Source organism: Eumetopias jubatus, unplaced genomic scaffold, assembly GCF_037043125.1.
Source record: "Eumetopias jubatus isolate StellerSeaLion01/CBP00866 unplaced genomic scaffold, mEumJub1_p1.0 scaffold_11, whole genome shotgun sequence".
NCBI classification, from domain to species: domain Eukaryota; kingdom Metazoa; phylum Chordata; class Mammalia; order Carnivora; family Otariidae; genus Eumetopias; species Eumetopias jubatus.
Window position 1 is genome coordinate 28,088,652 of NW_028274817.1, and position 71,712 is coordinate 28,160,363.

The 71,712-nt window shown below is 43.2% G+C and overlaps 1 protein-coding gene and 1 pseudogene across 3 annotated transcripts; one reads left to right on the forward strand and one right to left on the reverse strand.

Moving 5' to 3' along the window:
- Positions 1-9,768: 9,768 nt before the first annotated feature.
- Positions 9,769-48,895, forward strand: LAMP2 (lysosome associated membrane protein 2). Of its 3 annotated transcripts, none has more exons than XM_088028662.1 (9): positions 9,769-9,998; positions 20,945-21,063; positions 21,717-21,930; positions 26,038-26,196; positions 27,109-27,296; positions 28,723-28,845; positions 32,718-32,781; positions 33,307-33,471; positions 46,129-48,895. In XM_088028662.1, the coding sequence occupies exons 1-9, from the start codon at positions 9,935-9,937 to the stop codon at positions 46,269-46,271; spliced, it is 1,239 nt and encodes a 412-aa protein (XP_087884788.1). In that variant the 5' UTR covers positions 9,769-9,934; the 3' UTR covers positions 46,272-48,895. The 3 variants fall into 3 exon arrangements, with proteins under 3 accessions (XP_087884788.1, XP_027943564.1, XP_087884787.1); XM_028087763.2 differs by lacking the exon at positions 46,129-48,895 and adding an exon at positions 43,338-44,797; XM_088028661.1 differs by lacking the exon at positions 46,129-48,895 and adding an exon at positions 36,199-36,725 and having other exon boundaries at positions 9,847-9,998; positions 33,307-33,465.
- A 9,670-nt stretch (positions 48,896-58,565) lies between these two features.
- LOC148162986 (testis-expressed protein 13D pseudogene) lies at positions 58,566-59,636 on the reverse strand (annotated as a pseudogene).
- Between the last annotated feature and the right edge of the window lie 12,076 nt (positions 59,637-71,712).

The window sequence follows — 71,712 nt, forward strand, 5'->3', positions numbered from 1 at the left end:
GTATGAAGGCTTGAACCGCTGCTGAGTTGGAAAGAAGTTACCAGATGGAGGTTCTGGGTAGGCTTCCTGGGACTTGAGGGGTGGAAAGTGTGGGGAGGGCAGACAGGGCATATAAAGCGGAGCCATGGCCTCAAACTGCCCCACAATTGTTGCCAAGACTCGCAGGTTTCTAGAAGGCTAGATGAGAAACCTGTCTGAAGACCATCGAAAACTGGCATTTGCTCTTATTCTGGGACTTCTAAGTGGCAAAGGAAGCAAATAAACCGACCCAAACCCCAAAACAACAAACTACATTTTCCACCAAAATCTTATAAAGGCCAGCTTCAGGGGCAAAATACTCAGGGACCCACCTCCCCTTCCCTAAAATCTGCGAGTCTTTCCTACCGGGGTTGTTTTATTAGTTTTCTGTTGGCTGCTTTTGACAGCTCACCACAAACTTGGTGGCTTAAAACCACACGTATTTATGATCTTATAGTTCTGGAGGCCAAAAGTCCTAAAATCAAAGTGTCAGCAGGATTGCATTCCCCCTGGAGGCTCTGGGGGAGAACGGGAGAATCTGTTTTCCTACCTTTTCTACATTATATAGGCTGCCCCCATTCCTTTTCTTGTGGTCCCTTTCCTTTCATGGTATCGCCGTCCTTTGTATTTTCATTTATTGTAAATTCCCTCCTCTAACAACTTCTGAGGCACAAGGAATTTCAGAAAGCTGCGGGATCCAAGTTGATAGAGCACTTAGAGGTCATCTGATCTAACTTTTCTACCGGTGCTGAAACTCATTCTACACTTTTCTGGACAAATGCTCATTCGACTTCTCTTTTAAACACTTGTGGCAACTCAAAACAAGCCACTATGAGTTAGTACTTGTTAAGGTCTTACTGATAGACAGTCTTCCTAATGAACTGAATCCTGCCTCCTTGTAACTCCAAACGAACCTTCCCATTTCCTCTCCAGAGCTCCAGAGAAGAGTCTTTCTCGTCCCCGTGTTTGCCCTGTAGGTAGGTATTTGAAGACCGCTACCTCCACTAAGACCTGTTGTCCAGCCTGACCATGTGCCCATGGGGAGATTTTCCAGTTCCTCTCCACCCTGGTCTCCCTTTTCTGGAGGCTCTCTAGTTTAGTGCCCTGAAACTGTGGTACCCAGAACTGAATATATGACTCTAGGGCAGAATCCACTGGGATAGCACCTTCTTTGACTTCAGCTTTCTTTCTTTCTTTTAAAGGTTATTTTATTTGAGCGGGAGAGCGAGAGAGCACGAGCTGAGCAAGGAGCCCGACACGGGGCTCAATCCCAGGACCCTGAGATCATGACCTGAGCCGAAATCAAGGGTTGGATGCTCAACTGACTGGGCCACCCAGGCACCCCTTCCCCTTTCTGATTTATAACAGCTACTTTCTTCTGTTAGTTTTCTGTTAAAAGTGTATTTTTAAGCAAGTAAAAAATGCACCACAGAATTTTCTCGTTATAAAATGTAGCCCACAGACCACATACATCTGACCCACCTGGCTATTTTCTAAAAATGCAGACCCCTGGGCCCAAATCAGACTCAGATTCTCCAGTAGTGAGGCCCAGGAGTCATCATTTGACATTAAACCACAGGTCATTCTTATGGACTCTAGAGTTTAAGCACCCTTCTTTAGGACTTCCACACAGCGATCTACAGCAGCGGGTCTCAACTCCTCACACCTCTCATGCCCAGACCACACCTCCTATTAAGTCAGACTCTCTGGGGGTGGGACCCTGGTATCTGTAGGTTTAAAAAAGTTCCCCAGGTGATTCTAATGTGTAGCCATTACTGAGAAACATTGCCTTTTATGTTCTCCAGTATAGATTTGAGGGTCAAATAACCTTTAACAACTTGTCAGACCTCAAGAAAACCCTTTGAGCTCATAAAATGTCACCTGTTTACTTTGGACCTCGAGTTACCTGTCCTGGGGTAAAAATGAACTTCTTGTGAGGAGAGACATGAGGTGCCTCTTAGCACTAAAAACGCCAACAGTAATTACCATCATTTTTATTCCGACAAGGAAGGTTGATGACCACCATATGTGTGGGACAGCGTTACGTACTGCTGGCAATGCCGGAGGTAAATAAGCTACTAGAAGGCATGTTCCTCAAGGAACTTAGTCTAGTTGGAGAGTCCAAATGAACCCAGGAGAACCTAGAGTGAAAAGTCATACAAAACCCCCTCATAACGAAATATTGAACTATAGGACACGCGGTAAACACTAGTTCAGAATCTCAACAGAGAAAGAGGTGGGTGAGGTCTGCAGGTAGGGTTTAAGGTGCGTCTTGGAAACATTTCAAGATTGAATTGATGGTGAAACAGATGGACAGCTTCCTGGATGAAGGATACTAGTTCAGATGACTTCAAGTCGGGCAATAAAGTTCCCCAACTAAGAGGGACTTAAGTTTATATGGACATGTATTATCCCACTTAACAAGACGTTGGGAGGTGGGCAGTCCCAGGGGGGACATAGCAGCAACTCAGCGCTATTAAAAATATTTTTGTCTTTTTTGCTCTGACATCCTCAGTACCAAAATGATGTCTTCCCTCATGGTTCCAAGATGGCTGCCACAGCACCAAACATTGCATCCTGACTCTAGTATCCCAACAATAGGTGGATGCAGGCCTTTCTCACATTCGTCTCTTTTTCAGAGAAGAAACGTCTCTTTGAGAGCTCCCTCGGGGTCCTCCTCCTGTCTCATCAGTCAGAATTAGGTCACTTGGTCACCTTTATATCCATCACTAGCAAAGGCTTGAATGGCTGGCTTAAAGCAATTGTGATTTCATCTCTTGGAGCTGAACACATTGTCACCTGTAACATAATCAAGGTTGTGTCACTAAGGAAGTAGGGGGAATGACTCTTTGGTAGGCAACAAGCCGTTTCTGCCACAGACGTACTGAGCATTTGTAGTAAATGACTAAAAACTTAGGATAAGTCATTATAGCATTTCAAACTGACAAAGATGGGCACGTTATTTAAACTTTCTGTGCTTCAGTTTCCTCATCTGTAAAACAGAGAGAACAGTGTCTGCCATATAGGGCTGTCTCGAGAATCCCACGAGATGGTACGTGGAAAAGGCTTACACCAGTCCCTGGCATATAGGACCTGTTATAGCCATTACGCCTTTTCGGGTGTTACCAGCTTAGAGATGGTTCTAGAGGACTGCCATGGATATGCTCTTTGAGTGTTCTCATTTGAGTTTCTATTTTTAGAACAAAATCCACCAGAATCTTTCATCATAAAACAGGCCTATCTTGGGCACTGAGAAAAAACCTAGGGTTTTAGATTAGTACAGCTAAAAGTGAACATGGCGATTTTCTCGTCCAATGTTTCTTGTACTTTTTTTTTTAGCGACAGAGCCACGAAAACTTATGCTCTAAAACAAAGAAAACTGGAGCCATTGTCTTCTTTACTCGCTCTGAGATACCTCCCCTGACCCCAAGGACCCATGGAACATACTTTGAGAAACACTGACGGGAGTTCAAACACTTACTTAGACGGTAAAGTGTGATTAAGTGGCCAAAGAGATGAAGCAGCCTAAAGAGGCCACAGAGTGAGTAGTGGCCAAACCGGGATCAGAAAGCAGCTTCCCTGGTTTGTAAGCTGAGGAGAGTGAGCGAATGTGCGGTGGGAGCAGGGGGCTAGATGGGGCATTATGGCCAAACCTCCGAGAGGCCCTGCCAAGCCCATCATTTAGGTTTTACCTGGAGGGTTGTTGTCTTCATCCTGCTTTACAGGTCTTCAGGTAGACGTGCCTACCCCCGGGGGGGCCACCCTGGCTGTGTCTGGGGAGAAAGGATGGAGAGACGCCCATGGAAAGAAAGGGATGGCATCAAAGGATGTGGACTTGTTTTTCTCAACTTCTGTTAAATCCCTAATAAAGTGGTTGGCCGATGGGCTGTCCTTCCTTAAAGCCCGAAGTAGAGCCAGCAAGTGCTTAGGTGAACAGTCAGCTGCCAAAGGGAGGAAATAACATCCGGAAGAGGGATGTTGCTAGGAAACTCCCACAGTTCAGTTCCTAAGAGTGCTAAGGTCTGCGCCTGATCAGTTCTGCACCAGCACTGAACAGCGCCCTCGGGGTTTTCCCGGCCTCTCTCACTGACAGGACACTTTGATGAGTGGGGCCTTTTAGAGCCCAGGCTTGGAGCTAACCAAGAATAGAGCACTAGACGAGAAGTACAGAGATGAGAATTCTAGTCTCCGTTTGCCTGCCCACTTGGGCAAGTAAGTTGAGCTCCCTGGGCAAAATGGAGAGGTTGAAGCGGACGAGGGCTCTTCTGATTTGAACATGTCCATCGCTTCAAATCAAGGGTCTGCAACAAGGGGCCACCATCTTGTGCCAAAGAGCTGGCTGCGGCCTTCTCAGTTGTATCTGCCGAGTCGGGTTATCGTCATCATGAATACCGTCACCAGGTGGGGTTAAGGATTTCTGAAGGTGAACCCTCTCCTCCAAACCCCTACTGCAAAGGAAGGGAAATGGGACATTATTTCACAGTTTGTGGGTCGTACTGTCCTGGGATCATTCTCCCGCATAATCTGTTGTGTTGAAAGAGAATGTGGGGGTCATGGGGGAGGTATAAGTAAGGTTGGCATGCAAGTGTGTGTGTGTGTGTGTGTGTGAGAGAGAGAGAGAGAGAGAGAGACCGAGAGAGAGAGAGAGACAGAGAGAGAATGAGACTCAGAAAGAGAGAGAGAGAGAGAGAGAGAGACGAAGAGACGAGGAGAAAGTGGTAGAGGTGGAAGGCAGATGTTTGTCAATGGTCAGCTGGTTGGTCCAGTGGAAAGAAGGCATATAGTCTGCCACTTTCCCTGATGTGACTCAGATGGAAAAAACTGGGGAAATATTCTGCTGGGGAGACCATTCTTCCAGCTCAGCACTTAGGTCATATAGTCTCCAAAAGCCAGATCCTATTCTTAGATCTGTTATTCATTCATTAATCCAATATACATTTACCGAGCACTTACTATGAGAAGAGATTGGTAAAAAAAAAAAAAAAAAAAATGGCCACGTCCTCTGCCCTAAGGAAGCTCACAGGCTACTCTGGGGTCTGGGCCAGTGAACAGACAATTACAGTGTGATGAATGCCATGATGAGGGAAGTCCAGGGTATTGGGGGGAACCCGTTGGTGAAACCCCCCCTAATTCAGCCTTGGCTGGTTAAAGAAGGTTTCTTCTGAGAAAATCATGTCACCTGGAGAAGCAGAAGCCAGCCTGCTGTTGGAGGAGGTGGAAAAAGAAGGAAAGTTCTAGGCAGAAGGAGGACTACGGGCTTTAAAATTTTTTTTCTTTGTGCTTAGCAGTGTTTTACAAATATTCTTCACTGGAAATATATTACATTAATATAGAAGGAATTTTAGAATTTAAAGGTTAACAACGGCCCTCCCTTAATCAGTGAGCACCAATGAGAACTTCCTTAGGTCTGTGACATGCTGACAGAGGGCAAAGGGGACACTATAATGACCACGACCGATCACAGCATTGGAAATATTTGTTAATTTCTTTCTATATGTGAGCACTTTCCACGTACCTCACTTAATCCTTACAATAATCCTACATGATAGATACTACTGTTATCACCTCCATTTTACAGATGAGGAAACAGAGGCCCAGAAGTCACACAATTAGGAAGTGGAAGAAATGGGAATCAAATAGAGGCAGTCTGAGGCCCGAGCTTGGGCTCTTCCCTACTAGGCTGTGGGACCCCTCTGTAAGAGACTAAAGCGATACGCACAGGAGACGAACTAGTGTTTTAACTTCCCCGTCTTCTAAGAAGCAACTTCTTGCAGTCAGCTGACTATGCTTCTGTCTCCTCCAAGTCGGGCTTGGGGAGGGGGGAAGAGGGGAGAGTCTTCATTTGGGCGTGGAGAGGGATATCAGATGCACAAAGCATGAAGTGATTTTCCGAAGGTTGCATGATAATCTGATGGCTGAATGCGTTCCAAAAACCCATTTCAGCATCACAACTTCTGGACCCCACTTTGCTCTGGCCACGCCAGCAAAGTTTATTCTGTGCTAAGCGCCCAAATTTCAAACCAGCGACTTCACTCTAAATGGTTTTTTAAAATTCCTTTATAGTGATGCTGTTCTGTGATGAAATTTCTATGTGCACCACAAGGTGGTGCTGCAGACAGATCTAGGGATTTGTTTGAAAGGAGTGGTTTAAGGATATTTGTGTTTTTACGAATTATGATATAGCTACACAATTAAATATTAAGCAGCCATTTGAAAGGATGAGGTAAAGCTATATGGCTTTTAAGAAATATCTTCAAGATATGCCACTAAGTGAGAAAAGCTCGATCCCAGGATCATGACCTGAGCCGAAGGCAGCTGCCCAACCGACTGAGCCACCCAGGCGCCCCAAAACTTTTCTTTTTTTAAACTGAGGTATAGTTGACACACAATTTACATTGGTTTCCGGTGTACAACGTAGCAACTGGACAAATCTATATGTTATGCTACACTCACCACGAGCATAGCTACCATCCGTCACAGTACAACATGATTACAATACCATCAACTGTACCCCTTATGTTTCGTAAGCATTATCACGTTCTCATTCTAAATCTCTGTATCTTTATGTCCCTTTCCCCCCTCTGACCCACACATTTCATTGTCTTTCATTTACCAAATCTGATAGGACCATTATTTCTCACGCCATTCAGAGTGTTCACATTTAGGGATGTGTTTGCCAGCGATTTCCCGCTCCCTGGCCAAAAAGTCATGAGCTCGCAAAGCCGCTCAAAAGAGTCACAGGGGCCCCTGGCTGGCTCAGTCAGTGGAGCGTGCGACTCTTGATCTCGGAGTTGTGGGTTCGAGCCCCACATTGGGTGTAGAGATTACTTAAAAAAAAAATTTTTTTTTTTAAAGAGTCATAAACAGGGGATGCTGGCTGGCTCGGTTGAGCGTGCAGCTCTTGATTTCAGGGTCGTGAGTTCGAGCCCCCCGTTGGATGTAAAGCTTGCTTAAATGAATAAATAAATAAAAACTTTAAAAAAAAGTCATAAACTACCTATGGGGGTAGAGGGTGGGGACGGGGTGTGCTGAGGACTTCTGCACACTGGGGAGGTAGGTGGTGTGCTAGGAGAGAGGAGGTGCACTTAAAAGCACTCTGGATGCAGCAGCAGCAACCATCAAGACACCGGATGTGAAGCTCAGAGGGGGGGGGATCCCACAGAGTTTCTCAAACATGGATGCTGGTCCCACACGTACACATCTGCCTCCAATACAGAAGAGCTTGTGCTAAGCTCCTTTGACTGTGCTGGGGTCATGGGACACTGCCTGCCAAAGGGACTGGTTCTCACGAAATGGTGGTGAGTATGGAAGCTCAGACCAAACAAAGATTTGAGAATGTTTAATCGATTCATTCTAACAACACACCCACCATTTACTTACCGCTTCAAAAACATTCTGTCTCCTGAGGTTCCCGTCCCAGTCAGGGAGCTAGTGTTTGTTTTTGGTCAGGGGAAAAGGTTGTGATAGGGAGATTTAGCTTACCAATCTGTTTATATCTTACTGTCTTCCATTTTTTTTATTTGATGATACCTGCAGAAAGTTAAGGGCAACAATGTATTAAGCTGGACATTTCACTAACTGTGATGCTGTTTCCTTATATTTTCAATAAATGAACATTTATTCTTATAGAATCCTAGCTGGGGACCACCTTAGAGATCATCGCTGGCCTGTTAACATTGTCTTGGGGAGTTTAGAGAAAAATATAATGCCCAGGCCCCACTCCCTACCAGCTGAACCAGAACCTCAAGGGCTGGGACCAAGGGGTAATGTTAGTTTTTTTTTTATATTTTATTTATTTATTTGACAGAGAGATAGCACAAGTAGGCAGAGTGGCAGGCAGAGGGAGAGGGAGAAGCAGGCTCCCCGCCAAGCAGGGAGCCGGACGTGGGGCTTGATCCCAGGACCCCAGGATCATGACCTGAGCCGAAGGCAGCTGCCCAACCGACTGAGCCACCCAGGCGCCCACAATGCCAGTTTTAAGGTCCCACCAGTTATTCCAGTGCAGCCAGGATTGAGAAACTGCTCTGGTCTCCTTTTATTTTATGGATAAAAATACAGAAGTTAAAGAGATGAAGTGACTTGCACCCACTTTGGCAGCACATATACTAAAAGAGTTGAAGTGATTTTGCCCAAGGTCACGCTGCCAATAAACGGTATCTAACTTTTCTGACTGCCCATCCAATGTTCTTTCCACTATGCTCTTTTTGCGTCTTCTTCTAGAACTTAGGGTTTCGCTGAACATTATAGTTAGGTGATTTACAGTTGAGGGAGAAGGGACAGAGTCCATCAGTAAGGATGGGTGGGGAAACTTGTAAGGACTCAACTCAATCAAGGATTCTCCAGGACATGGCTCCTTTCAAGTCGTATTGGTGGTAGGACAGTCAAATGACCTTCTTTTGCTAAAAGCATTGTCTAATACTATAGCGTATATTAGTTCCTCATAGAGCAAGTCAGCTGCTCGTGACTCAGTTGCACCTATGAAGAAGTCATGAATAAGTGTTCTCACTTTCAGGAATTAATCATATTAAAGCAAATGACAGGATATACCAATGACTCCTAATTTTTGAGCAGGGGTGGTTGTAGGATGAGGACTCACAGGTCCCATTTGAGAACAGGTAAAAGCTACAGCCCCTCACCCCCTGAAAAATACACATACATAAACGTTGCAAGTAATTCCTGGAGATTCACAGACGGTCCCCTCCACCCTCGCCCACCCCCAGCAAGTTCATCCATTGACACCAGATTAAGATCTCTGGGGCTAGACGCCTTTGGAGCTCTATTTTTTAATGTTTCTCCAAAGTGTAGTCTGGGAACCACAGAAATCGGAATCACCTGGGGTGTTTGTTCAAAAAGCGGACTCCAAGGGCAGCCAGAGACCTACTGTTTCAGAATCTCTGCGAATGAGGTATAGGAGTCTGTATGATATTAAAACTCCCTAGATGATCCTTTCTGACACTAACATTTGAGAATTAGTGCTTTGTCCCAACTTGAGATTTTTTTATAGTTTTTGAATGCTTTCCTCTGTTGACTATTTTAGGTTTCATCTGTTCAATTGTTAAGTATACCAAATAGTATGTTTAGTATGAATTCATTAAAGAATATTCACATGTGGATATGCATAGGAAAAGCAACTGGAAGGATAGCTAGATAACCATCTGTCTCTGGGTAGTGGGAATATGGATGAGCTTTATTTTTCCCCCTTTATCTTCCTATTTTATTTTTCTCTTTCCTATTTTCTTTCTTTCTGTATTTAAAGAAGATTCTTCCTCTTTCTGAGTTCAATTCCTCCATCCGAAAAACAGGGTATTGTAACTAGGCGAACTTCAAGGCCACGTCTTGCTCTGGCGATCCGCGACACCATATTACCCCCTAGCTCCCTTATCCATTATCAGTCACGTGAACAGCAGGGGTAACAACAGTGTTCCTAGAACAATTGTGTATTATTTTTATATATATTACGTTGTGATGCTTAGCAACCTTTTTAATTCAACAAAATTATTCTCTTCCTCCTCAAGGAGTTGGAACTGAAATGAACTCTACTACGTACACCCCGGAAACTTAATCCTCTCTTTTAAGCCTTAGAAAAAGCCGACCGCACAGAGCTCTTAGGCTCATAAGAATGATTGTGAACCAAAAAGCCAGGGCGTGGTCGCCCCGCCCACCGGCTCCTACATCACCACCCCTCGCGCCGCTTTCAAGCGCGGAGATTGGCTAAAGGCAAGAACGAGCCCCGCCCCTAGTCTTATGACCCGCACAGAAGCGCCGAATCTTGGCGTTTGCTGGGCTGTGGTCGGTGGTCCGCGCTCCTCTTGGCCCGGTTCCTCAAAGCCTTTTCGCTGGTGTTGCTGCTGCAGTTGCCACCGTCGCCGCCACCTCCACCCCGAGCAGCCGCCGCCGCCGCCTGCTTTGCGGAATCATGGTGTGCTTCCGCCTCTCCCCGGTTCCGGGCTCGGGGCTCGTTCTGCTCTGCCTTGTCCTGGGTGAGTTGTCGGGCCCTCCTGCTCTGTCCCTCAGCCTGGGCCCGGGGAGCCCAGTTCAAAGGCCACAACCTGAAAGACTGGTCCGGGAGAAGGGGGGGGGGTGGGTTGAGAGGCTGAGCGGCTGACACTGGGCGGCGGCGCTTGGCCCGGGGAGGCGAGCCGTGACCTAGAGAAGGCCTGACCGAGGGATGGCGGGGAAGAAGGGCCCGTGGGAGTGAGAAGGGGCAAGTAAGCGCGGGGGGGGGGGGGGTGGCGCCGAGGGAGTAGGTGGGGAAGAGTGAGGAGTGGAGCCGATCTGGGTAGGAAGAGTAACTTGGGGAAGATACTGAGGAGTGAGTCGTAGGAGGGACGTACGTGCGATTCTGGGGTGGCAGAGACAATTAGAGTCCTGGTTTCTTAGGATCAGGGAAGAGTTTTGAAGATGGTGGAAAATTATGGGATGAGAGCGAAAATTGGGGAGGGAAGAGACTGTCGCCTGCGTGAAGAAGCTTGGGGGAAGGGTGGGGGGTAGGGGCAGATATGACCGTAGAGTCTGGGGCACAGCGAGGAGGCTAGGGGGGCGGTTTGTGGGTGGGAATTTGAGGCCCAGGAGGAAGGGTGAGTAAAGAGATGAGGAATGATGCTGGATTTGAGTTTGGTAGTTGGAGTTTTGAGGGGTAGGGACCTAAGGTGGCCCGGGGCAATTTCCAGGCGAGAAAACTCAGACCTAATCTCTGGAGACTAAAAGGAAGAGGGGGAACTTTGGTGGGGAGTGAAGATCTGACTTGGAGGTGTTGAGGATGTCGGTTTCCTTTTCTTTTTTAAGATTTTATTTATTTATTTAAGAGAGAGAATGAGAGAGCACATGAGAGGGGGGAGGGTCAGAGGGAGAAGCAGACTCCCTGCTGAGCAGGGAGCCCAATGCGGGGCTCGATCTCAGGACTCCACGATCATGACCTGAGCCAAAGGCAGTCGTTTAACCAACTGAGCCACCCAGGCGTAGTAGGATGTCCGTTTAAAAAGACTTAAAAACAACCTCCAGGTATTTCGGTTGGGAGGGCCTCCCAGATGTGAGGTTTTGGGGGTGGTGGTCGGAGTCGTGTACGCTGCCTCTCTGCCTTCAGAAGCTCCTTCTCAGTGGCACAGCTGGCCATTTTTTTCATTTTTGGAGGAGAAAGATAGGTAACTTGTTAAAGACTGGGTTGTTACCAAGTCATAAGAATGGCTGGATGAATGTTGGCTGACTGTTTTATACCCCCCTCCCCCAAAGATCACTGGGTCCCCGAGGGCTGTAATGTCTGAAAGGTGAACTTTGACCAGAAGGTCTCTTCCTGACCTCATTCATCCTGTGCTTGTTGCTATCCACCGACTTGCTGTTTGTGACCAAAAAAAAAAAAAAAAAGAAAGAAAAAACCCAGAAGGAACAGACCCAGATGGGAGTGGCGAGTAAATAGAGATAATAGGGGTCCGAGAAGGCAGTGAGAGGTGCACATGCTGTAATTCACATTTCAGTAGCATAAAATCAGCACCCTAAAATAGTGGATTCTCAAAAAAGGGGCATTTGGCAATATCTGGAGACATTTTTGGTTGTCGCAACAGGGGATTGCGTTCGGCATCTGGTGGGTAGAGGCTGGGGATTCTGCTAAATATCCTACAGTACACAAAATAGTGTCCCCCCAACAAAGAATTATCCACCTCAAAATGTCAGTAGTGCCGAAGTTGAGCAGTCTTGCTCCAGAGTGATAGCGCTGGAAGGGTTCTTGATGATCTGATCTAGTGATTCTCAAGGATCTTTTTGAGGGGGTGCCTGTCAGATAAAACTTATTTCTAAAAGAATACCAAGAAGTTATTTTGTCTTTTTCACTCACACTCTCACCAGTGTACAGTGGAGTTTTCCAGAGGCTTCATCCTGTGTGATGACATCACCACTCTGATGGCTCTGATGTTGTGTTTTATTCACTTCTCATTTTTAATTTCGAGCATTGCAAATACCAATAGATAGAACGCACGTAAACCAAAGCTCTTTGAAGTCCTCAGTGGGTAAGAGAGTAAGGGGTCCTGATACCAAACGTTTCGGACTCCCCGAACTAGTGCAGCTCTCCAAATAGGCAGGAGACGCCTCCATAGCCCTTCTGAGAGGGGGCCTTGGAGACTGCTCAAACACAATTCGAAGCTCTAACACTGCTGTGAAGCACTTACTGAGGAGCCGGTGACCCTAGGAGAGGATTGTTTACAACGAAAAGCACCTTATCAGTGGCTAGAACACATCTGACTGAGGCATCTGTTAATCAGTAGTGCACTGCCAATTGAATCTGCACAAACACAACACGGTTATTGTTTAGAGAAAGTGAAAAAAAATAATAGCTGTCCTGCTTGTTGGCTTTCGTGTCATTAGATTTTTTTTTTTAATGAAAGCTTTTTTGTTTTGTTTTTACAAAAGCAATGCTTGCTCATTGCAGAAAATAAACAGGCAAAAAGAAGCACATAAAAGAACCCGTCAGCTCATCTGCTAGTTTGCCTAAATTTATTGATCGGGACTAACTAGATTCATCTTCTTGGAAGATTTCCAAGGTCGATTTCCTCCACTTCCAGGTTTAGAACAGGATTTGGAGGAGTAGAAGTTCATAATGTACCTAGACTAGATTTTTCAGACGATGTCAGGGTGAAATAGAAATCATCTCTTTGATACAGCTTTTTCTGGCAGCTGCGTGTTCAGGGTGGAGCTCAGACTCCTTCCATGCGGCTTTCTTTCTTAAGACTTGAGCCCATCTTGAGTTGCTTGGTGGGTTTTGCATACATCACAGTGGATACCAGGAATAAGGTTTTTAAGAACTCCGTAAATATTTGTAAAGGAGCTGCTGTGAATTGTGCTCTTCCGGGGTACCACTGAAGGGGGATCTGTCCTGAATTTATAGTCTCATTAGCTCGAGGGCTCAAGCTGTGCCAGTTTCACTTTGCAACTTTATAACTATTCTGGCTCCCCAGAAACTTTTTAAAAATAGCTGCTTTAGAGCAAGTATAGAGGAGAGTTCTTAGGGGTTATGTATTATTATTGGTCCTTTTCACAGAGATTAAGTTATGCTCTTTATTTGAATGAATTATAACTGACTAGAGAACTTTCTGAAGAAAAGCTCTGTGAGTTTTCTGAAGAAAAGCTATATAGATGCATTATAAAGAGAGTAGTGGCTAAAAATCATTTCCTAGCATCGTTGCGTAAGTGTTTTTTCTTTGTGACGTCATAGATTTCAGAAATCTTCTGTTGTCATAGATTTTTTTACAACTAGTTTGACTTCTTGGTGCTTTTCTGGGTGGGAGAAACCTCATATAAATATCCTGAGTGTGCTTCACTGGTAGGAGGCCCCCTCCCACAAATGGTTATCTATCGATTACCCGGTGAGTGGAGACCTGAGTGTTGCAGGGAGGCCAGCCAGGTGACCATCTGGAGGAATAGGAGTAAATCTTGTCATTCCCAAACTCTTAGCTTATTAGGCTAGCCTATTTTCCACTCTTTTTAAAAATCCCATTGCCAGGGGCACCTGGGTGGCTCAGTCGTTGGATGACTGCCTTCGGCTCAGGTCATGATCCCAGGGTCCTGGGATTGAGCCCCGCATCGGGCTCCCTCTTCGGCAGGAAGCCTGCTTCTCCCTCTCCCACTCCCCCTGCTTGCGTTCGCTCTCTGGCTGTGTCTCTCTCTGTCAAATAAATAAATCCTTAAAAAAAAAAAATCCCATTGCCAGTCAGATCTCCCCTAAGGCATTAGTCTCTGAGAGCCAAGACTATCTTATGCACTGTTATTTCTAATTGCCTACTTAGCACAGCACCTGGTACATGGTTAACCCTGAGATTTTTGTTGAGGGTATTCATTGGTGGGCACTGGGGATATGACTGTAAATTAGACCAACTTGGTCTCCTTTTTCTTCCGTGAACCTTAAATTATGTTTCGCAAGAGGTGTTTTTTGTGTCTTTGTATTGAGAACTTCAAGATCAGTGCTAAGCAGTGCAGATAATTATAAACCATTTTACTGATGTACAATCCCATATCATAATGCTAGTATCTCACTCGTACCCCTTCAGATATACCTCCATAGTAGGCAGGGTTAACATGGAGAACTAGGAAGGCCTCGGTGGGAAGGAGAATAAGGTTTTCACAAAGAACCAATCTCCCTCCCTTTGGAGGTGATCTGAAAGAGAGAGCAGGAGATCTCTCTGTAACCTTAACCACATTCGTTAAGCTGATAACTTTGATTTCAAGGTTCTGCTAAAATTATTTTTAGCTATAGTAGAGATACTTGAAAGGACAGGCTTATTATTTGTCCATTAGCCATTGGTTATCACATCTGATAGGATTATAGATATTCAAATATTTCCCAGGAGCGCAGCTTTCTTCCATATCCTTGAGTGGAATTTGCGATTGACAATGATTTCATAGCAGTGTAGCTGACTTAAGTGATCACTTGGTGCAGGAAGCCTGCTCTTCCTCCTGTAGTGACAAAAGCATTCCGATCATAATTTCTTATTAAAGTGATCAGAGATCGCCTCAGATCCAAAAGTGTACCCTGTAAGTGCTTGTTGTTATCTTGCTGTGCGTTGCAAAAGAATTCTGGAGGTCTGCCAAACACCACTCACTCAGCAATAAGCATTTTCCATTAGTTGAATAGTGTTGAAGCTCACTTCCTTACCCACTGCCTGATCTTAAATTATTTTGTAGCTTAAAATCATTTTATTACTTTTCTTTTTAAAAGAGATTTACCAGAAATTGAGAGTATCAGCAACTGAATGGGTGGTTGTACCTATATTAGGAAGCATAAATGAGGACTTAATAAGTGAGGAACAGTTAATCTGATTTATTAAACCTATGAACAGCAAAGAAAGAATAAATAGGTACTGTATGCCTATGTCGTGTTTTTGTTGTTGTTGTTGTTTTTAAGACCCTTTGCCCAACATCATTCTGAACTGACGAGTTTGAGTTCAGGAGTTTATAACTTAACATGATGAAAGTAAACATAGAATTAAAATTTAGGAAGGATTCCTTTAGGTGCTCGATTTACTAGAAGGGAAACTTGTAAGCTGGAATATCCAATTTGCTTGGCAAATTTCTCTTAGCTCTGAAGGGCTTGCATGCTTTCGAAGAACCTGTTCGAGAAGTACTTCAATTCTTAGTTGAGGATAACTTGCCTAGAGTCTCACAGCTAGTAAATTGGGCTGACTTGATTTGAATTCTAGCTTTTCAGTGCCAGGGATGGGGCTCTTAATCGCCTCATTATATTGCCTCTTAGATCATTGTTTTTTATTGGTTTTGTTTTACCACTACTATTATGTTCCCACCCCACCCTCCTTTTGTTTGCAAATGTACATATATATTTAAAGATTTTATTTATTTATTTGACAGAGAGAGAGGGAACACAAGCAGGGGGAGTGGGAGAGGGAGAAGCAGGCTTCCCGCGGAGCAAGGAGCCTGATGCGGGGCTCGATCCCAGGATCCTGGGATCATGACCTGAGTGGAAGGCAGACACCTAACGACTGAGCCACCCAGGCGCCCCTGCAAATGTATATTTTTCTACTACACTTCAGGTCAGATAGACTTGTAAAAACCTAGCCACTTTTTGCGGCATGTCATGCTTGGTGAACTAAGTTGTGAGTTCTAAAAGAACCTGTAAATGAACTTTTTGGAAATAAGATTGAGAGGATATTTAAATTTGAAAAAGTAGATTTTGAGGCATGCCTTTTTCTTTGGAGAATAAACTCTCAGCTCTATAATTACACACACTAGGATATATTCAGCTGTGTGGGGTTTCTCTTGAAAAACATTATTTAACTAAACTTAATTATTTTTTTTAAATTTGAGTATAGTTGACACAGCTGCGGGTTTTTGTTTTTAATGTCATAAAGACTTTCAAACAAAAATGGTTTAGCTATGCTAAAATCAAATACAGCAATAAGGATGGAAATGGTTTGCCGGAGACTTTTTTAGCAAAGTGTAAATGTTTCAACTGTCAACTTGCCTTATGGAAAATACATTATTCCTAGCTTGAAATTCATGTCAAAATTTATTGAGGTGAAAACTGACTTGGGGGTTGAGGGAGTATCTAGAAGTCAGATAGGTTAGGTTCATGATTGGGAAGAGCTAAAAAACTGGTCTTTTTGTAATTAAACTATATTTCAGGTCCTTATTGCAGGGTATTTTTACCTTGATATGATCAGCCAGGAGTTATTGAGAAACTAATATGTATCCACACTATTAGGAATGATAGGAGATGGAGGGAAAGTAATAGACATGGTCTCCCCAACCATGGCACCCGTGATGGATGACGTTCATATAAGAGGCACCCTCCTAGGGGCTGCGGCATAGATTGGATCATCTGTTGGTAAGGGAGAATATTGGAATTCAAATGAGTGGCAGAGACATTATCAAAGGGGAATCTTGAATCCATATATATCATTCATTCACAGACTCAGGTCCTTTTTTTATTAGTTAACAAATTACCTGCTGTATACTATAATTTACCATGACACATCAGTTTGTTGTGAAGTTACAGTTGAAAACTGCTGTTTCAGAGCTTGTGACAACATAGGAGTCAGGATTTACAGGCATAAAATAACTGAATAATTCAGGATAGTATACAATATACAGAAAGGTGGGGGTAAGGGCCACGTGTGACAGCTCCTCGAGGCTTTTAACAGTTAAGGAGACCTTGGTAGAGATACTTGGCTGTTGAAAAATGGGTAGCTTATCAGTCCAGGTTCTTTTTTTTTTTAAGATTTTATTTGTTTACTTGACAGAGCATAAGTAGGCAGAGTGGCAGGCAGAGGGAGAGGGAGAAGCAGGCTCCCCACTGAGCAGGGAGCCCGACGCGGGGCTCGATCCCAGGACCCGATCCCAGGACCCTGGGATCATGACCCAAGCCGAAGGTAGATGCCCAACCAGCTGAGCCACCCAGGTGCCCCCAGGTTCTTTTTTTTTTTTTTTAATATTTTATTTATTTGAGAGAGAGCATGAGAGGGAGGAGGGTCAGAGGGAGAACCAGACTCCCTGCTGAACAGAGTGCCCAGTGCAGGGCTCCATCCCAGGACCCCGGGATCATGACCTGAGCCGAAGGCAGACACTTAACCAGCTGAGCCACCCAGGTGCCCCCCAGTCCAGGTTCTTAATTGTAAGCACCAGAAGTAAAATCTGATCGATTTTAAGCAGAAAAGGAATTTATTAAAAAGATATCAGGGCATATGCGTAGGCTTCGATCCCACCATTTCATTCCTAGGTATATACCCAACAGGTACACATCCACGTGTGTTCGCCAGTGTGTCCATGCATAGTAGGACCAAACTGGAAACTGTCCATATGCCATCTACGATCTACCATAGATCAGTAGTGGAGTGTTTACGTAATAACAGAAAGCTACACATACAGAGTGAGTTCGGACAAACTGCAGTTACACACACCATCCTGGGTGAACCTCACAAACATAACCTGCGGTGCAAGAAGCCAGACACAAAAGAACATAGTGAGTGATTCCATTGGTATCAAGTTGAAAATCAGGCAAAATTAATCTATACAGTTAGAAGTCAGGATAGGGGTTGCCCTTGGGAGGGGAAAAAGGTATCTGGAACGGGGAATAGCGGGGGCTTCAGGGGAACTTGGAATGTACTGTTTCTTGACGCAAGTGGACTCAGCTTGTGGAAATTCTTTGAACTGTCTGCTTCACGTTACGTGCGCTTTTCCCTTTCGTGTGTTATAGTGTGCACTCTTCTGTATGTGTGTTGCACATCAATACAATTTTACTTTATGAAAAAATGTGTATCCAGTAACTCAGAATTACCAGAGCTCCTGGCTGTGTATCTCGAAGCCTGGTTGTGTTTCCGAAATCACGCCCCTGAGCCGCACTAACAGCGCCAAGCGTGACACTTCAGTCTGCCTGCTCCGGGCCCCTGCCACCAGCTTGGCAGGGCTTGTTGCCTGGGACCTTGACCCTGCCTGCAGCAGCTTCCGTTCACGGCTCCATTCCGTTGCCCTCCTATCTGAAATCTGGGGTGGATGCCTCTGTCCGGCGGAGCCAAGCACAGGTGCCCATCCCTGCTGCCAGGGAGGTCCGGACAGCAGATGTCTGACGTTTTCAGCTTTTACAGTGGGTGGAGATAGGCCAGAAATTATTAGGAAGAGGCAGAGTTGGCGGCGGGGGGGGGGGGGTGTTTCAGATTTGGGGGCAGCTGCCAGACAGAGAGGGAGATCCTTCCTGAGGTGAACACTGAGGTCAGTGGAAAAACCGTGAATTTCAATTGTTAGGGACAGTGAAGCCTAGGGGTAGAAATTGAGTATAGAGCATGGCATTTGGGTCCAGTGGAACAAGTTTAACCGGATTAAAGGGTGTGTTCTGGGAAAATGGTTTGAGAGAAGTTGAAGGAAGAGGGTGGGATGAGATTAAGGATTACTTTGAAAGTCAGGTGGAGGAACTTAAATTTAATAAGGGAGTTTTGGAGCTAGGTCCAGAGAGGAAGAGGTATTTAAGGACCATTAAACAGGGAGCATTTCTGAGGGACAGCTAGGAGGCATCTGTAGTAATTTAGGGGTGGGACAGTGGATTGGGAATAGAAATAAAAGGCCAAGATTGGATTTAAGAGAGGATTTGACGGGGGGAAAAAACCCAGTAGGACTTCACAAAGGGAATGAAGTAGAAGCTAATTCCCAAACTTGTGAGCCTGAGTGACTGTACTGGGTCCCACCTCTCCTTGAGAGCTAGAGAGGCCGAGAAGGGGACCAGTTTAGAGTGAATTTTCGTTTTGGAATTGTTGAATGTGAGGTTGATAGCGATTGAGTGAAAGTGGTTTCCGGTGCAGTTGGGAGAGGTAGAGAGGAAGGAAGCGGGGAAGCTCTGTGAAAAGAACAGCTCTCACTGGGAGAAAGGTGGTGAAGGCACCAGAACAGAAAGGGCTGGAGCCCTCAGGGCATTTCTCAGTTCTCATTTTCAGGTCCGCAGCTAGACTATCTTGAATTTACCGTAGTGGTAAATTTGAACCACAACTTGTGCCTTCTGCTGCATGACGTTTGAGGTCTCCCACGTGGGCACGTCGGGGCTGTTACCATCTTTTGCCATTTTTTTTTGTTACTTGAGTATCTTTGGAAAGTAAATGATTAATTCATGTGAAGCTTTTCTTGGTTATTTCCAGCTGTTTTGAAGCCTTTGAATACAAGGAGGTTATGTTAAAGCTAGGGACTTTAAATATAAAAAGCAGGCCTCCAGTCGATTGGAAACATTAGAAGACAGAGTCCCCAGCACCACTACAGGGTAGCCTTGGGTCAGGGATGACAAGCTCCTCCATTCCATATTGTACTTAGAAAAGAACGGCTATGAAATCTACTTAGGCCTCACGAGGTCTTTTCAAGCCTTAACCAATACATTAAGTACTCAGTAACCACAAGCTTCAGCAGAATATTCAGGCCTGTGAGGCAGCTTGGTCTCTGGAGCATCACGACGGTCGGCGTCCGTGTACAACTTGAAAGCTATTGCTGAGGCACGCCTCCTTGGTATTCCTCTTAGGACTTTGTGCTGTACAGTCAATAGCATGTCCCTACTTGTAGATGACGCTGGGTTGCTCAAGTATCATTAAAGGATACGCATCTGTCTTAACAGGAAACAGCTCACCCCTTGGGTAATGTGTGAGACGGTGAAGAAAAGACAACCATCTTAAATGGTTGTCAGTCATTTATACTGCTGGTGTGTTTGCTGGCACATAGTATTTTGAGTCCTTGGGCTCCTCAGTTTAATAGGTGATGTCCCTGTGTAGATCAGAGCCAAGTTAGCTCAAAAGTCCCAAGGCTTTTCTGTCCCTGTAAGGTTTCTCTGCCTAAAGAGGTAGCAGGTTCAGAACATAGGAAGTGACTTTGAGTCCATGTCAGAAGATTTCATCAGCCTTCCTAATCGATTGGATTTTTAAAATAAACCAAAGTGATGAATGTTACATTTATAAAAAATTAACCTTTTGCTTTTAGACCCTAACAGCCTTTGAAACTGTTCTTTTGGTCACATGGTACACATGCTTACAAAGAGCTATCCCACACCTTCATATCAGAATAAAATAGTTTGCCAAGACATCCATGTGTCATGGGTCACATAGCTTGTGACAGGATTGAAAGCAAGACCATAGAACATCCGATCTATCATTATTTTGACAGAGAAAGTTCCACCAGCTGGTTTGAGGGAGACAGGGTTTTTTGTTGTTTTTGTTTTTTTATTTAAAATCAGTTAATTAACATACAGTGTATTATTAGTTTCAGGGGTAGAATTTAGTGATTCATCAGTTGCGTTTCACACCCAGTGCTCATTCCATCACGTGCCCTCCTTCACGCCCATCACCCAGTCACCCCATCCCCCCACCCCCCTCCCCTCCAGCCACCCTCAGTTTGTTTCCTACAGTGAAGAGTCTCTTATGGTTTGTCTCCCTCTCTGATTTCATCTTATTTTATTTTTTCCTCCCTTCCCCTATGTTCATCTGTTTTGTTTCTTAAATTCCACACATGAGTGAGATCATATGGTATTTGTCTTTCTCTGACTTACATTACTTCTCATAATACCCTCTAGTTCCATCCTTGTTGCAAATGAGAGAGACAGTTTAACATCCCCCCCCCCAAGCTTCCTGTAAGCTCATTTACCTTAACAAAAGTCCTGACAGGCAAAACTAGCAAGGCACAGATGAATGTGGGTATGGCTATTAGGAGGCAAAAGGCAAATGTCACCGGTCTGTGCCCTTACCTAAGCACCCTAGGTCAAGTAACCATTCCTTCTAGAAGGGGTGATGCTAATTTTATCAATAGGACTCCACTAAAAATACAAAGAAAAACCATCGCCAAGATACCATATATTTTCAAAGTATTTTGTTTCATTTTAGAGCTGGTTGAATTTCAGTGGTGGATAGAGCTTTTTGTTTCAGATATGTTTTTGTGGTACAATTTTACAGTCTTACTCTTTCTAATCTAGGAGCGGTCTCATCTTATGCCTTGGAACTTAATGTGACAGACTCAGAAAAAGCCACTTGCCTTTATGCAAAATGGCAGATGAATTTCACAATACGCTATGAGACCACAAGCAAAACTTATGTAAGTGCTTTTCTTTTTCCTTGAGTTTTACAAGTAGGAACTCAGTTCTACCCTTTATCCTTTGTATACATTTATGTAAATAAGATTTCATATGTTAACTGACTTAACACTTAAATTCTGTGGGTTTCCAAAAACATACATACTTGAAGGTATTTTGTTTAGTGTTGGAAGGAATATCTTATTTCATGGGTTCTTTGGAGTTCTTCTTGCAGTTGATTAAGGGCAAATGATCCGAAGACTGTGGCGTTTAGGTCTGACTACATCTGTAATGCTTTAACATGTGCACATCAAAGCTTTCCCATTTTTAATAGTTTGCTGTTAAAATATCCTTGGGGTGGTATCCTCCCAACCCTTTTGCCTTCTTGTTTTCTTTTAGTTAAGGTCCTGCCTCCTTATAACCTGATTTTTTTTTTTAATCAAGAATAGAAGTTCAGGCCAATTTTCCTTTTCCTTTTCGACATACATGAATTTGTCCAGAGGACTGGTGTGTAGGTAAAGAATCTGAGACTGGTTTACACAACGGGCCAGGCCAAGGGCAACCTGGCTATGGGGGAGGGGGGTGTGACAGAGACTGAATTGGCACATCCTCTGCAAATGCTTGGTGCTCATTACTCCCTGTTTGCTCCTTACCCCCGAACTTCTTTTTCTTTTAGAAAACTGTAACCATTTCAAACTTTAGCACTGCAACATATAATGGAAGCATTTGTGGGGATGGCCAGAACAATCCCAAAATAGCGGTGCAGTTTGGATCTGGTTTTTCCTGGACTGTGAATTTTACGAAGGAGGCGTCTACTTACTCAATTGATGGCATCTCGTTTTCCTACAACATTAGCGATAACACGACATTTCCTGATGCTAAAGATAAAGGTAAGCTTACAAATTAGATTTGTGTTATGTTCTCTTGCTCTTTTTTTTTAAAGATTTTATCTATTAATTTGAAAGAGAGAGACAGCGTGCGCACAGGGGGAGGGGCAGAGGGAGAGAGAGAGAAACCCAAGCAGACTCCCTGCTCCCACGCGGGGGCTCGATCTCATGACCCTGAGATCACAACGTGAGCTGAAACCAGTAGTGGGACACTTAACCGACTGCACCACCCAGGCACCCTTCTCTTGCTTTATATTGATATAAATGTAAATAATGTGAGAAATCATTTGCATGCATGTCTGTCTTCCTAACTAGAACAGAAAGTTCATTCTTTGTATCCTCACCCCCCACGTACAGCAGTGTTCGACACGGTGGTAGTATTTGCAGTCATTGTTTGAGTGCTTTACTTTGTACCACAGAGTACCCTGAGTGTGTGACTAGCTGCATCTCAGTCCATAATAGGGAAGTAGATACTATCCTAGCTTTATAGGTAAAGGGAATGAGGCTTGATGCAATAAATGACTTCCTTGGAGGTCACACAGCTCGTCAGTGGGTGAGCTGGTGTTTGAACTCAAGTCTGTTAAGCTTACAGAGTTCATGCACTTCACTATTATTTTTTATTTCATTCAATTAGTGGGTAGTCAGCAAATGCTGAATGAATGAGAAAATCCTTTACTGATAGCTATTTTAAATCTGCACAAGTTCAGTAACCTGAGCTCGGCAGAAATGCTTCATCTTCAGATCTTTTTACCATTTAGATAGGGTTTGGACTGGAAAGTAAATGATTAAAGGCAAAATGACTGAAGTCAACATTTGTTGCTATTTTGAGACAATTTCAGGTCAAAACGAACTTGGAAAACCATTGGCTGGCAATAAGGCGTTCTTGTCCCTCTTAGAACCGAAATGCATACTAGATTTTTTTTTTTTTTTTATGTACTAAATATTTTGAAGGCATGGATAGTGAAGATTTCAATTTTGTCAGGGCTATAACTCTCCTTTCTTGCCCTTCTATTGAGGTTTGGGTTAACATGGTGTCTGTAAGTAGCTTAGCATTTTTCACAGATAGTATTTCGTTCCGACCCCAGAAACACAGGCAGATAGGCTTCAGTTGCAAGCCCTGGGGATGAATGACTAATTTGGAGGTATGGATATCAAAAGATCCTATTTTCGGGACCCAGAGATGAATTCGTTCATGCAAAACCTGGGCGGTAACACGGGCAGAGACTTGGAAATCAATCCTAATTTTCTCTTTCCTAATCTCTTCGTTTGAGAGGATGGCTAAAGCAAGACTGTTACTGGTTTACTTGATATATTTAGCTTTGTGCCCTGCATTGTCATCTAGAACTAGTCTACGATTTGCCCCTCACCTTCAAGGAGTTCTAAAACAAGTTGGGGAGACAAAGCAAAATTGTTTTTCCAAGTTAGATGGCAAAAGTAGAAAGCGCTGGAGATCAGTGTGATTTGTTGTTGTTGTTCCGGGGTTTTGTTTGGTGGGGAAGCCTGTCGACCGTCTCTCTCAGGGTGCAGAGTAAACGTTGCGGATAGCATATACTTCCTGAGCCCGTCTGTGAGTGCTGGTCTGAGTGTGTCCTCACCGGTGGTCTGCTTGGGAGCAGAGAGAAAGGAGAGGTCAGCGGGCGTTGGAGGAGTGAGAAATCTTGGTGTAGGGAGGGACCTGAGCTGAATGGTGGAGTGGCTAATGGAGCTTGAGTCAGGCGGAGAGATTGAGCAGAGGATTTCCAGCAGGGGGAAGCATAGTATGTGCAGCGGTAGCTGGAGAGCTGCCTGATGAAAATAGAGGCCGTGTGTGTAGCAGAAGGAAAATCAAGGGGGCTGGGTGCAGCGGGTCTAAATGATAGGGGGCCTTGGAAGCCAAGGAAAGGCATTTAGCTTGATGGGGTAGACACTGGGGAACCATTTTAGGTTTTTAAGCAGGAGAATGACATAACAAAAGCAGAGACAGTAGTTCATAAAGAATGTTCTGCAGGATTAATTTGGAAGTGAAGAGACTGCAGGCAGAGATCTGGCAGCTTTAAGAGGCTATTAGAGTAACCAAGGGATGATGCAGCGCGTGCCTAGACCAAGGGGGTGGCGGGTAAAAGGACAAATCTGACAGATTTGAATGGAAAAACTATGGACTCTAACATTAACATCTCACTCTCCTTTTTATTTTAAACGAGGGGCGGATGCAGTTTTTTTTTTTATTACTAGCGTCTATGTAAGAAGATACGTGAAACTATTTGGAATTTAAAATGGCTTCCTTAAATGGACTGTTGTTTTTGAAATAATTTAGTGTTTTATTTTTAGCCATCTGATAATCGAAGTAACTTTGAAAGCTGCTATTTTCTTTTAAAAGTTTTTTTTCATGATTAAAATACAGAAAAGTCCAGAGAATAATAAAATAGACCTACATGTATCTGTTACCTGGAATTTATAAGTGCCATTTTTTTTCATATTTGCCTCATCTTTTTTTTTCTTTTTTCTTTTTTTATTTTAATGAGAGACAGAGCATGAGAGGGAAGAGGGTCAGAGGGAGAAGCAGACTCCTCCGCCGAGCAGGGAGCCTGATGTGGGACTCGATCCCGGGACTCCGGGATCATGACCTGAGCCAAAGGCAGTCGCTTAACCGACTGAGCCACCCAGGCGCCCTTGCCTCATCTTTTTATTTATTTAAAGAAATAGGGGCGCCTGGGTGGCTCAGTCGTTAAGCGTCTGCCTTCGGCTCAGGTCATGAGAGCCCCGCGTCAGGCTCCCTGCTCGGCGGGAAGCCTGCTTCTCCTCCTCCCACTTCCCCTGCTTGTGTTTCCTCTCTCGCTGTGTCTCTCTCTGTCAAATAAATAAATAAAATCTTAAAAAAAATAAATAAAACCTTACAGATACATTTGAGGTTTCCTCTGTACTCACTCCCCAGAGCTTCCCTTTCTGCCTCCCAAGAGGCAGCCACTCTTAGGAATTTGGGGTGGAGCCTTCTTATCGGTGTGTTTATATTTGACTAATCTGTACACATTCATAAATAATACAGTTTAAAAAATTATCATTTCATAGTAGAGCTCCAGTATGTCTATAGATTGTTTCTGAGGTCTTTCTCTATAAGACAGTTCAAATACCAATTCACTTATGTTAACAGTGAGAAACCGTTTTGTGGAAAAATGTTCTGGTTCTTTGGTTTAAATTTTTTTTTTCCCTCTGGCCATTAGGGGGTGCCAAGACAGCATTAATTGGCTGCCTTGCTACATGATGGAGAGGCCCCGAAGGCAGCCCCTATTAAGGACCTTGTATCCCTTCCTTCCTTGCTGCTTCTCCGAAAGAAACTAAGCCATTTGGGTGGATAATTGTGATCATAGTCTTTTGAGGTTTCACCATAGGCATGGTAATAAAAACTCCGTACAGACTGACTGTAACTTACTCTTTTCACATTCTGAAGATTTCTTAAGATGGAATAGTCTTGAAATGTTATCCAGGAAGAGGTTCCAAAAGCTCATTTTATACTTTGGGATAGTAGCACAAAAATAAGGATTTACTCTAAAGTCCTTGATGGCTCCATCTTCCTTCCTTCTTTGGTTACAAAGCCCTGTTGATCGTACCTGAGCTGTGTTTTCAGTTTGGTCTCTGCTCTCTTTCGACTGCCTCTCACCATCTTCATTTAGGCAACCCCCTCCCCTTTTGCCTCAGCCAGAGCGATAGCCTTCTAACTACTTTCCCTCTTAAATGACTTCCCTTAAAAGTTTTTTTCCCCTGCCTAGCCCCCACAATTTTGCCATCTCCCTTAGAATAAACTAAATGTGTGTTACTTATTTCCAGCTTTAAAAACTGAGACTAACCTTCCGCTGCTATACAGAATAAAAACCTAACCTGCCCTCCTCCAGGTTCCATCGGTGCATGGCCACTTGCGACTCGTCTGTCCCTCCTAACTGCCATCATGTCTTTCCTCTTACTCCCTGTGTTTCAGTCCCAGTGAATTTGTCATTTCTTGAACGTGCCATGTCTTCTGTCACCTGAGGATAGGATGAGGCAGGCGGGCAGAAGGAGAAGAAAGTCTACAGATAAATTTATGTGATCACTTTGAGAACTACCTTCTCGGGAACAGCTAGTGTTAATCTTGTTTTGTAGGAATTTTGACCGTCCATGACGCTGTGGGATTCAGAATTCCTTTGAACAACATCTTCAGATGCAATAGTTTATCAACTTTAGAGAAGAATGGTGTCGTCCAGTCCTACTGGGATGTTCACGTACAGGCTTTTGTCCAGAATGGCACAGTGAGCACAAAAGGTGAGTTCTTCCAGTGTATATACTTGGATCCTAATTTAAGATTAGAGTATACCAGCTGGCTTTCATTGACGTTGTTATCTGGAAGCATTTCTATACTAAGCCTTGTTCGTAGCTTACACTGGACTATAAAGTTTTTGTAAATAACCACAATTCTTGTTCTTGTGGAACTTGTGATTTCAAGTTGATGATGTACACGTTGTACGATGGCTTTTTACAAATGCTTGACCTGTAGGGTTTTCAGTTGATCAAACCTAATCTTTGTTTGAACAGATCCTCAAATAGCTTGATCATCAGCTCTTTAGCTTAGGAATGAGATTTTTGTGTTTGAATCTTGAATTTTACAAACTGCTTTTGTAACATATATGACTTTATGGAAATGTCAAAATTTCTCATTCACCAGCTCTGAAAACCTACCAGCCCTTCCTAAGGAGAGGTTGAAATGCCTCTGATTTTTTGAAGGGGTGATACAAATAATGGTACAAATAAAAGGTTCATTTGTATTTAAACCCTTTAATGATTTCTGAACGTTTTTCCTGGTTAACACTGTCCTTCCTTCTAGTGGTTGTATGTGGGAAAGAAGAGGGCAGGAGTGAAATGTTTTCAAACTTAAATCTTTCATTTTCACATCAGAGGCAGGTGACATTCTTTGGGAATAAAGGGACTTCGGGGTCTAAAAAGATGAGTGTGTGGTAGATAAAGTATGAAGTAGAGAAAGCGTTGGTATGTGTCTGGTGGGTCATAACTGTTAGAGATTGTCGGCATCCGAAGCAGCAGTTTGGGAACCCCTCTGCCCAATTCCCCTAATATAACCCTTTGGACTTCCATTGTGAGAAATATTTGGTTCTTTCCTGGCCTTAATGTATTAAGAAAAAGGCCACTTGAATTTATTTTGTCCTTTGTTTGTTTCTTTAGAGTTTCTGTGTGAAAAAGATAAAACTATAACCACTGTGGTGCCCATCACCCCCACCACTGCACCACCCCCTACTACAACACCCACTCCAAAGGAAAAACCAGAGGTGGGATCCTACTCGGTTAATAATAGCAATGGTACTTGCCTTCTGGCTACCATGGGGCTGCAGCTGAACTTCACTCACGATAAGGTATAGTTCTCTGTTTTTATTGATACGTTCTTCTCGTATCTCCTTTCAAATATGGTATATCCTATCTCTGGCCCAAGAGTAGTGTTGCTAGACTGGTTCTGTTTTAAAGAAATTTTTTAAAAAATATTTTATTTATTTATTTGGCAGAGAGAGACACAGTGAGAGAGGGAACACAAGCAGGGGGAGTGGGAGAGGAAGAAGCAGGCTTCCCGCCGAGCAGGGAGCCCGATGCGGGGCTCGATCCCAGGACCCTGGGACCATGACCTGAGCCGAAGGCAGACGTTTAACAACTGAGCCACCCAGGCGCCTCTGTTTTAAAGATTTTTTAAAAATTTATTTATTTGAGAGAGAGAAAGAGAGCACGAGCAGGGGGAGAGGCAGAGGGAGAAGCAGGCTCCCCGCTGAGCAGGGAGCTGACGTGGGGCTCGATCCCGGCACCCCCAGGATCATGACCTGAGCGGAAGGCAGAAGGCAGACGCTTCACCGACTGAGCGGCCACCCAGGTGCCCCTTTTGAATGGAGATTTGATGTTCACTTGTTGAGGTCTGATAAATTTGGAGTTACTGTAACCACGAAGAGTTAATGTCTGTGTCAAGGGGTTGTCTTGGCCAGCAGGAAACCTAGCCGTTTCAGGGACTCTTTGAGGTTTAGATTCTATTTACCATCAGTAGATCAGAGTACACACAGGTGATTTTTATTTCAGTCAGTTTAAAATATAACTCCTTCACATTTGTATCTGAAACACAGTGTAGGTTGATGTTTGGGAACGTGCCACTGTTTCTCCACAATGACTCCGATGGTAGCGATGTGCTCAGGGCTCCAGTACTTGGCGCCAGTTGTGGTTGCAGTGTTCCTCTGAGCCTCCAGGGGGCGTGCCGATGGGCAGATCCCACTTCCAGAGTCTTACGACTTCAATAAGCTAGACAGATGGCTCTTGTGCTCCATAAAATGTGTCTTTTTTTTTTTTTAAGATTTTATTTATTTATTTGACAGAGAGAGACACAGCGAGAGAGGGAACACAAGCAGGGGGAGTGGGAGTGGGAGAGGGAGAAGCAGGCTTCCCGCCGAGCAGGGAGCCCGATGCGGGGCTCGATCCTAGGACCCAGAAATCATGACCTGAGCTGAAGGCAGACGCTTCACGACTGAGCCACCCAGGCGCCCAAAATGTGTCTTTTCATTTGGCTTATTACTGAGGAAGCTTCCCTCTTGTTTTTCTTTTCATTTTCTTTTTCTTTTTTTTTTTTTTTAAGTTGTCTGAGTCATAGCTTGAGGGCCTGGGCCAACTTTGAAAGTAAGACACCATAACCTTAAGTATGCAGACAAAAGGATTTTTTGTTCTCCACTGAAGTTGCTCATTAGAGTATAAGGTTTTTGCTGTGGACGCGTATGGTTAAGCTGTACCTTTCTCTCTGTTCTTCCCCTACAGGTTGTTTCAGTTATTAACATCAACCCCAATACGACTGACTTCACCGGGAGCTGTCAGCCTCAGACTGCCCTGCTTAGGCTGAACTGCAGCAACATCAAGTATCTTGACTTTGTCTTCGCTGTGGTGAGTAACAGATTTCTCTAAGATTAAGTTCGTTTTCTTAGAAACACATCTGAAAGGCTAAATAGCTATGTGTGTGTGTAGAGGGGTGGATTTAGCTCTGTTTTCCATTTCAGCACTACTGAGTTATAAAGTGTAGTCCATCGGCCCCTCTTAATCCCTCAGAGTCACCTCAGTGATCTGTGGGCTGGATTCTTAATATTCATGTTCACCAAAAGCGAGTATTCGGCCATTATATAGACTTCACGGTAGGGGCAAGAATTAACGCACATCAAAAAAAAACAAAAACAAAAACAAAACCTCTCTAATCTAACCGATACAGAAATATTTAATAATAAAGTATATATATTTATATATTATATATTGCAAAAGATAAAAAGTAATTTCCATAATATGTTTCTCTATTACTGGTTGGAAAACTCGTGTTTGTTTACTCTAATTATTTTAGGTTTTTGGGAGGCTATACTGTTTGTCATAGTATCAGTAATAATAATAGCTAACATTTATCGAGTACTTGCCATCTACAAGACTGTGTAAGTACTTAACATGCATAAACTCATTAAATCAAGATAGCGTATAATGGTAGCATTCGGATTTTTGTTGTTCATGCTTGTATGAAGGGCTGAACCCCAAAGAGAAGGTTCCAGGTTAAGCATACATGCTCTGCTTCTTGCTGGTGTAAATTCATCACCGAGGACTTTTATTTCTACCTTCTCAGAAGCAGTTATTACCCTCATAATTTTTGGGGTGTGTGTGTGTGTGTGTGTGTGTGTGTGTGTGTGTGTGTGTGTGTGTGTGTGTGTGTGTGTGTGTATGCTGGCAAATGGGAATGGGAAAGAGGGGACAGCCATCAATGAGGGAAAATGTTAAGCCGCCAGCAGTTCTCAAACTAAGGGTTATTGTATAGGTAGGTTAAAAACCAGTTCTGCTTTTAAATAAGATTACAATATCTAGGGATGGGGAAATACTCTCAACATCTGATATATAAAAAAATTAGATGTGTGGTGTTTGTTTCAAGTCCGAACTTGGTATCTTTAGTCTAAAGCCCTTTTTCTCTATGGAATGTACGCAGAGTAATTGAGGATTATATCAGGCAATTATATCTTAGAGAGGTTTATAAAAATCTTCCCTTTACCAGCATTGAAATCATTCCTCTGTTACAGTACACATATGACCAGAGGATTAGTATTAAAAAGGTCTGGTCAGGCTGGTCCTCTTCGATGCGGTAAAGCAGGCCTCCCCAGACATATTCTTTTAAAGGTATCTCCTAGGGATTATACTATCAGTAAGAATGAATAAAGTAATATTTTAGGTTCCTTCCCTTTGGAGTGATGGAGTTTTGATCTTTCTAGCTGTGGTCGGGTCCTAAAAGGAACATGATTTCTTCTAACTCTTACGGGGAAATATTTAATAATTATAATATCTGATTAGCCCAACAGACTTTTTTTTTTTTAAGATTTTATTTACTTATTTGACAGAGAGAGAGCACAAGCAGGGGGAGTGGCAGGCAGAGGGAGAAGGAGAAGCAAGCTCCCCACTGAGCAGGGAGCCCGATGCAATGTGGCGCACGATCCTAGGACCCTGAGATCATGACTCTGTTTCCCGCTTGTGCTCTCTCTCTCTATCTCTGCCTCTCTCTCTCAAATAAATAAATAAAATCTTTTAAAAAAAAAATAAAAAAAATAGTGACATTTTAACCATGCTATAGGCACTTCGAAAAATCAAGAAACACCTGTAATACCACCAGACTTCACTGGGGCCCATCTTCAACCCTGTCATGATAGACGCTTCGAAGGAGAATTTATTGAATTCGAGTGTGTTGAGTACAGGGTGCCATGGTGGGATTCAAAGAAGAAGACCTCTACTAAGAAGGAGCCCACAGTTTAGTGGTAAAGATAAAAATAGACAAATGACCGTTTTTGTGGAAGGCCTTGAATACTACACTAAGGCTTTTGAACTGGATTCTGTGGGCAATTAGAGCACCATTGGAAGGTGCATTCCAGGTGGGATGAGTGATAGGCCAGGAGAAAATACAAAGTCTGTGAGAGTATGGAGGAGGCAGTGGTTAATTCTGGGTGGAGGAGACTCAGCAAGGTTTCATGGAAGAGATGACATTTGAGCTGGACCTTCAAGGTGGGTCAGGTTTGTACACGTGGAGATAAGGGGAGTAAGCGGAAAAGTACACGTTATTTCTGGAAAAAGGAACGCAATCAAGACCAGCTGGAGAATGAGGCACGTGGCATGTTGAGGGAAAGACAGGCATGGGAAAGTAGTTGGGACAAATTGTGGGGAGCCTTGAATGCCAAGGCGAGACAGCCTAAGGCGAGGAGAGGTGTAATGAGGTGGTCAAGTCCTCCTTTGTGCTTCCTCCTGACATTTCTCTGCATCTGTCCCCTCCGTTTTTGTTCCCCACGGCCTCTGCCCTGAGTCCAGCCTGCATGACCTCTTACCTCCCAGCCTCCCAACTAGTCCTTCTTCCTCTCCTCCCTCGGTGTTCTTCTGCATCCGCTTAATCTCCTGGAAGCACAGCTCCTCCTCAGAAAGCTTCAGCGGTTCTGTTTTACCAACAAGGTAACCTCTAACTTCCATGGCAGGGTAGTTTAAGTCTCTCCCCCACACTGCCCCCCGCCCCTGCCATGCAATGGAACCTGCGTAACCTGCATATCTGGCTTTGTGTCTCCTCCTTTCCCTTCTCATGAAGCCTGTGTTCTGTGAGGTAGGAGAGCGCAGTAGCAACCAGCGCCTCGGCTCTGCAGCCAGACTTCCAGGGTTCTAATCCCGCCTCACTGACCACTAACCATATGGCCTTGGGGAAAATCACTTAACATCGCCATACCTCGAGCACCCCATCCCAGAATGGGGTGTTACGATTATTCAATGACACCTCACCTGTAAAAAAATGTTTAAGATTTTATTTATTTATTTGACACAGAGAGGCAGGCAGAGGGAGAGTGAGAAGCAGACTCCCCACTGAGCAGGGAGCCCGATGCGGGGCTCGATCCCAGAACCCTGGGATCATGACCTGAGCCGAAGGCAGATGCTTCACCAACTGAGCCACCCAGGCACCCTCGCATGTGAAGTTTTAAGAATGTCACTTGGCACTGAGTTTTCAAATGCTGGCGTACTTGTGATGGTGCTTATTTTCTGGCTACCTTTATTCATGCACTTGCCTTCCTGAATACCCTTTTCTGCTTGTTTCCTCATTGAATTCGGCCCAGTTCAAACGGTGCATCCCTAAGCTCGTATCACTCTGCTTCTCCCCTACTTAGAAGTCGTCTATCTCCTTTTAATTTTTATAATTTATCGCTGTCTTTTTTGCAGTATGGTTATTTCTTTATGTATTTATCTTATCTTCCCTGGCAGATTGCAAACACGGTGGGGGCAGGATCCAAGCCCGGTTCATTTGGCTAGCTCCCTGGAGCACTTAGATATGTTGCCTTGTACATGCTAAGCACTAACATAATTAGAATGACTGGCTGATAGATGCATGCTTCACAAAGATAATTGTGGCGAAGGAAAGCTCCCAGCTGGAGAGGCTGAAAGGCGGGGAGGGAGCCCAGTTAAGAGACTGTCATGATCCAAGCTAGAGGAGGTGGGGGCTTAGCAAGTGACAGGAGGAATAAAATGAGGGAATGAATTGTTGAGTGTTGAAGAACCACGTGACTACACCGTTGGTCCAAAAATTGGAAACAAAATGCGGAGGAGAAAGGATTCTGTCACATTTTCCTTAGCTGCAGTTTATTCTGTTGGTCCGGGTCTAATCCATGGTTTTATCTTCTGGGTAATAGGATTAGATTGCTTTTCATCTGTAGATATTAACTGTACCTTTAGACAGGTGTGGTGTGTTGATTAACTGGAAGCTCTTTTTCTAACAGAAAAATGAAAACCGATTCTATCTGAAGGAAGTGAATGTCAGCATGTACTTGGTTAATGGCTCCGGTAAGCAAAGCATTGGCCTTGGGGAAAAGAGTGGGTTACACTGAAGGAATAGAAACCACAGTTGTTTTGTTACCAAATAGTGCCTTTTATTTAATGGAACAGAAGAATCTGTGTGAAAATTATACCTTGACCACAACTGAAAATCAGTAACTGAGAACTATAGTGTTTTTATCTTTTCAGTCTCCCTCGTTTTCAAGTAGGGTGGATAATAGTTAAGGATGTGACTGATTTTTAGACCACAGAAACATCTATAGGAAGATAGGAAACTTAGTGATCCTAAGAATTGCTTTTTTTTTTTTTTGGTAGACCCTGTACCCCAGGGTCCCATACTTCACTGAAAAATTCTGAGGACTGTCCCATTTCTTATGTTGATAGAATAAGAAGTTACTAACAGGGGCCCCTGGCTGGCTCAGTCGGTAGAACATGCAACTCTTGATCTCTGGGTTGAAAGTTCGAGCCCCATGTTGGGTGTAGAGCCTACTTGGAAAAAAAAAAAAGCTCCTAACATGTTTGTTTTCTTTGAAGTTTTTAGCATCGCAAATAACAATCTGAGCTACTGGGATGCCCCCCTGGGAAGTTCTTACATGTGCAACAAAGAGCAGACTGTTTCAGTGTCTGGAGCATTTCAGATAAATACCTTTGATCTAAGGGTTCAGCCTTTCAATGTGATGGAAGGAAAATATTCTACAGGTAAGAACCGAGCAAGTTTTATCAATAATTTATGTTCTTATGTTGACTAATAGGTGGCTTTTCCTTTGACTCATGGAAATTTAAGCACTGAAATAGAGAAATATGAATTCACCTCTTGTGACTCTGTTGGAGAGTTCGCATGGCCTTGAGCAAGTTCTGTGAACTCTGTATTTGGCCCATCATTTTGCTCAAAGTAGATTTCTTTGTGTGTGGATCTGAAACCCACTTGTAGCCAAGTTCTTAAAACTCAAAACTGATGGAAGCATTCAGTGAGCTTTGCTTAAGGTATAGACAGTCCCTGCTAGGTTTTAGTTTGTGGGAAGGATGGCAGCTTTGAGCATCTGGGATCTGTTCTCTTGGGGCCATCTTCTCGTTGGAAATATTTTCATACACAAATAAAAGCAGTTTGGTCTTATTTTGTTAAGACAGAAGATTACGGTTAGGCAAAGCCTCAAATACCATGGACAGTGTTTTGGCCAGCTGAAGTGATTTGGAGAGCGTTTTAAAAGCATATGCCAGTGTGCATGAGGCTTTTTGGAAGATCTGCTCGGGGCTCATGGTGGTATTTATCAGATTTTTAATGAAACCTTTTGTGGAGGGCTCATGGCAGTGCGTTTATATGAATGTGAAAGATGCATTTGGCATTACAAGGTTAAAATTTGCACGGAGGCAAAAAAAAGTCCATAAAATTCCCTAATTGACTTGTCCTTTAAAACTGATTACTTAAAATTGGGGGTTTGTGGATCACAGCTCTGCTGAGCAGAGCTATTCAAACCATCCACATCCTTTTTAACAGTTAATTCTGTGGTTTAGAAGGAAATGTGGCAGCTGTGTTTAAAAGCGAATATGCCCTGAACCACTCAGCTGCTTTTGCAGTGGTGCTGGATCACCAGCCTGACTTGGTTAGGCCAGAATAAGTTGGAATCTTCACCCTACCATTCTCATGCCTAGAAAGGTTAATCACACTTAGAAATTATTCTCAAGAATTCGTTTTCCCTTTTGTCAGTTTTGCTTATGTACTACAATTATTTTGATCCTTTCATAGTTTTATTTTTGAGTCTTTATCTAGCTCCCCTCCATTATTACCCTAATTTTAGGTCCAGATTGGTGTTTAGAATTGAAAATCATTTGCGGCGTGATACCAGCTCGAGTCTGTTTTTCTATCTAGTCAGCTGTAATAGCGATGAGCTGCATTCTTTCCCAAATTTGAAACTTTGGTTTTTGTGTATGTCGAATTAAAAATGGTACCCAAAGGAATACACAACACTGAATACTGGCAATGAACGTGTAATCTGTTTGTGGAGCTAGGTTCTTGACTGTGGGTACCTGTAGATACAACACACTGCTAATACTTGACTGTGCAGGAGGAGGAAGTAGGCTTGCAGTCAGGTCAAAAAGTGTTGAATGGATTTTACTGGATCAGACTACTCTCTGGAAATAGAAAAGCTAGCCCCCTGTGGGCTGCCAGCCCTGGGCAGGTTAATAAATGTAGTAAACACACGCACATCAGTAAGAGGTCCCAGCTTCTTGACTTCTGTAGCCACTAGGATCATATACTCTAGGTCGGGGATGCGCAGAGTTTGTTTGTAAGGCACGGGCAGTAAGTGTTTTAGGTTTGGAGACCATATGGGCTCTGTCACCACTATTCAGCTCTCCTGTTGTAGCATGAAAACAACCATGGGCAATAAATAAATGAGTGTGGCTGGGTTCCAATAGAACTTTATTTATGGATACTGAGATTTGAATTTCATATAATGCTCATGTGTCACAAAATTTCTGTTGTTTTTTGGGGTTTTTTTTTGCCATTTAAAAATGTGGAAAAGCCAGTTTTAGCTCTTGGGCCAGATTTGGCCTCCAGGCTATAGTTTGCTCTCTGCACTGAAAGATTCCAGAGCCAGCAGTGGTTCTAATCCCATGATTAAACCTTTCTGATCTGTTCTCAGTTTCCCAAAAGACATTCACTCTAGCACTAAGAGGCTAATCTGGCTATGTAGAGATGGGTTAGAATTAGCTCTCTTCATTTCTTTTTTTTTAAAAAGATTTTATTTATTTATTGGGGCGCCTGGGTGGCTCAGTTGGTTAAGTGTCTGCTTCGGCTCAGGTCATAATCCTGGGATCGAGCCCCAGATTGGGCTCCCTGCACAGCTGGGAGCCTGCTTCTCCCTCTCCTCCTCACCTTGTGCTCTCTGTCGCTATCTTGGTCTCTCTCAAATAAATAAATAAAATATTTGAGAGAGAGAGAGAGTGTGCATGTAAGCTAGGGGAGGGGCAGAGGGAGAAAGAGAGAATCTCAAGCAGACTCTGTGCTGAGCGTGGAGCCCAGCGCAGGGCTCCATCTCAGGACCCTGAGACATGACTGGAGCCAAAACCAAGAGTTAGATGCTTAACTGACTGAGCCACCCAGGTGGCCCTCTTCACTCCTCTATTTTAGAAAGGACTTGAAATATGAAACACATACACATATATATGTGTTTACTCATAGATATAAATGAGTATGTATTCATACATGTGAATATACATACACACACAAAAGAAAAGGCAAATAAGTCTTAGGATTTTAATTCTAGAGCAATCCATAGTTTTCTGTAGCTTTATCACTAAAATATACCTGTCTTTATTACTTAAAGTTGATTTTGTAAGAGCATTTCTGACTTTTGAATCAACATCTTTTACTTTTGGACATTCATTTTTGATTATACTCATTATTTGTTACACACTTTTTCTCACCTACAGCCCAGGAGTGTTCGCTGGATGATGACACCATTCTAATACCAATTATAGTTGGTGCTGGTCTTTCAGGCTTGATTATCGTTATAGTGATTGCTTACGTAATTGGCAGAAGAAAAAGCTATGCCGGATATCAGACTCTGTAATACTAAATCCATACGTGATCTCTGTTATAAAATAATAAAGCAAGTACAAGTTCCAACATGCAATACTGTTCAATTTCAGGTATATTTAGTTGTAATTCTGATTTTAGAGTGGATGGTGTGGGGGATTTCAAACTTACATAAATAAAAACACTCTGAAAACTATAAACTACAAATTAGTCACATGATTTTGGTTTCCCCAACCAAGGAATTTAAAACTGTTATTTCTACGGCAAAAAGCATGTGTAAAATCACCTGATTATTGGTTCTATTCTATTATCTTGAATTTAGTATTTCAGTGTTTTCACTTTATGTGTTCTGACTAGAAATAATACAGTTTAGGAAAAACAGTTTTCAAAAAGAGCTTTTTTTTTTTTCCTGCATGTAGTCAAAATTGAGACCGTGCATCCTACAGTGGATTTGTACTTGCTCCTTTTGTACTTTTTTTGTGATTTTTGTTTGCAGGTTAACTTAGCTACTTTGGCATTGCTGCATATTTGAACTATGAGAGATATGCCAGCAGATTTGAACAGAGTCTAGTAGTATGTTCTTAGCAATGAATGCTTTTCTAATGCCTTTTGAATATACTTGTATTTAATGTGGCTGTAATGACAAAAGGTACAAAAGCTGTATACATTTTGGAATAGGTGTTAATCTTCTTGTTTAATCCTTTTTTTAAAAAAAAACTGGATTTTTCAGTCTTTTAAATGGCAAGACACAAGACTATTCCAACTGGGCATTTCAATCCATTTTCTAGGTGCTTTAGAGATAATTGCTAGGCCGTGCCAATTTGGGGCATTAGTCCTTTGTACCTGTAAATTGGCCTCTACGTACACTGCTAAAATGAATGTAGGTTCTCTTTAGCCTTGCAGTATCCTTGTTGGTGGTAGTATGTTATGTTCTTTTCTTGTGTTTTTTTTTTCTTTTTCTTCTTTCTTTTTCCTTTCCTTTCCTTTCCTTTCTCTTCCTTTTCTCTCCTTTCCTTTTCTCTTTCTTAAGAAATGCCAGGATGTCCTAGAACCTAGGTAAAGAAGTGCACTTAGACTTGGCAAGTAACTTGCACCTAACCCAAAAGTCTTGGTCTTCTCTTAGTCCATTAAAAAGTTGTTCTTTGTTTCCGGCTTGCATTGATATTTACAACATTTACTAATTTGGCTTTCACATTTAAATAGTTCTGTGCTAATCAAAACTTAACGTTATTATTGTTCATTATGCTAGAATCATTATTAATTCATGTACTTTGTGTTCGGTTTTGTGCTCTGGGGAGATGCACCAATTGTCCATTTACCGTGCACCACCTAATGTTTATATGAGAAAGCAAAACATTTCAGCTTGATAGTTAACACGTCAAGTATTTCTCGCTGCTTCCAGATCTTTTTTTCTTTTTTTTTTTGGTATTGGAATGGCTGAGTAAATATTAAAGAGTTGTTAGTATGCAGCCATATATGGAAGCTTCTTGTGTTTTTGGGGTGGGAGAAGACGTGCCTCCATATTCACTAGAAAATGGGACATCTGGGTTCCAACTATTATTGATGTTGAACTAATTTGGTAGTCTAGCTCTACACACCACGCACACGCTGAGGCAATTGCCTGTTAGCATGTGTATGTCTGAAGTATCTTTCGAGTTATACTGGAGTGGTAAATATTTTCTCCCACTTAAATTTGCCCTCTGCTTAGAGTAGCCTGAAACTCTTACTGGCTCAGAATCAGATTCTTGACCAGCCTCTCCCTTAAAGCTGCATTGAGCTGCATTGCCAGCTTAAGGCACTTTTTGAGGACTAAATATAAATCTGATTTTTAAAACTTATTTTTTACTTAAATAGTGTTCTAGTGTAGGATTGTTAACCTTACATGAATGGATAATGCTTATAAGAAAATAGACATTAGATACTTCTCGTGAGTCAAAACAAAGCAGCTTTTTTTATTTGGAAAATAAAAATTGGAAGCACAAGTGGGTGGCACGAGCTTAATGCTGTTAATGTTTCTAAAAGTTTTTACATTTAGATTATATACCTAATTCCTATTAAAATACCTCTAATTAGCACTGTTTTATAGAAAATCTGACTTCATTGAATATTTTTGTATTTTACATGGGCCAGTTTATAAACTCTTATTTACACTATTATTTCCTATAGCCACATGTTCTTTGTACCTTTTGTAGTTTTGTTCGTTTTACTGGGTTTACACTTTGATGGTCTAACATTGCTATTTGGTTCTGGGTGTTTTTCATGTTTTAGCATTTGTATAAAGAAACTGGTCCATGTAAATACTTTTCATGTGTTTTCTTTTTTTCAAATGTTTAAACCACTAGTCGATGTATGGTGTTTCTCTTTAGATATTTGCCTGTCCATTTGCTCAACATATTGCTTCTAAAACAACAATAAAGATTCTTTTATTTCTTAAGGAAATTTGCTCACATTTCTTCCCGTTGGTTAAAGTCAAAATTCTGTATGCTGCATAATGACAATTTCTTCCAAAAGGGAGAACTTCAGAAAAGCTTAGAAGTGAAACTAAATTATTTCCAGAATATTCTGTGTATTACCATCTGGAAGAGTGGTCCCATACATAGATAGATCTGTACTGATGCTGGGCTGGCTACAGAGTAAGAATCACCTGGGAAGCTTGTTAGAAGAATCCACATGTGGGGCCCCATTCCTAGAGGATTTCACTTAGCAGGTCTGGGCATGTGTGTGCGTGCACGCTTGTGCCTGCGAGTGTGTGGGTGTGTAAACTCCCCAGTGGGATCTGGTACGTAGCCAGTCAGGGAACCAGTGATCTACAATCTGTATTTCATAGGAAAGCTTGAGACTATCTCTGTTCACTTTTTTCTCAACCCCTCTAAGTTGAGGCTGATCGTTAACTTAATAGGTACCCATGGCAACTGTACATTGCAGCCATACCCAGCTATTGATCTGAACCAAAATAGGATTGTGTGCAGTCACTCTGTCAGATCACCCTAAAATCCTCGAACCTTCCAATTTTCCCATAGCTTCCCACACACAGAAACTTGGCAACCTGGCTAGTAACTTTCCTCTGGCTTACCTACTTAAGCTACGTGACCGCCAGTTAATCATCACAACTCTCAGCTCTGCAGCTAGCTGCCATGTGACTTTGGCCAGGCTGCTTACTTCTGGGGTCTCGGTTTCTTCATCTGGGGGCCGAGGGCTTTAAAATCCTGTTCCTCTTAATTTCTGTGAGTGATAGTTTCTATTTCAATGACAATTTGAGTATTTTTAGAAGGACTCTGATAAGCTACTCATTACAGTCAAGAACATATACTTTATATACAGTATAAAGTGTGTCAGCTGAAGTTTCTTGCATGTTTCAGGAGGAATTCTTGTAAGACTCAGATATTTTTAAGATTGTAGCATTTCATCCTTATGTCTTTAAGTAGATGAGGTTATATTGTCTTGGGCTCATCTCTCTCCCACCCATCTCTTTTACTCTGGGAACTAACTTTCTTCATCAGTAATTACCATACCTTGTTTTTGAAACTAGTAGAGACATGTTTGGGTAATACTGAGTAGTTTCGTGTATCTTCAGATTCAAATGATACACTTCAGTTTGTACATCTAAAAGGTAGATCAGTTACGTGACAATAAGATGTCACGTAAGACTATGATTTTTTTCTTTAAGATTTTATTCATTTGAGAGAGAGGGAAAGAGAGCCCAAGCAGAGGGGAGAGGCAGAGGGAGAGGGAGAAGGAGGCTTCCCGCTGAGCAGGGAGCCCGATGCGAGGCTCAATCCCAGGACCCTGGGACCATGACCTGAGCTGAAGGCAGACGCTTAACAACCGAGCCACCCAGGCGCCCCAAGACTATGATTCTTAATGGTGATTCTTCCAGAGAGAAATTTTGACACAATTGGTTTTTAAGATGAATTCTTATTACAACTGTATATCTCAGCTTTCCAACTCACACTGAAAATTGTATCTGGAAAATTTCTGAGCTATCAGAAAAATGAGGATTAACAGTATTTTTAATTTACATGGAACTTTTCATTGAAATTTCAATGGCCACGAAACTTTTTATCTTAAAAAATCTTCACTGCTTCTGTAATTAATCATTAAGTTCTTCCACAAATACACTGTTCCTTCCCCCCAAATATTTTCAGTGTGGTTTCCAGTGTACATTATGCAAATAAATCTGGTCGAAATGACTTACAGAATGAGATTTTCTTTTCCTCAGGATGTGATCCTATTAAAATTACTGTTTTCCAAAATGTCTTTCCATTACCTAAAGAATTTTTAAAGGTTGAATTCATAAAATCAATAGTTATTATAAATTAATACTTCACATACTAATTGAGAGCATTTTAAGTAAGTGACAGCATCTAGAAAGATCTTTGTATTAGTGGAATTGCCTTTTTGATCTACTCTGGGAATATTTGTCTTACATGAAAGCCTTATTGGCAGTATTTATGAAAGTCGTTTCAGTACTAGGTCAAATACCCAGTTTGGGGAAGAGAGGACTGTGAATCTGTTGCCAGAATAAGAAATTAATCTACTAATGAATTTTTTAAAAACCAAGTTATATTAAATCCAAGGCATAATACTTTATGGTTCGTGTCACCTAATAGTTGATGTGGCAGGTGGTAATTTGGGAAACTTGAAGGGGAGGAGTCAGTTAACTGGGTGCTCTTAACACCAAGTATTCCCAAGTCACATCTAGCAATCTCAGCTATCTGGATTTCTAACAGAACCAGGAAGCAAGTAAAAAAGCTCACTGAGCTGGCAGCCAAAGCCGATATCATAAAGTCCATAAACTCCAGGATTGCATCTTGTTCCCATTTATTGCCCCAGAGGCTAGCAAAAGCCTGGCACATTTCTTAAATGCGGGCACAATCAGAATTGCCTGGCAGCCTATTCATTCTTACTTTGACATAATTCTAATAAGTGTAATTATCTGATTTTTCCATCCCTGGTAGATTGCAAGCTAGGAGGAGAACTAGGGCAATAAGAGGCAAGGAAATGGGAAACAGAAGTGGTGGTTCAACATCCCAGCTGCCTTCCCTCTGCAAATGGACCTCCATCTGCAGGCACCATCCCTTCCTCCACTCCACTCTCCCTGGCTTTTGCCTTTCTGTGTCCGGGCTTCTGGAATCCTATTTCACCTACCTCCCGGGAGACCTCGTACTGTTGGCTTCAGGCCATTGTTCGCAGCTCTTGCCGTCATTCTACAAACGCATTTAAGTCTGTTCTACCCCGAAGATACCCTTTCTTGACCCTGTTGTTGGCCTTCTGACTCCCTCCCTCATGCCCTCTCTTCTTCTAAACTTGGAATGACCACTGAATGTTCCCCATCCCAAGTTCTTGATCTCCTAACCGATCACTTCCCATTTGCTCCTAAACCAGCAGCGATTTGCCTCACAGCCAACACCCTCCATATCACTGGATCCGATAGGCTTCTCTAATAGTTCTCACTCTTCTCCCATGCTAATCGAAACTGGTTCCTTCCTTGGCTTCTGTGGCGCCATTGTCTACTTGCCTTTTTCTTTTTCTTGCTCCTTTATTCCTCAAATATGAGTGTTCCCAAGGTTTTGTCTCTGATCCTTTTTAGGTTCTATTTTCCCTTGCTGAGAAACAAACGTGTCCTTGGTTTTTACTACCACTCAGGTTCATCATTTTGTACTACCACTTGGTTGGGACACAGGCATCTGAAACCCAGAAGATCCAAAACTGAACGTCTCCCTCTTCCATGAATCCCTCCCCACCCATCACACACACACACACACACACACACACACACGCGCATGCGCGTGCGCACACACAAATAACTACCAACAAAACTGAATGCATACATTCTCCCTCCTGTATTCCCTGTCGGGATGAATGGCACCGGCATCTACATAATCACTCAAGCGGGGAATTGGAAGCCATTTTATTACCTCCCACCACGCCCCCAATATCCATCAGGTCAATTCTGCCTTCTCGTTGGATCTCTAGTCTGTCCCTTTCTGCATCTGTGCTTCGTTCACCCAGGTCAGGACCATATTATTGGTCTTCTGGCCTCTAGCAGTAGAGGCACCTCCTCGCTGCCAGTCTCCGGTTGGCATGACTTCTACAACAAATATCCTGCCTAAAATCCCACCGTACTCTTTTTTTCCTTCCATCAGTGTAAGGCAGAAGCACCTAGAGCCTACGATGCCTTTGTGCGCTGGCCCTAGTACATTCTTCCTGCCTCTTTTCCAGCTATGATCTGTCCCCGCTCTGCCAGCCCGCCTGCATTTCCCCTCATGTGCTGTGTTCGGTTGCCCTCCAGACAGTTTGGTCTGTGCAGTGTCCTATGCCTGGAATGCCCTTCCCCCATCACCTGCACGGTTAATTCCTGCTCATCCGTAACAACTCAGCTCCAGTGTCACCTCTTTCAAAGTACGTCTTGTGTAACAAGGCTGAGTTGAGTGTGTCTCTGGAACGCTTCCGTGACACTTTGCACGTTGCCCGCCCCTGTGACAGCACCTTTCGAAATTAGAACCACTGCTTTTCTTGTCTGACTCACGCTAGATGCCAACAGTCATGCCATCCATGCCGGCTTTTCTCTTTTTGCCACCGAAGGACCCCAGAGTGTCTTGCATGGAGTTCGCGCATCCGCTTCATGTCATTGTCCGTTCGGTTCATTTTGTTAATACTTCTGGGCACTGTGCCTGCTTCTACATGATAACGGTTTGCCCCCGAAAGCCCATAGCCTGATCATCAAGGGAAGATTCGTTATATTTATCCATTATCTTCTGTTTAAGAAATCTGGGAAGTAGGTGTTCAGTTGATAATCTCTCTCTCAGCCAAAATGACTTTGTTTTGTGGGGGTGAGGGGGGCGGGGTACCTAAAAGTGTATGGTTTGGTTCCTTGGAGGATCACTTTTGTGGAACCTCTCATTTGCTGGTAAGGAATGCCAATGCCTGGTGACCACGGTGTCAGAGGCAAGGCTGGGTATTAATATTTGCGGCTTGGAAATTGTGTCATTGTTTCTGTTCTCAATTGTCCTTTCTCCACATCTAGCTCAAGACTGCAGTGCAGATGACGACAACTTCCTTGTGCCCATTGTGGTGGGAGCAGCCTTGGCAGGAGTACTTATTCTAGTTTTGCTGGCTTACTTTATTGGTCTCAAGCGCCATCACGCTGGATATGAGCAATTTTAGAACCTGCAATCTGATCGATGATATAAAAATACACGCACATGAGATTTTCTTGCCTCTCCATTTTGAAATACGTTGCTAAGATTGATATGTCGAAACGTTAATTCTTGAATCAGTCCCAGCATTTTGAGATAAGTCTCTATGAATAAAAACTGTTCTCTTTTTTTGTCTGAAAATTAAATACTGTATTCACTGGTCCTGAAGACAAACTGGTTAAAAACACATCGGTATGCTGCAGTGTGTTGAGGTCTATCCTTAGAGGCCTTGGCCAAATTTTGACCCTAACCTAAGATGCCTTAAACTTACTAACATGGCCATTACAAGAATAAAATATGCAGTTGTCTCTTAATGGAATTAATAAATATTATTTCACTACAAGTGTTCTGTTTTAATGTATAAGAACTATTCTGATTTAAACTCATCACAGTACTTTTGTGTATAGTTCATTTAATACATATTGATGTGACATAAATGCCCATCAGATACGCTCAGACTTGGTTTTCAGTTGAATGTCCTCAGGACCATCAAGATTTTTTAGGTTTTGCTGTTTTCTTTGAGTTCGATTTAAGGATGAAGTCAGTATCTCAGGCTTGTGATTTTTCCCTAGGTAAAAAACAGCCCCAAGAGGCCACAAGAGAACTTAAACTGGCTTCAGAATTAGAGTTTTAGAAAAATTATTTCTTTTTCAGCAGTAGAGACTGAGAAGATTCAAGCACATTTAATAACCACTTGCCTATTTTTTCCCCGTGTGTTTTTCTCTTCTTTGGATGCCTGATTAGCATTGAAAGATAGAAATATTCTATGAACTAATTAGGACAGATTGTGTTGTGTTTCTCTACCTCATCTTGTTGATCTCTAGAGCATTAAAATCTATTTAGTGTTGTCATCAGACTGGTACTTATGAAATGTAAGCTAACAGCGATCTCAGAAGGGAGGCAGTGAAGCATAGCAACTAGGCTCTTGCTTCTTCAAGAAGGCCCCCGTGGGGCAGAGCATAGATTGGGGGGGGGCGGGTAGAGAGAAGCTGTTGGCATGAAAATGAGCTAGATAATCAGCCCCTATTGAAGCATACTCCTTGTCATATGTGCAGCTCAGATATTGAATGTATAGACAAATAAGAAGGAAGCTTAATCAATGGACTGGAGCAGACATTCACATCCAAGTGATTCTTACATTAATTCATTCTGTGTATATATTGGCTTGTTCAGAATTTCTGTAACTCACTGATTACAGTATCTTGGTACCCAGCTATCTGTCTCTGAAGGCTTTCCGTGAAATATGGTGAATCCTTCCAATAAAGGCTCTGGTCATTACTGAAATCCATGTACTTGGAACCTTAGCAACTCTGTTTTGTGTTGTGTTGTGTTTTTAATGAATGACAAAAGTGCAGAAGGAACAAAAGATAAAATTAGAGGAAAAAGTGCAAGTTATCACTCAATCATAAATCACACCAAATATCACATCTTGTTCATCGCATTGGGCTTATACTGGAAAGGGCATTGAAGATTATTGACTCTAACCCTATAATTTCACAGAAAAGGGAGTGACTTCGCTGAGGTTACCTATCTAGTGGGCAGTAACACCATTATTAGCATTTTGATAGCAATTGTCCCAAGGAAATCTAATCACTTACTAGTAAAACTAGTTTAAACATGAAATTATGGGATCAGAAGGGGGCACTTTGAGCTTCTGTATTAACTACTTTCAATAACTAACACTCGATGCCAACTTTAAGTATTTTTTTGAAAGTACTGAATATTGACTTTTGATCTCTATTTGCTACTTCAAAACCTGACCCTTGCATGGGATCACAGACATGGCAGGAAAGAAGGGAATGAACACTTGTTGACCACCTGATGTATGTCAGATGCTTTAGAAATAGAATTGTATTTAGTCCTCAAATACCTTAAGTACGGGCATGATTATCCCCCCTTTACAGGTGAGGAACGTGTGGCCCGGTTTAAATAACTTGACCAAAGTCGTTTAGCTAGTTAGGGAAGTAGTCAAGATTCAAAGTCAGTTCTGTCTGAGTCCAAAGCTCAAAATCTACATACACACCGCCTTCCTGGTAGTCCTGGAACGGACTACCATATACTGGATTCTATTATTCTTCCAGGCCACTGCTCAGCTACAAGTAATCACGTGTAACCTGACAACCTGATGCCTGTGTGGGAAAAAAAAATATTATACTGCATTTTCTTGATCCTAAGTCCTTTTTAACTTAAATTTTATTAGTCCTACAGAATTCTTATTTATATGTTGATGATAGTTGTGGCAAGGGAGAAAGGGAGCGGGAAAACACCCAGGCGGGCTGTTAAGTGTAGTTGATCGCTCTTTTCCCCGGTGCCATTAGACAATTAAACATAAAATCTTCCTGTGTTAGGTGAGCACAAATCTCTTCTTGTTCGTCCCTTAACTTCTGCTTTTTGTACTGAGGAAATTAGGTGTGATTTGAGATGAAATAATAATGGGAGATATTGGAGGATCGGTTCCTTAGAAATATTTGGGTGGATATCAAGAAAATAGGGTCATAGAGGTAACGCTATTAAAGACTAATCTATGTTCACTTTCGAAATGCTTGTTTCTTGTTGGCTTGTTTCTGCTTAATTGCCTTCCTGACTAATTTCCTTGCTCTGTCTCTTCTTTTCTAACAGCTGAAGAATGTTCTGCTGACTCTGACCTCAACTTTCTTATTCCTGTTGCAGTGGGTGTGGCCTTGGGCTTCCTTATAATTGTTGTCTTTATCTCCTATATGATTGGAAGAAGGAAAAGTCGTACTGGTTATCAGTCTGTGTAACCAATTAAATCTAGTGCTTTTTTTTTTTTGCCATCAGAAGTTACATTTCCATTGGCTAGATGCCAGGAAATGCTGTTTAAGATATGCAGACTAACCTCAGTGAATTGCTGGCTAACTTAGGCATGAATAGCTCTTATTTAAAAAAAAAAAAAAACACAATGTATTAGGACCAATTTTTTTTCTGTTTTTTTTCTTCCTTTGTTAAAGTGTAATTGGAAGAAAAATTGTGGCTTAGAATATGGTTTTTATTAAATAATGATTTTAAGCTTCTGGATTCAATTATGAAAGCATTTCTACTAAAGAATAATTTTATATGTTGCAGCTACTTGTATTTTGCTACTTTGGTTGACAGTATTTACAAAATCAAAGCTGTTAGAGAATTTAACTTGCTTGGGGAAATAAATTCAAGAACAATGAATTCCTTTTCATTGGTGGCAAGCATAAAATTTGGTTCATAATAAGACTTCCTTTCCTCACCTCCTGATCAGGATTATCTAAATCTGTTTAGTATTTTTCTGTTTAAAAAAAAAAAAGAGAGAAAGAAATGGCTTCACAATATGTGCTTAATAGCAAAAGTCTGCCTGTTTTCTTCATTACCATTAGTGGCAACTGTATTTTAATAAGGATGTCTTTTTTCTTTTTGCCTCCTGGAATTTGGAATATATTGATTATCTCAGACTTGATATTTATGCTGAAGAATGAATTAAGATCTTCAGCTTTTTTTTTAAGTGTTGATATAGGATGGGTTATGGTTTTTTAGGGTTATAATTTAGAATTTTTTTTTTCCTTAGAGCCTTAACTTGTCCAGAAAGTGAATTCATCCTCCACCAAAAAAAACGCCCCAAACCACTTCTATACTTTGTGGGCCTCCTGCACTCTCCCACTCCCTACATGAATAAGTTCTAATTGACATTTTTTAATGTATCGATTTCTTTTTTCTTGCAGCAGCAAGTGCTAACTCTAGAGGCTAGTGGGCCCTGAAGTATCATCAGTCAGGTGGCTGCCTAGCCAAAGCTGTACTGGGATTATACTGTAAATTTGTTGATCTTGATAGAGACTTCTATCCCTGTAGGGACCTCTCATGGCTCTGGCTTCTGGAGTAAGGTACTAGAGACCATTCATCCCAGGGCCTGCTTGGTTGGCTAGGCTGTTGAATTGCCCTTTGATTTGGAAGCACAGTGTTGTATTTCTCTAGGGCCCAAATGGCTACTTTGCATACCTGGTATGAGCATAAGGCAGGTGTTTATTTTACCAAGCTATTTTCTTTCTAACTAAAAACAAAAGTCTCCAAAGATCTGCCTTCGCTTCAGAAGTGTTCCATGGATTAAAAAATGAAGCCTAAACCTTAAATAAAGTTAGTTTGCTATTAAATCCAAGGATTAAGTCCCAGTCTACCTCTTAGCACAATGCAGCTGTGTTGTTGCCTTTAACTGAGGCCAGAACTCTTTGCCAATAACTGGTATTAGACAATTTTGTTAAAAAGGAAGAGACTTCATCAAGATCTTTCTTTACTATCTTATCTATATGTTCGTCTCGAAAGCATCTATTCCAATGTGGCATAGAATCAGATTGCTCAATTACATCTCCCTTAGAACTCTCTAGCTCTGACTTGTAGATTCAAGCTCTCCTCTATTTGCTAAGTACAGAAAGAAAGTTTTCTTTTAAAATGTTCTCCTGTGAAAACAATTGCTTCTTTGTTATTCAGTCAAAATGATGACACCATAACGAACAGTGGCTTAATTTCGATGAATATTTTTGAGATGATTGTCTGGAAAGCCAGATGATGTAAATCAGCTTGTGACCTTGCTAAGCATATGAACTGGAAATTCAGATACATTCAGAATTAAGGCTTCACTTAGAAGTTTTCTACCTTCCGGGCAGGAGACTAATAGCACTAATTCATCATTAGGTATCATGGCTTTATCTTAGATAATTAGCAGATGTGTTTAATTCTTGTTTGAGAATGAAGATTAAAATACAAAATATTTGTGGAGGGTTAAAACAAAAGCTGCTTTAATTCCAATAAAGAATGGGAAGCCCCAAATCTAGGAACTGAGGATTCAATTAGCTTTGCTCACTGAGTTCATTTTTCTGTCAGTACAACAGTGGATCAGACAGTAGGACTTTGAACTCACAGATACAAAGGATTGTTTTTCACCTAAGCTTCTTTGGAAGAACTGATGCTTGCTGCGACCTAAAGTTTTGGACATATCAATTTAGTGAACTAATCAATACCTGCAAAATAAAACATACTGTGGTATTCCTGTTTAATCTGATATGTGTGATTTTTAGACCAGTGGATTCAAAGATAATAAAGATTATACAGTCCGTATCACTATGGATAACTTCATTTTTATTCCATGTGCTCAGCCTTAAGAGCTTGGATTGATTTGTATAATTTAAGTTCCTCAAATTCTAGTCTCTTGAGTTGTCAGTAGGAATCCTGTGATTTCATAGCTCTGCAAATTAACCATGTGCCACTGGGAAGAAGGCATTAGGAATCTTTAGTACAGACAATTCAAATGTGGGGGCCTATGTGGTTGTGAAAATTCCAAGAAAACACTGAAAAGAAAATATGGAAATCTAACAAATGTAAGAGCTTCTGAATAAATGGACTTTCAGCACGTGTCTGCTTTTCCTTGATGAACTGTACTCATTGTCGAAGTTCATTCCATTCCGAGCAAGATATACCTCAGGGATATGGCAGGGGCGGAGAAGGAGCCTAACCCATTTTCTGCAGATTCCTTTAAATTCCTTATAACCCAGTCTAATGCTCACATGTTCTATCATTGGATCAAATGACAACACACTCCTTTTTATGTAGGGCTCATTGTGGGTGGCACATGGCGTTGAACATTGGCCCTCTCTATAGCTCCTGAGTAATAGGACTTCACCTTCTGATTGTTAGACGTTTAATGGCTGTTAATTGAGTAAAAAAAAAAAAAAAAGGCCTTACTTGCATTTGAGGGACTGGCAAGGGGGTTCCCAGTAGAAGCCATCATTCTTGTCTCAGCTTCTTCACTAACTATATTTCACAATTCTGCACCTCAAGGGGCCTTGAAAAGAAGCAAACACTTCAACATGACTGACAGCGAGAAGAGTGGTTCTCTACACGTGGCGGGGAGGGCTAAAAAGTATCTAAAAAGTCCACTTGGAAAAAAAAAGTCAACGTGGAGGTTCATCTTTTTACGCTCAGTGTGTCTACTCTGGATGCCAGAACAGCCTTTCAAACTCTGAGGAAATGTCTTCTTTTTGCTCTTACTCTCTGTGTATTTTGATGGCAGCGTAGACTCGAGCCCCTTTGTTTCAAGAGATCTGCATCAGAAACGAGACCTTGTGCAACACGATGCATCTTTAGTAGGAAAAAGCAGCTGTAGTGGCTGTGAGCAGTTACAGAGCCGTGCACTTGACACATGTTATTTCATTTCATTCTCTCCGAGGTGGTGTGGTATGGTTCCCAGGTCACAGATGACATGTCTAGCTTGGCTACTTAACCAGAGTCACGCAGGAAGTCAGTGATGAAACTGACATTTGAGCTCAGCTCTGTCTGCCTTCAAAGACCATGCTCTTAACCACTCTGCACTCTGGTTTCTAAGAAACAATAGATTTAACAACAACAACAACAACAACAAAAAAGACCCACACATATACCTTATATTAAATGGTTACAGAAATCTGGCTTCTCTCCTCTTCTATCCTGTGCGTGGTCATCCTCGAAATGTTCTTCAATATTCTTAAAATAGCGTGAGTTCTGTCCAGCCCACTCGAGGGGCGGACGGATTCTGTGGCAACACGCCTTTTGAAAGATCAAGCCAAGGCCAGTTTGTGCTGTGCCTCATCAGTAATGGGAAGCCCTGAATGTCACTTTTTTCAGAAGAGCCTCATCTAGTTATTCTGGTCACGTATCGTTATCATTTCTGCCCTCACTGTTCTGAATCATTTTGATTGTGCATTAGTGTGTTTAAGAGACTAAATGGAACTGTCTCTCTCCTCACTTTGCCTAAATTAATGCCGTCCTTCCCCCGAGCCCTCTTCCAGCTCTAAGTGTAGTGTAGCCATGACACACGGCGGTCCTTGCTAGGTGGTTCTGAGCTCCGATATGCCATTCCTACTCTCAGATCTAGAGCCTTTTTGAGAGGATTTCAGGAAATCTGTACCCATATACTTAAAGTTTCCAGCCGCATCTGCAATGCTAGCCCTTACCTCATCCACTGCTCTTCTGTACTCACGCCACTCCAGCCAGACTGGCCCTCCAGCTATTCCTCAAAGCCCCTGAGGGTGCTCGAGGCCGCCATGCCTGCTCTGCCTTAACCTGGAAAGATCTGCCCCTAGCTCTCGTCAAGGCTCACCCTGCCATCCCACTCAGTTCTCTTTTCAAATGTCCCCCAGGCAGTGCAGCCTTCCCTGACCACCGTCTTTAAAATAGCACCCCCACTCCCACCCCTGCTTTTCGCTCCCCTTCTTCTGCTTCAACTTACTGCTTATCTCCTCTCACCATCTGACAAACCACACATTTTACTTATGAATCTATGTTTCATGTATGGCTCCCCCTACAAGGGAAACTTCCTGAGAGCAGGAATTTTTGCTGTGTTTACTACTCTGTCCCAGTCCCGAGAATGGTGCCTGGCACATAGTCCACACGGAATAAATAGTTCCTGAGTGTACGAGTGGTCATCTTGGGCCGTAGCTAAACATTTATTAAGCGCTTAATACTTTATTTCATCAATTCTAAGATGCCAGTGGCATCTTGGAGGGGGGGTGCCTGAGTGGCTCAGTTGTTAAGCGCCTGCCTTCAGCTCAGGTCATGATCCCGGGGTCCTGGGATCGAGCCCTGCATCAGGTTCCCAGCTCAGTGGGGAGTCTGCTTCTCCCTCTGTCCCTCCCCCTGCTTGTGCTCTCTCTCTCTCTCTCTCTCTCTCTCTCTCTCTCTCTCTCCCATTCTCTCTCTCTCATGCTCTCTCTCTCAAATAAATAAAAATCTTGAAAAAAATAAAAAAAATTAAACTGGTTGTGAGAACCCCATTGGTTTCAAAGGTATAAAAATGAAAAATGTACATCTGAGAATTGCTATGTGCCAGGCATTGGGGAGAGTGCTGGACGTGGATTCGACCATCTACCTTCCATCCATTGAACGCATCTGGGATTCAGACCCAAGCAGTGCTCTGCCATAGCAGCCTCCCTTTGGTACTGGTTCTTGTGTCATTTTCAGTTCCCAAAACAGAAGTCTGTCTCTCTGGTTGCTATAATTTTCACTTTTAAAGCAAACAATATTTAGCCTTCACTTTCCTTTCTTTTAAATGCTGTATGGTAGAGCATGGCAGGTGTGTGAGAACAGAATTTGAATCCTGGCTCTTACCACACAGTGGTGGTATGACCTTGGACTTAACCTCTAAGCCAAGGTTTCTCCATGTGTAAAATGGAGATGATGCTGTTACCCATCTTGTAGGGTTTTTTTTTAAGATTTTATTTATTTATTTGACAGAGAGAGAGAGAGAGCATAAGCAGGTGGAGCAACATGCAGAGGGAAAGGGAGAAGCAGGCTCCCCGCTGAGCAGAGAGCTCGACATGGGGCTCCATCCCAGGACCGTGGGGTCGCTTAACTGACCGAGCCACCCAGGCACCCCCCATTCTTGCAGGGTTTTAAAGAAAACTAAATAGCATAATGCCACCAAATACATAGTAAGGCAATAAACGTGGGCTTTTTTAATGATACAGAGCAAGATCTTCTTTCTAAAGATGATAGATGTCGAATGTTTAGAGATCACAGACACAGGAAGTAAAGAGAGATTAGGGCTGAGATAAAACCTTAGGAATGGAAATTCACTCAAACTAGGTTTAAAAAGGAGTGAATTATGAAGTTATAGGGTAAGTCTCACACAGTCTAAATGAAGGAAGTACATCCGGGACTCAAAGGAACAGAGCGTTAAACTATGAAGCTTCCACTGAGAGAATACACAGGTGATGACTCCCTGGAAAGTTTAGAAAAAGATGAGTGATAACTTTCACTGCATTTATTAAAATGTGTTATAAAGCCAGAATCAAATGTTAGGTGGGAATAAGAATAGACCAGCAGTTTTAACAGGCAACATACATACAAACATCAGTGTGTGTGTGTGTGTGTGTGTGTGTGTGTGTGTGTGTGTGTGTGTGTGTGTGTTTGATAAAGATGTTCTTTTCAGATCAGTGGGGAAAGTAAACATTGAAGCTGAGACACGGGGTTAATTACATTTAGACACCTACCTCACAATAGGTACCAAAATAAATTCAAGGTTGATTAAAGACTTAAATTTTTGGAAAACTATAAAAGATATAGAATCAAGTATAGATGGCTGTAGATCTTACCTCAAAATAAAGAAGACCTTTTTTTTTTAAAGGTTTTATTTATTTATTTGACACAGAGAGAGAGACACAGCGAGAGAGGGAACACAAGCAGGGGGAGTGGGAGAGGGAGAAGCAGGCTCCTGGCTGAGCAGGGAGCCCGATGCGGGGCTCGGTCCCAGGACCCTGGGACCCTGACCTGAGCTGAAGGCAGATGCATAACAACTAAGCCACCCAGGCGCCCCAGTAAAGAAGACCTTCTTAAGAATAAAGGAAAAAAAAAAAAAAAAGAAATGCCAGTGGAAACAATCTCAGTATATAAAAATGTAATATTTCTGATCATCAAAATGCCACCAGGCACAAATTTAAAGAAAGACTACAAACAAGGGAAAATACTCGCAATCTTAAGTATGACAAAGGGTTGGGTTAATATCCTTACTATCAAATACAGAACAAGATAACATAAATATTCCACGAGTGAACTTGAATAAGGACATGAACAGCTAAATCATGATAGAAGAAATACAAACTGAGTAAGTAACTTGAAAAAAAGGTTCCATCATCCAGGTAGGCAAAGAAATAGAAATTAAAACAGGAGCTCTTTCAAACCGCTTAGGATATTTTTAATGGTGGCATTCACTCTTGGCCATGGTACAGAAAATTGTGCACACTGATTTAATGTTGAATGTGAAAATAAAAATTTGAAAATAATGTAAATGCCCAGTAAGACAGAACCGGTTAAGTCCATTGAAACATTGATGTGACAGAATGTTACACGGCCATTTAAAATCACATTCTCAATATGACTATGAGACAGCTCATGTCTTACTGTTGTTAAGTGAAAAACAAATGTTGGAAAGAAAGATGTACCACGATTCTGTTTTGGTAAATAAACATCTATCTCTCTGTATTTATCACTGCTCCTCTGCCCCCCAAGACGTGCTTCTCCCTTTTCTTCCACCTTCCCCCACACTGGGTGCAGAATCCCCCGCAAGAGGGGACCGGATTGGAACCAGTACTTCTGCAGTCAAGGAGGCTGCAGAAAAAAGCATGTACCCTATCCTGTTTGGTAGATCTGTATGTGCAGACATGTACATATGCCTGTATGGGTATAAAACAAATACATGAAAGTATAACCAGCAGTCACCTCCAGGTTTGGGGATTGTGGGCGGTTTTAACGGCTTTTGATGTTTCTGTTTGGGCCAATCCAGTTTGCTTTGATAACCAGAAAGGTCCTCAGGAAGGTAATTCCTGCAGAGGGTGGGTCTGGAATCTCCGTGGTGCTCTCTGGCAGTCTGCTCCGAGATGAGCGCTAGCTCTGTGAGAGGACAAAGCCTCCACTCCTACCAGGACTTTCCCCTCATTTAAAGCACTTTTTTTTTTTTTAAGATTTTATTTATTTATTTGTCAGAGGGAGAGAGCACAAGCAGGGAGAGAGGCAGAGAGAGAGGGAGAAGCAGACTCGCCACTGAGCAAGGAGCCCGATGCAGGGCTCGATCCCAGGACCCCAGGATCATGACCTGAGCCGAAGGCAGACGCTTCACCGACTGAGCCACCCAGGTGCCCCTTAAAGCATGTTTAATTCAAAGAAAAATGCATTTATTTTACACTGTTCCTTAGTCCAGGCACCTGGCCTTTAACCATACTCTGTACACAGCTCTGCCACCCCCAGAGTGATGCAGAGGCACGTTTCTCGCGGGCCTGTCATTGCCTCCTGTGCCATCTGAGAACTGCTTCTCCCCATCTCTACACGTTTCCACATGCTGCCTGCAGAAGCCCCCACAGGAAAGGCTGGGATTGGAGCCATTCCTTCTGCAGCGGAGGTGAATGCGAGGAGAAGTGTAGCTGGCCAGGGGCTCCGTGCAGGTGGGGTTGGGAACGAGTCCCCCACTGCATGCTGCTCCATCTTCCGTACCTCGGTCTCTGCAGGTTCCATCAGCCTGACGCCTCTAGGAGGTATGTCCGCGGTCCTCTTCTTCCAGTACCTTCTCTTCTATCACCAACACTCCCCGGCCACGAAAGCTGGACTCTTGCCATCTCCACCCACTTCCTTCCCCACCAGACTGCCTCTGTGACTTCGAGTCCTTTCATTAGAGTCAATTCTATCAGTCAAGGCATTGACAGACCCTGTTAACTGCTATTAATGGGGAAGGGTAGAAGTTTGAGGCACTGGGCGCCTGGGTGGCTCAGTTGGTTTGGCAACTGCCTTTGGCTCAGGTCATGATCCTGGAGTCCCGGGATTGAGTCCCGCATCAGGCTCCCTGCTCAGCAGGGAGTCTGCTCCTCCCTCTGACCCTCCCCCCTCTCATGTGCTCTCTCTCTCTCTCTCTCATTCTCGCTTTCTCAAATAAATAAATAAAATCTAAAAAAAAAAAAGAGAGACTACTGGAACCTTTAAAAAAAAAAGAAGTTTGAGGCACTGTGGTATTACAGTAGAAAGAGCATGGAATTTGGTGCTGGGGAGATTGGGGTGAGAACCGAGGCTTCATCAACACCCAGCTGAATGATTTGGGGTAAGTTATTGAGTTGCCACAGCTGTAAAATGGGAGTACAATATCCTCCTTGAAGAACTATTAATAGAGGACTCTATTATACTTCACAGAGCTGTGGCAGTCACCAGTGGGATAATGGCCAAAGTGTCATGTGGTAGGCACTCAGCGGGTATCCTTTATACCCATTACCCCATCATCACAGAGCAGAGTGATAAGGGTAGGAGAAGGGAGCCAACACTTTTTGGGGATCTGAGAAATCCAGGAGTTTGTTCAAGGTCACACAGCTGGTGAATGGCAGAACAGGTTATCTATGAACCGAGGTCTCTCTGGCTCCAAAGCCCAGGCTCTTCCCTTAAACTAAACTTATTGGCTTTACATCCATGTGCCCAGCCCAGAATGAAGAGATAATTGAGAGCCAGCCTCAGTAATCTGGTCAAAGATTTATGAAGGTTTTTATCAAAAAAGTCAGCCTTGCAATATTGGGTAATCACACTGGGCTGTGGAAGAGCTATGCCCGGGGATGAGTCTGCTTTCATACAGCCCTAAGGACATTCCAGTGGACATCAGAGTGAGTTGTGAAACCCTAAATGAACCAACCATAATGAAATCCTGGGTGATTTGTTCACATTGCACTATGGATTACAAACAAACGTTCTTGAACTTCAGCGGGCATCAGAAACACCTGTTAGGCTCCACTCCCTGGACTTCTGGAGTCAGGTCTGAGGATTTGCATTCGTAACAAGTTCCCAGGTGATCCTGATGCTGCTGGTCCCGAAACCACGCTGAGAACTATCAGATAAAAGTATCCTATAACATTCCCGAGTCGCATCTGTGCCCCATTCTCTCAAAATTCCAGGGAGCTATCGGCACACATAGGAGTATCACAAAACCAGCCCCTGACCCAGAAAACCTAGCTTTAGGCCGATGTCCCTGATGGTCCTCTTCGTCCCCAGTGCTCCTCTCTAGTAAGCAAGGCCTCCCGGTTACCGGGACTGAGGAGAGGGAGAAAGCCGGTGGGGTAGGGTCAGTTCTCTGCCCCATCCCCTGTCCCTACACCAAGCAGGCAGCCAGGTTCCACCCCCCCCCTTTGCCTCAGGGAACATTTGTCTTACTAACAGGCCGTCTAAACCTGGCTGTTTCCCAGAACGCTGAGCACCTTCATGAGATTATGCATAGGAGGGAGGGGACTGTGCATTGCAGGGCAGAAATGCAGAAGGGAAATTTCTGCTGGGACTCTGGGAGACAGGGCCTCAGGGAAATGGCTTCTTGGTGCACATAGGGAGGCTGGACACCAGGCATCCGGGTTCCCAGGCTAGACAGAAGCCCCGTCCCCACCTCACCTCTCGTGCCCCATGGGCCTAAGAGCAGGGGAGGTGCCCACCTTCAAGGGACCGTGTGGACTCAGACAGTGAGGGGAGCAGGGACAGTCACAGTGGATTGAAGGCCCCATAGAAGCTCCTCCCCCTCCCCATCTTGGGTAACTTGCTGGAAGAGGAGAGGCCCTCATTAGAGGGCCTCTATTCAGTGAATGAGCTCGAACTTTCCTTCACCTCGGTGGGATGGTGGGAAGATGTGGGTTTAAACTGCCGCCCTGGAGCAAACCTGCCCCGAGATGCACACCACACAGAAGACACAGCAGGCAAGTGCACACTCTTTATTACTAGAATCAGGAAACCTCTGACAGAGGCTGAGCTTGGTGAGCTGGGATTTCATGGGGGAACTTGAGAACACCTTTCATTCAGACTGGAGACCATCTAACTTCCCAGCCCCTGGGCTCCACCTGTCTTGGGGGAGCAGAGAGCCTGCAGAGAACACACCAAATGGGAGAGAAGGGGCCCGGGGCATTCCCAAAAGGGCTTCTCTCAGTCCAGTTCTCTTTTTAATCCAGTTAGTCTTCCCAAGAGAAGCACCATCCACAGCATGGTGTTCGCCCTTGGAATCCATTTTGTTCTTCATCCATCTTGACTGGAAAGGAGCTTGGGATGGTGGTGGTCCAAAGCTGAGGGCTCGAGTGTGTAGCCAACACTCTCCTTCTTCAAGACAACCCAGTGGCCTTTCAGACAACCAGGAAAATAGCAGTCCTTTTCAAGGGAGGAAATCAGCAGGAGTCTCAGAAAAGTCCCGCCTGACTCTTGTGAGGCGATTTTCCCCCATCTTTGCCACTGCCTGTTTGTCTCCGTTGGGACTGCTGTGCTGAGCAGTTCAGTCATTCAAGCATGAAGGTGCCTCCAGAATCACAGAAATGGGTCTTGATGTTATTTCAATTGGGTTCACCCGAAAGCCATACTACTTGCTAAGCAAAGACACCCCTGGTGTACACTGTATCCCAAATTAGGTTCTTCTGTCATCTAACCAAACTCATCCAATTGGGCTATAATGTATGCACCAGATAATAACATATAATTGTAGTTCCTAACACATACTGGGCAATCAATAACTATTTGTTCAATGAATTAATGAACGAAATTCAACAAACTTGCTATAACCTCTAACATTTAATACTACCCTCCCATCCACCCTTTGAAATCTGCTGTCAATCCCTTTTCCCTAACAGAAGGATCAAATTCCAACAAAATCTGTCTACTTTCCCCTGTTTCAGGATGTGTGCCAGAATGTCTCCTTTTCCTTGATTTCTTCACACTTCTACTAGCTCCAGACAGTTGAGGTCTCACTGAGGTGAAGCCTGCTGAGAGCCAGAGGGTATTTTGTGAGGATTCATTCCGCACTGGGAGCTGGAGTTTCTTCAGCTTCATACAAAGTTCCTGGAGCTTAGAGACACAAAGAACAGGCCCTTAGCTATGAATTTTGTAAAAATAAATCAAGAAACAAAATGAACACTGCTGCAGTTTATAGCATAACAATAGCATTCTCAAGGAAAAGTGGTGTTCCTAGAACACAATGTGCATATGTTCTAAAAGCATGATTCTTCTTAGCCAAAGACCTGCTATTGTGGAAGAGAAGTTAATGAGAATACAGAAAAGAGAAAAAGAATGTTTCATCATGTCAGCCTCTCCAGGGTGTCAACCAATTGGTAGCAGCCATCCAGAGTCCACCACCTGTGACCTTAAACACAGTTGGAAAAATTTTCCTTTAAACGATTCATTAACATATTCGCTACAGTCTCATCTTTCTTTAAAGCAATACACATTACACACACACATAAACATGTATGATACGAAACTGGGGAAAGAGATCCACCTGTGGAAATAGCTATATTAATGTGCCAAAAACGGTTATTGCCTGATGGTAGGATACTGAAAATTTGGGGCATTTTCGATTTTTCTCTGCTGTAAATAAAAGAGTGAGCTTTTGATCAGAAGAGGGCCTCCAGAAATTGATTTCTTTTTGGAATTTGTCCCCATTCTTTTCTACATGCCTAAATTCACTGAGAAGCTTGTTTGGGGTCAAAGTTAGCATGTAGTTTTTGTTTTTTGTTTTCTTTGCATTTATCACAAGCCAAGTGTCCAGAAAAATTAATCATGCTCTACACCACAGGCAGTCCCAATCCCGTCCTCCTCAGGTCGGAGGCAGGTTTGTCCTTTTGCTGGGATTCAAAGACTTTCTTACCATTTGGTTGCCTGGGCATCTCTCCCTGTGGCTGTTGCTTCATCTCCTCTCCCTGGCTCCAGCTGTGCCCTGAGGGGTTTACACCAAAGGGGGGCCTTGCAGGACCTTCCTCTTGGCCTTGGCTCCTCTGGTCCCACCGCGGGACCATCCCCTCCTGGGACCCCAACAGAGGCCCCGTGCCAGGTGGGTAGGTGGCCCCAGTAGGCATCTGGGGTGGGAATGCTGCTCCGGCTGCTGCTTCTGCCACTACTCTGGGTTGGGGAGGTGGTGGGTAGGGGAACGCCACCTGGAATGGCATGGGGAACGGCACTGGCAGAGAGGGTTGAACAACCTGAGCCCAGGGACTCGGCGTTGGCGGCGGTCCTGACCCGTACAGCACACCTGTTGTCGCGGAGGCCATCTGGGCCTCCTCTCTCTGGCTCTCCACATCCCGCTGCGACCCGGTGGCGGCCAGCACCTCGTTGTGCTCCACTGCATTCAGGGGCCACACGTCGGTCGCCCGCCACTGTGCTCGAGACCCGGCCTGCTGGGGCTGCCTCTGGGCCTGGAGCAGCTGGCCACGCAGCGCCTCGCGCTCGTCCAGCACCCGCTGCAGGTCGTGCTGCATGCCTTGCAACTGCGAGACCACCTGCTCATGCTCCTGGCGCAGCCGCTGCAGCTGGGAGGCCAGAGCCCAAGTGGTGGTCTCTCGCGCTTGCAGCTGCTCCTGCAGCCGCCGCACGCGGTGGGCCTGATGCTCCTGCTGCCTCGCGGCCGCGCGCACGCTCAAGGCCAGCGCGCTCCAGAAGTAGGCCCTCTTGAGGGCGCGCGGCACCTGAGGGTCGGCCACGACGGACAGCAGCTCGTCCTCGATCTCGTTCCAGGGCTTCGAGCAGAAGGTCAGGTAGAAGTCGGGACCGCCGCCGTTACTGAGCACCTCTTCGTTGATGAACACCACCACCTCGTTGTGGCGGAAGCCGCTCCTGGGGTCGCTGGAATCTACGGCCATGGCGGCTGCGGCCTAGTCAGCCTCCCCGGCCGCCCTGCTGCTCGAAAACAATGGCGGCCTACGGATCTGCCCCGCACACCAACCGCCACCCCCCACCACCCCCCAGCCCCCACCCCGCCGTCCCCGCCTCAGTCCAGTCAGTCCTCGCCCAGTTGGGGTCGCTGGAATCTACGGCCATGGCGGCTGCGGCCTAGTCAGCCTCCCCGGCCGCCCTGCTGCTCGAAAACAATGGCGGCCTACGGATCTGCCCCGCACACCAACCGCCACCCCCCACCACCCCCCAGCCCCCAGCTCCCACCCCGCCGTCCCCGCCTCAGTCCAGTCAGTCCTCGCCCAGTCCCGGCCTCCCCTTCCGCCGGCTTCCTCTCTTACCCACTCGCTCTCTCGACAAAGCGTGAAGCCGACTCACACACCAACCTCGTTAGGGGCGACGGAGGAGCGCGTCAGAGATATAGGCTCTGAGTCACGGCCGCAAGGCCTCTTGGGACCGGCCTCACACGGGAGAGAGCCCCCTGCTTGGCTGGCAGGTTGGCGGCTCCCCTGGGCTCTGCTCCCTTTCCTTGGCAAACACCTCCTACAGGGCGGGCGGGGTAGGTGACTGTGCTGGAAATTGCAGGGAGCCCCGAGGCGCCTCTCGTTCCCGAGAGCTTCTGAAGGACAGCACCCAGAGGCGCGTGGAATGAATTCCTGACCTGGGGGTCGGTGAGTGCGTGTGGGGGTGGGGGGGGCTCTTTATGGTTTAGCGCCCTCTCCCATCACTCTCGGGTGCGATATCAAACTTTCCTATATTCCCAAGCCGTCCGCCCTCTTCCCTCCTCGTCCTAAGAAGATGACCTTGGAGTTCCTGTCATCGAGAAAATCAAGTGACTGAGCCCTGAAGTCCGTCAGCTTTCCTTGCTAAACCCTGTCTTCCTGCCCCAGACTCTAGTTGCTCCTGTTCCACTTCCCCAAACGCTTCAGTACGTCTTATCCCTGCCCCCCGTATTTCCCAGCATCTCCTGTGCTACTGGATCTTTTTCTCCCGTACAGTAAACCTGTTCAAGTTCTCTCTGTGCTTCGAATAATTTCCTCCCTCTACCCTATATCCTACCCTTTCTCTCCTCCTATTAGACTCTTAGAGAATAGTCCACACTCTTGTCCACTTCATCGTGCTTTCACCATCCAGCCTGCGGCACATTGGTTCTTACCTCCCAAAACCTCAGCGAAAATTCTCTATTAAGGTCACCAGCAGTCCCTACCTCAGCACAAAAGCAAGTGGATACTTTGAAAGTCAGTTTAAAAAAAAATTATTTATGTGCGAGAGAGAGACCGCCTGCGCATGCGCGAACGCAGGAGCAGTGGGAGGAGCAGAGGGAGAGGGGGAAGCGGACCCCCTGCTCAGCGGGAAGCAGGAGGCGGGGCTCCATCCCAGGACCCCGGAATCGTGACCTGAGCTGAAGGCAGACGCTTAACCGACTGAGCCACCCAGGTGCCCCGAAAGTTAGTTTTCACATGATTTTTCAGCAGTGTTTAATTCTGTTGACCATTCCCCTCCTTGACACCATACTGTCTTGGTTTCTGTGATATCAAATTCTACGGATGTTCCTCTTAGCTCTCTCGCTTATCTTTCATTGAACTGCCAGTTCTTCAGCACACAGCCCCATAGTTGGTGTTTTCCCAATTTTGTCTTCAGACTCCTCCTCTTCGGGTGAGCTTATCCATTCCCATAATTTTAAACACTACTTCAAATCACAACTCTGTATTTCCAACTTAGACTTTTCATCATCAGATCCATACATTTTTCTTCCTTTGACAGATAATTATTAAACACATAGGCTCATTGGACAAAAACTGAAAAATACTGAAAAATTCCCAGCCCTCCTGCTATTTATGTCCCACTGGTGGAATAATAAATGAAGAAAGTAAATAAATAAAGCAAAGGAATTGTAAATTGTGGTATGTGCTATCAAGTTAATATATAAGTTGATGTGAGAGATAGAGACTATACAGGGGTTTGAGACTGTCCCCTATGAATAAGGAGTTTAGGGATGGTCTCTATGAGAAGGGGACATTTGAACCGAGACCCAGAATTCCAGTGGCAGAAGTCTTGGTGCAGAAAATTTTCAAATCTTCAAGGAGTAGAAGAGATCCAAGTGTGGCAAGAGCCTGGTAAGTTAGGGAGGGAGTGGAATAAGATGATGTTAGAAACATAAACAAACGGGCCATCTTGCAATGGCCTTGGAAGCAATATTAAGAAGATTGGATTTTATTCTAAGTATGAAGGAGCAATGTTGTAGTATTTCCTGTGGTAGTGTTGTCAGGTCTAAAAAGTTTCACTCTGGATGTTACAGAATAGACATTATATGAAATTATATAAACAGGGACAACAGTTTGGAAGCTGTTGCAGTGGATTAAGCAAGAAATAATCATGATTTGGCTTAGTCTAAAGTATTGTTAATGGATATGGACACAGGAAGAGAGAATGTATTTTTAAAGTAAAATTGAGGAGTGCCTGGGTGGCTCAGTCGGTTGGGCGTCTGCCTTCAGCTCAGGTCATGATCCCAGGGTCCTGGGATCTAGCGCCGCGTCAGGCTCCCTGCTCAGCGGGGAGCCTGCTTTTCCCTCTCCCTCTGCCACTCCCCCTGCTTGTGTTCTCTTTCTGTCAGATAAATAAAATCTTTTTTTAAAAAAAGTAAAATTGACAGGTAGTTTTAGATTGTATGGGCGTTGTAAAGATTGAGAGAAAGAAAGGAGATAAGGATGACCCCTAGTTTTTAGGCTTGAGCAAGTGGGTGGATGATGGTACCACTTCCAAAATGGAGAAGAACAGGGGAAGAAGGGAAAAAACAAGAGTACTTTTTCAGAGATGTGGTTTATGATGTCTGTTCGTGACTAGGGTAGAGATATAAAGTAGACCTTCTGGGATATACAGATCTGGAGCAGAGGGGAGAAATTGGATTGGATATATAAATTTGGGGAAAAAAACAGTGAATTGATGGTATTTAACAACCATGGACTTGAATGAGGATCCCCTAGGGAAAGAGATGAGTAGAAAACAGAGGACCGAGTCCTGGAGCATTCCAACCTATAGAAGCATGGTTTGAGTGTAGTCAGTTTTTAAAAGCACAAAACATGATTCCATGCTAATTCCTGTTTAGCCTTTAAAATCAGATGATTATGACATATGCCATTTCAGCCATAGAAAAATATGAAAAGCTCCCTAGATCATTTTGTATAGCCATTATAATATAATATCCAATGAGAAAAATATATTACCTCAAAAAGAGTGCTACTGACCCATCTCATTTGTAAATATAGCTGCAAAGAGATTGTACCAACATTTCTGTGTTACTTTTGGTTAATATCCAAGAGCAATTTCCTGTTTTGAGATTCTTGCATTATTTATGAAGGCGTATAATAACTCTTAAAGGTATATTATGATAAGCTAAAGATGGGTATTGTAAGCTAAAGATGTATATTCCACATCATAGAAAAAGATGGACAGCTCCCCAGTTCATTTTGTGAAGCCAAGAAAATTTAATAGCCAATCAGAAAAAATAGTGTAGAAAATAATATAGTATAAAATATACTGGCCCATCTGTAAAAATTCTACATTAAATATCTGAAAAAGGACTGTATCAACATTCCTGTGCCAGATATTGCTGGTTAATAACCAACAGCAAGCCATACTCTCTTACCTGCTAACAGAACCTCTACATTGCTTAGACAGTGATGTGTTGAGATATGGGCAATGTCTCATGATTGGTCTCAGCCATCTTGTTTCCATTTGTCAGTGATTGGTTTAGGAGTGGGTATGTTACCTTGTGCTGGTCAGGGAGACACAAAAAATTTGCTGATGGTTTCAGCGAAAGATACTCCTTTGTGATAAAGGATCAATGAAGTGAAAACCTTACCACAAGCCCTCAATCCTTGGGATGCTGGTATGAGGATGTGTTGTTGTTAGACCTTGAGACCATGAGGAGATACATGGCAGACATATGTTGTGACCATCATGCAGAAACAAGGTGAATCCCCACCCCAAATTTGGTTCAGATGTCAAGACTGATGACACCACATACACACTAAGAGGGTGTGAACATGTTTATTACTTACCTAATGGGACTGTCCGGGGAGAGCAGCCAGGCCTCCACAAATGGCTTAAGACAGTAAGGAAAGGAGACTGGTTTGGGATTTTAATGGTGGTTCAGGTTAGGGCTGGGGAGATAGTTCCTGGATGGGGCAGGGGCTTGTGTGGTTTGAAACTCCTGTCAGCACCAAAGGAGGAAGAACTTAGGCTTTCTTATTAACTTGTCCAGATGTGGGACCCAGGGAGAGAGTGAGGGTTGAGGCTTAAAAGCTGTCAGCAGTCAAACATCAAAAAAATGGAGTCAGGCTCTTCATTATAATTCACCCGGGATGTTTGAGTGATGACAAAAATGTACCATGCTTCATTTAATCAAATCGGAACTTGTTTAAATAAGCCATTATGGCACTCTGTGAGGCCTGAAGCCTATAGCCTGTAAGGAAAGTGAAAGTTTCACTGAATATCTTGTTCAAGAGCCCAGTATTTTATATTCTGAGAAACAAAATGAGTGCCTTGGTCACTATCAGTAATGTTTGGAACTCCAAAGGGGATAAAGAGTGTCTTGGTAAGGCCTTATATTATGGTTTCAGTATATGTACAGGCATATGTGACCTTGATTTTATGTGGGGTATCTGTGAGGCAAGAGTTCTTTACCCCAAGGGGGGAAACTCCAGCAAAGAATTATTGTTGCTGCCATTGGCTGGACCAGAGAGCCAGACCATTGGCAACAGTCTACGAGTTTATAAAATGGTGCAGATGGGGCTGATTCTTGGCCAGGGAAAATAGTTCTGAGATGCAGACTTGAAATTTGGGCAATTGTGTTGACTCTTCTGTCTTATCCTTTATCAGGAATGTCCTTGTTAAGGGATGAAAACAATAGCTCTCCAGTGAACTTCTCTCACATGTGATGGACATTATCATTTGTAAAATGTACAAGCTCCCACTGTTCACTCAGTTGATCCCAAGGGGCTTCCCAGGTAGCCAAGGGGTCTGGTAGAGGGGTGGCTTCTTCCAGCCCCATGCCATCTGGCAAAAAACTGAGGACAGGGAAGGCCACCCCTCCTGTAAATGGGATATGCCAGGGGGCCTAGGTTTGGTTCTTTCTTTCTTTTTTTTTTTTTTAAGATTTTATTTATTTATGGGGCGCCTGGGTGGCTCAGTCGTTAAGCGTCTGCCTTTGGCTCGGGTCATGATCCCAGGATCCTGGGATCGAGTCCCGTATCAGGCTCCGTGTTCTGCGGGAAGCCTGCTTCTCCCTCTCCCACTCCCCCTGCTTGTGTTCCCTCTCTCACTGTGTCTCTCTCTCTCAAATAAATAAAAGATCTTATTTATTTATTTATTTGAGAGAGAGAGAGAGAATACAGAGGGAGAGTGAAAGGGAGAAGCAGACTCCCCGCTGAGCAGGGAGCCCGATATGGGACTCGACCCCAAGACCCTGAGATCATGACCTGAGCCGAAAGCAGATGCTTAACCGACTGAGCCACCCAGGTGCCCCCTTGGTTTGGCTCTGTCCTGTAGCAAAGGAGGCCTTTGTGGTCATGGCAAACTTATGGGTGCTGCTTCCATGACCCAATGCATAGTGGGTGGCTGGGTACAGAGGATCATGGGCTCAGAGCCTGTGGGACTTCTGTTTCCAGGAAAGCCCAGTATTGTGGCCGGCAATTACCTCTCCTATAGCATCCTATAGGGCTGCAGAGGACAGTTTTTTGCACCAGAAGCCCATAGGTAACTTATGGCCAGTATGGGTGGTCCAGAGATTCCAAGAGGCATGAGAGAAGGTTGCTAAAGCTTCTACCATGAAAGGAGTCTGGTGGAGGGGCATTAATGAGAGTGGGTGTTGTAATGCAATTTTGATAGAATCTAGAGCCTCTTGTTGGAAGGGGGTCCATTCAAGGTGGACTGATTTACAAATAACTGCAGAAATGGGCTTAAGGAAAATTTGTAAGTGAGGAATATGTTGCCTACAGAACCCAAAAGGCCTAAAAGATGTTGGGCTTGTTTTTTTTTAAGATTTTATTTATTTTTATTTTTGCATGTGCGCACACGTGCACACGCATGAGAGCGGGGGTCGGGGGGGGAGGGGCAGAGGGAGAAGCAGACTCCCCGCTGAGCAGGGTGCCTGATGAGGGACTCTGGGATCATGACCTGAGCCGAAGGCAGATGCTTAACCGACTGAGCCACCCAGGGGCCCAGGCTTGTTTTAATATTGTGGGAGTTGAGTCAATAGCTGTTTCTTGACAGTGTGAGGATAGAGGGGCCCTTGGTTTACCAAATAATTTTCAGCAATTTACAGAGGTGGCAGGGCCTTGCACTATGTGTGAGGCAATGGCCCATCCACTTTGCCGAGCTTCCTTATGAGTATTCGTATGCCCTGAATAAGTGTGCCAAATGAATATCCTCAGGGGAGGGTGTCATGAATATAATGCTATACATGTGCCCCTGGGAAATTCTAGATGCAGTTAAGATTATGTCTGCAAAGACTGTGTGCGATGGCCAGGCTATTGTGGTACTCCACAGATAACCAGATAAAGGGGTATCATGTCCATTAGGAGGTAAAGGAAAACTGCTGGTAGAATAGACACTAAACAGAACATATGAGCCAAATCTATTATGGAAAAGTATTTACCAGTTGCTGATCAGATAGAGTCAGTAATTTCAATAATTTTGAGTATGGGGGCCCTTAATGAATGGGACCACAGCACCAAGGCTGCAGTAATCTACTGTGGGGCAGCATTTGTTCTTTCCAAGTTTAAGAACAGGTCAAATTGAATTGTTAAAGGGAGGAGTAGTGGTTAACAATCACTCTTTCTCTAAAGAGGTGTTGTATAATGGGTTTCAATCCTTGAAGGCCCTATTTAAATTTACATTGGACCTTATTAGCTTTTTAACAGGTATGTGGAGGGGAGAAGGTCCATGTGGTCTCATTTTTTAAAGCCAATTTGTAAGTGCCAAAGATATAATCTTAATTTATTACCCATTGGGTTAGAGCATCTGTGTCCTTATTACGGGATATTTTAGGGCAATGGGTGCTACCATCCCAGGGAATTTAGGCAAGGCTATTGTCCTGATAGTTAAGATGAGGCATAACTGCCCTCTATTTTATGTTACAGTAACTTCCCTATGGTTATAGGAGTTGAGTTCAAATTTAGATGGATCCTCAGGTATCACTATAATTTGAGCCCAAGTATTAAGGCCATCAAGTTTTGCCAGTTGATGCATTTCAGCAGATACTAAAGTTAATTCAGAAGCTATGTTGTAGAGGTGCAAAAGCAAATCAGCACACTTTTATCTTTTTGTTTTATAAATTCTTTTAGTAAAGTTTGGATCTTCAATTGGGTCAAACTGTGGACCTCTGTTTCATTGTTTTGTTTCCTCCCCTGTGTCCGATTCCTCCCTCCCTCTCTTCCTTCCTTCCTTCCTTCCTGGTTTCCTTCCTTCCTTCCTTCCTTCCTTTCTTCCTTTCTTCCTTCCTTCCATCTTTTCAGTTACATTTCCCAGAACTCTCTTTTTTTACTTAAAAAATTTTTTTTCAACTAATGAATTGTTGAACACTACATCAAAAACTAATGATGTACTATATGTTGGCTAATTGAACATAATAATAAAAAAATAAAAGAAAAAATATAAGAAAATTTTTATTTAAAATTCAATTTAATTAACATGTAGTGTATTATTAGTTTCAGGGGTAGAGTTTAGTGATTCATCAGTTGCATATAACACCCAGTGCTCATTACATCAAGTGCCCTCCTTAATGTCCATCACCCACTTACCCCATCCCCCTACCCACCTCCCCTCCAGCAACCCTCAGTTTGTTTCCTGAGATTAAGAGTCTCTTATGGTTTGTCTCCCTCTCTGATTTTGTCTTATTTTATTTTTCCTTCCCTTCCCCTATGATCCTCTGTTTTTTTTTCTTAAATTCCACATGAGTGAAATCATATATTTGTCTTTCTATGACTGATTTATTTCACTTAGCATAATACCCTCTAGTTCCATCTATGTCATTGCAAATGGCAAGATTTCATTCTTTTTTTTTTGTTTTTTTGTTTTTTTTTGTTTTTTTTTGTTTTTTTTTGTTTTTTTTTTTAAAGATTTTATTTATTTGAGAGAGAGAGAATGAGAGATAGAGAGCATGAGAGGGAAGAGGGTCAGAGGGAGAAGCAGACTCCCCGCTGAGCAGGGAGCCCGATGCGGGACTCGATCCCGGGACTCCAGGATCATGACCTGAGCCGAAGGTAGTGGCTTAACCAACTGAGCCACCCAGGCGCCCAAGATTTCATTCTTTTTGATGGCTGGGTAATATTCCATTGTATATGTATACCACATCTTCTTTATCCATTCATCTGTCAATGGACATCTATTTGGGCTCTTTCCATATTTTGATTATTGTGGACATTGCTGCTATAAACATTGGGGGAACTCACTTTCCTTTATGTTTGCAGTTAGGGTGGGACACAAGTGAGTTTATTGTGGATGATTTGGAGGACAAAAGTGAAGTGGTGGCCATTTTGTAGCTTGAACACATTGTGGCTTTTTTTTGTTGATTCACCTTATTGACACAAGGCAGCAGCTGGGCTTGGAAATTCTCTACCTCCTGCTGGATCCTCCTTTGGCTCCTTGACTCCTGGGCCAGGTGTGTGAATTTAGTTCTGTGATGAAGTGTCTTGGCCTCTGCAGGATACCCATTCCAAGGTCAGAAGAAATAAGAACTGACAAAGGTTTCGGTCTATCCTTGGGGGTGTCAGCTCATGCTTGTGGTTGTGTTCTCTCCCACTTTACATTTATGTCCTTCTTGCCTTCCTGATTTCCTACACTGTGGACTTCAAGTTTCAGCATCAGATGTAAAGATAACAGCTTTACAGAGATTCCTTAACCAGTTCCCACAATTGTATAAGGAAAATCTCTGTAGCAAATCCCTTATAAATTACATGCATACACCTATGTGCACCTGCGTGCACGCACACTCTCGCACGCACACACACACAGTAGTTCTACTACTTTGACTGAAGCCTGACTGACACACTTTGAAGTAAAATTTAACAAAAAAGGAGGTAGATTTCCACTACTGGCCAAGATGACATAATAGGGACTGGATTTACTCTCCCACCAGAAAAAAGAACTTTAATAAATGAACAAAGATATGAAATAACAGTTTTAAAGTCATTGGCCATTAAGTAATAAAGGACAGTGATCCCTGAGAAATGAGGTGAACCCCATGTTTGTGTAGCATATGGTCTGGAGTGAGTTTCCAGGCCATGGTATAAGGAGAGGGAACCCAGGTGGAACCTGAAAAACTGAGAAGGTGGAGTGGAGAATCTAGGGAGACTATGGCAGCTAGAGTTTGCAAGACAGAGTACTAGATAGGAAAGGTGTATAGACAGAGGACTCCACAGACCTACAGAGGGTTCCCCCTAGTACTAATATGCACGTACATCTGAGGAAACTACCCAAGGCTAAGGAATTAACCACACAAAAGGATTGGAACACAGACAGAGCTGGAAGTATACTGAACTATACACTTAAAAATGGTTAGGATGGTTTTTTTAAGATTATTTATTTATTTATTTGAGAGAGAGAGCACAAGCAGGGGGAGTGGCAGGCAGAGGGAGAGGGAGAAGCAGGCTCTGCACTGAGCAGAGAGCCTGACATGGGGCTCGATCCCAGAACCCTGGGATCCTGACCTGAGCCAAGGCAAATGCTTAACTGACTGAGCCACCCAGGCGACCCCAAAAATGGTTAAGATGTAAATTTTATGTTATGTGTATTTTTTTACCACAATAAAAAACTATCCTAAAGAAATAATCAGAAATGTGCAAAGAGATTTTTGCGCAAGACTGTTTATTGCTATATAATTTGTGTGGTAACAACTTTATTATTATTTTTAATTTTTTCATAATTACAAACCCTTGTGTCAAGGGCTGACTTTCAACAGATCGCAGCGAGGGAGCTGCTCTGCTACATACGAAACCCTGACCCAGAAGCAGGTCGTCTACGAATGGTTTGGCACCAGGTTCCCCACGAACGTGCGTTGCGTGACGGGTGAGGGGGCGGCCTCTTTTCCGGCCGCGCCCTGTTTCCCGGGACGAGGGGCTCTCCGCACCGGACCCTGGTCCCCACGCGCGGCGGGGCACGCCAGCGGGGACGGCGGAGGACCGGCTATCCGAGGCCAACCGAGGCTGTGGTAACAGTTTGAATACACAATTTGGAATTGGTTAAATACATTTTGATGCATCATACTATGATTAGTACATGATACTATTTGGTTATTAAAAATCATGTTGCAAAAAAGAAAGGTAATTGGTTAAGGCTAACAGTAGCAATGTAGTGTGGTGTTTATAATATATGTAGAAGAAAAATGTATGATGATAGCACAAAGATGAAAATGGAAGTATATTGTAAATTTCCTATACTATATAAGAAGTGGTATAATATGACTTCAAGGTAGACAATGATATATTAAAAATATCTACTATGAACCCTAAAGCAAGGTCTTAAAACCCCAAATAAACCAAGCAATATAGCTAATAAATCAAAGGGGATAAAGTGGAATCATTTTTAAAACCCAATTAATTCAAATAGAAGGCAGAAAAGAAGAAGAAAGGGGAACTATGAACAAACAAGACCAACAGAAAACGAAGAGCAAGAGGGTAGATCTAAATACAACTCATATCAATAATGTTATTTATAAACAGTCTAAACAACTCAAGTAAATGGTAGAGATTGTCAGGATAAGAAAAAACCCAAGACCCAAATATGTGTGGTCTACAATAAACGCACCTTAGTTATAAAGACACAAATAGGCTAAAGTATAAGAATAGAAAAAAAATACATCCTGCTAATACTAATGGAAATAAAGCTGAAATGGTGGCTTTAATTTCAAACAAAGTAGATAGCAGAACAGCAAACACAAGACTTGAAAGGAATGATCAATTAAAAAAAATATGGTCAATCAACTTGACTTAATTGATATTTATAGAACACTATTCCCACAAACATCAGAATACATATTTCAGGTGATCATTTACCAAGATAAACAATATTCTGACTTATAAAACAAGTCGATATATTTAGAATCATTTAGATGATATGAAGTATGTTGTATTACCTCAATGGAAAATTAAATTAGAAATCAATAACAGAAAGATATCTGTAAATCCCCAAATATTTGGAAACTAAATAATATTACTTCTAAATATTTCATGAGCTAAAGAAGAAATAAAATGGGAAATTACAAAGTGTTTTGAAGGGAATTAAAATAAAAGCACAATAGGGGCACCTGAATGGCTCCATTGGTTAAGCAGCTGCCTTTGGCTCAGGTCATGATCCCCGTGTCCTGGGATCAAGCCCTGCATCGGGCTCCCTGCTCAGGGGGAGTCTGCTTCTCCTCCTCCCTCTGCCTGCCGCTCTGCCTACTTGTGCGCTCTCTTTGTCTCTCTATCAAATAAACAAATAAAATCTTTAAAATAAAATAAAAGCATAATATATCAGAATTATCGAGGTGTAGCTAAAGCATAAGCTCACTTAGAGGAAAATTTAAACATCTTTTTTTTTTTTTTTAAGATTTTATTTATTTATTTGACAGAGAGAGACACAGTGAGAGAAGGAACACAAGCAGGGAGAGTGGGAGAGGGAGAAGCAGACTTCCCGCCGAGCAGGGAGCCCGATGTGGGGCTCGATCCCAGGACCCTGGGATCATGACCTGAGCCGAAGGCAGACGCTTAACGACTGAGCCACCCAGGCGCCCCAAATTTAAACATCTTTAAATGTATTGTTTAGATCTAAACATACTTGGAAATTTATAGAACTAAATCTTATATTAGAAAAGAAGAAAGGTCCAATTCAATGACCTGAGTTTCCACTTTAAGAACCAAAAATATAAGAGCTAATTAAATGCAAAATAATTTTTAAAAATCAGAACATGTATCAATGAGGTAGAAAACAGTAAAACAATAGAGGAAAATCAGTGAAATCTAAAGCTGGTCTTTAAGGAAATCAATGAAATTGATGAACCTCCAG

Excerpts from the sequence above, each read along its gene's own strand:
- LAMP2 (XM_088028662.1), top strand. The coding sequence starts at position 9,935 with ATGGTGTGCTTCCGCCTCTCCCCGGTTCCGGGCTCGGGGCTCGTTCTG. Across the intron at positions 9,999-20,944 it reads TCTGCTCTGCCTTGTCCTGG|GAGCGGTCTCATCTTATGCC; the intron begins GTGAGTTGTCGG and ends TTTCTAATCTAG. Across the intron at positions 21,931-26,037 it reads TCCTGATGCTAAAGATAAAG|GAATTTTGACCGTCCATGAC; the intron begins GTAAGCTTACAA and ends CTTGTTTTGTAG.